General features: G+C 37.5%; 1 protein-coding gene across 1 annotated transcript; it reads left to right on the forward strand.

The window, feature by feature from the left end:
* The first annotated feature begins 12,495 nt into the window (after window positions 1–12,495).
* Window positions 12,496–18,082, forward strand: LOC104246767 (protein LIKE COV 2-like). The gene is made up of 7 exons (XM_009802648.2): window positions 12,496–12,781; window positions 14,554–14,606; window positions 14,690–14,799; window positions 15,909–16,076; window positions 16,639–16,736; window positions 17,236–17,362; window positions 17,659–18,082. Exons 1-7 carry the CDS (start codon window positions 12,674–12,676, stop codon window positions 17,757–17,759), a joined length of 765 nt encoding a protein of 254 aa, XP_009800950.1. The 5' UTR covers window positions 12,496–12,673; the 3' UTR covers window positions 17,760–18,082.
* The last annotated feature ends 54,007 nt before the right edge of the window (window positions 18,083–72,089 follow it).

The following is a 72,089-nucleotide window of genomic DNA, read 5'->3' on the forward strand; positions in this document are numbered from 1 at the left end:
CCTTTTAGTGAGAACCAATAGTGAAAAAAAAATTCTTCTTTGTAAAGGACGTAATGAGAACCAATAATGAAAATGGACGTAACAACACATGAGATGTTCAATGTAAAGGCTTTCAATATGAGTATAATATGACAGCTTTTTGTTTTTGTCCTTTGGTTTATTTGTAATCCTTTTTACGTGTAATCAAGACAAGCCATGTCTTAAGACTCATCAAACATTGATGCTACTTTGGCTTGGCTTAATGCCATGTGGCAGCTCATAAAGGATCCTTATCCACTTATTAGATAATTAAGTCCTATTACCTGGTAATTAATCAATTACCCGTATAATTTAAAAATTATCTCAATTTAATTAAATACTACTCTCTTTTAATATACCTTGTACATCTTACTATTATGGCCATGTAGTACTTTGTATGGCACTAGATCATAAATACCGGGTATTTTAGCTCGGGCCGTATTTTATCCTAAAATGCCAAACTTTGACAAAAATTCATTTTCTTAGACTTGCTCCCCCTTTCACCTTCATGAATTTACTAATCACTTGTGAAATAGCATAATCCTTATAATCCCCAAATAATCTTTTTCTTGGACTGATGTCAGTTACCTTACAACAAATTCAATGTAAAATACTGCAGGGTGCAACATCGTCGTAATTTAATACTACGAAGTCTTACATTACCGTAATGTAATACTGCAGGGTAGAACACTGTCGTAACTTAATACTGCTGGACGTAACATCATCGTAATATATTACTGTAGAGGGTGACATCATTGTAACATATTACTACAGAGCATAACATTGTCGTAATATAATACTGCGGGATGTAATATTGACGTAACATTGCGGGGCATAATATCATTCCCCCCTTTGGAACATTCGTCCTCGAATGTTGACTGATGCTCTTATCATTTTCGTAACTTATAGCTCTTGTGAATACCTTAATACTTTTCTTGCCATTTAAGGAGTTGCTCTGTTAATAAATCCAAAGTCTAGGATATTCCCCCCTTTAGTCTTTTTGCTTGTATCATGACCTGTGGTCGAAATCTTCCTAATCTTGCAACTGTTGTTACCTCCTGTCATGCAGCCTGTATAGGGGGCTTTGTAAGTGCACTTATGCGATTCATCTTTTCTTTTTCCCTTTATCTTTTAGTCAATCTCTAGGCCTTACTTTGTATATACAGGGCTTAATAGGATGCCTCTCTAGGTCTCTATAGGTATATTGAAGTCCTTTGCTCGATGCTTTGTAGAACTTGTGAATATGGCCATATCTTATTTCATAGATCTGGTTACCCATTCACATAAATTTACTGCATTTACATGGGTTATACTATACCATAATTTTCTTGCTTCAACCTACCTTTACTGAGGTATGCTTACCAAGTTCTCAGTTACTTTTGTTGCCTACACTTTAGGTATAAATCTCAGTCCTTTAATGCCCCTTCATTACCGTTTGTCTTAAGAATCATGGCCAAATCTCATGTCATACTTTGTAACTTATATCTGACCATTGTTGATTTGCCTCAATGTTGATCTATAATCATTTACTTGAAGACTCTAAACTTCTTACGTAATACATTACTGGTGGGGCTTACGTTCCATCGAGGAATATTTGAAGTGATTTTCCTGATCCACTTAGGGGTGATACTATACTTTAATGACCGTATTTTATAGCATCCCAATGTGATTCACTTATGTGGGTATTTTAATCTCGTACAATCCATGAAATTCTCTTCAAATCATTACTCACTCGAAGGCCTAAATGTCATCCTTTATCCCTCACAATTACACCGTCATTGTACTATCAAGGCAGCATTCCATCTTTTCTAAATGTTACTAGTCTTAGACTCCTTTTGAGTTCATTCAGGCTATACTGAACTTTCTATAACTTTAGAGAAAGCATCAGCTCTTCTTGTTTTCATGGGCTTAATCCCGAGGACTTATCCAATGTCGTCACCTTCTCACTCGCCTTTTCTTATCCTTACTCATATTTTCCTAAAACCTTGTCGCTCTACCATACTTTATCTTGCAACCTACACGTATTCATTTATACTACTTGCAACCTTTCTTCAACTTGCTTGCACCACAGACTTCCTTATGTCATTCTGGAATATCAAGTGAGACGTCATATCGTCTCTAACTCTTCTATACTCTTTTAACTACACCTCTCGATACGTAGAAACCATAGGCTGGAAGATATGTCACTAACGATGTCGCTACCATTCCTGGATATTGAATCCCCGTTCTTATAACCTTCTATCCGAAGTATGGATTATTCACGATCTTCTTCCTTTGAGTATCTCGTACGTTGTTCACCTTTACCTTACTTACCTTAAAATTTCGCATCGTATCTTCTATCTTTTTCGTGACCTTCCCTCCACACAGGTATAATTCACGTCCATAACTTGAAGCTCTATTATAATACTCACACCTCTGGTACATACACAATCCGGTGGGAGCTTCGTACTAACTTCTTATGAGGCTGGTACTTCTTCTAACTGGCTTCCTTGTAGAGCCATTATAGATTATGGTCGTTGTGTTATTTCTCTTGAACATCTAATATTAAGAGCGATTATGTCATGTTCTCAAGCACAACTTCTATAATTTTTCTAGGTCCAATAATCAGACTCCTGATTTTCTTAGGCGATGTAATCCTTTAGATCCCTCTTCCTTCTGATCAGCCTTTACGTATGCTTAAGCTATCTTCCGATCCGTGGCTCATGGTATCAGTTATTACCTTAGCCTTTCATGGGCATTATGGAATATCCACGATACAATCTTCTAACAATTCAATCCTTTGTCTATGCCCCGAGCTCAATTCTTTCTTTTAACTTATACCAGAGTCTTCTATAGCTGTATATGCTGCCTGGATAATGCTCCAAAATCTTGAGTGTATGATAATAGGCTAAATTGTTTAATATAGTCTATGTTTTAGCTCAACTTAAGGATGGTTTACTATTGTAAATGTTCAAATAATGCAAAAATTGGCTCTAATCATGACTTTAATGTCTCACAGGAGTTCAATAAACAAATGAGGATTTATGATGGTAATCAAGTGAAGAATGAAGTCAAATGACGAAAAGTTGAGCAGCAACATCTTAACAAGAGAAAACCCCACTAGCGCTGGTCATGCGCTGGTCATGCGCTCCCGCGCTAGTTCAGTGATTTGGACAGAAAGAAACCCCACTAGCGCGAGTCATGCGCTGGTCATGCGCTCCCGCGCTAGTCCAGTCCGAGAAATCAATTATTTGGGGGCAAAATGGAAAATCTGAGAGGATCCACTCAACTTACATAAAGTAAAGCTCCATTATTGAGAAAGATCAGATTTTAGGAGAGAAAAAGCCATAGAAGAAGGAGGAGCTTCATCTTGGAGCTAAGAAAGGAGAAGAAGAACATCATCTTGGAGCAAGGATTCAAAGAGTTCTTCTAAACTTTCTTCTATTTGTTTGTTAATATTATGTTTAAGACTTTAATTGTTGATTTTTGTATGATTATGAGTAGCTAAAAATTCTAGTATTCTTGGGTCATGGATGTTAGATAATTATGTTATTTGAAGCTTAGATTGAAGATCTTGAATTTATTGTTATGGGTTGTTTATTTGATTCTGTTTCTAATTATTTTACTGCGTAGCTAACAGTGAAATATTATTTACGAATCTTGAATTAAACTTGACAAAGGAAATTCTTGGTTGCATATAGAATCAAATAGAGCAAGATCCGAATCCTGGGCATCGGGTGAAAGATTCGCAATTAAGATAGACATATACTTAATTGCCTTGCTTGGTTGAAAAATAGGAGTTGTAAATGCATTTGAGTTAATATTAATACCATAGACATATATGTATTAATTTAACTTGAATATGTGCATAAGGACTCGACAGATTCTTATGAGTATTATTAACCCTATAATCAATAACCCGAATAATTCAATAAATCAATCTTAAGCTAAAATGGTAGCATGATCTCTAGCAAGTCCATGACCCTGGAATATCTTTACCCAAATTGTTATAAAAATATTGTGAAATTGGTGTAGTAATTTTGTGTTGAATTATTGTGCAATTATTAAGTAAGTTGTAAATTGGTTCTTTATATATTTTGAGATAATTTAGCTTGAATTGATAATTGTTTGAGTCTACATCAGTCGAGAAGTTGATCACAATTCCTCGTGGGAACGATACTTTACTTACTACTATATTACTTGTCGATCGCGTACACTTGCGTGAGTGTTTTGGTCGCAACAGTGTATCCATAACGTACTAACCCTGGATCATTGTTCAAATAATTCTTTCGTTCCATCTTAGCTTTCTTTTAACGTAAGCTATTACTTTTCCTGGTCTTTTTGCCCCTTGTTGCGTCCATACTTAGCTTAGCTTAGTGCCCACACTTGCCAGAGTTTTCATACAACTCATATGATCTTTGAATATTTCTTTTGATTTTTACTTCCCGTTCACTAGCCACGGTAGATTCCTCTTTCTTATGGAGGACGTACAGTGTTGTTGTGAAACTATTGTTACAAGACCATTTCCTCTTTAGGTCACTGTGCTTAAGTTGAAGCCTTCTTCCTCATTTCCTCAGCTAGTCCTTCACTGTAGTACTTAGGGAGAACCCTTGACTCTCGTAAAGCTGTGAGCTTATTACGGACCTTTTTTTTATATCCTTGCTTACCTATAATCATCTGTAGTTGTTTACTTCCATGTCCTTGTGCTTATATGGTTGCTTCTGAACTGATATTTTGACTGCTTTCCCAGTGGTTCTTTCTTTTATCCCCATAACACTCATACAGTACCTTTAGCTACCCCGACTCTTGTTTGAATATATCTCAAGTATTATAATGATATTCTTCAAAACTGAATTCTCCATGTTGGGCTCTACTATATTTATCTTACACGATCTGATGATATAACCTCTTGTTTAGCTACAACTGGGATCTTCCTGACCAATTACTAACTACTCGTTGGCCCATTCTCATATCAATATTCCTCGTAATCTTTCTTGAGTTATTTTCTTTGTCTTAACTTACGTCTCGCACTGGCTCCTTATTTATTAATAACAGCTTGGGCAGGAACTGGGTCGTTGTTTGTCGTTGTAGCTTGGGCAGGAACCTTTACTTCCTCTTCTTGACGTCGTGCTTACACAATATTCTTAAATCGTAGCGTATTTGTAAGATTTGGATAAGTTCCATCTCATTCCTCTATCATTTATCGCATTCTTCCTTTACCACTCCATAGTCACTAGAACCACTTAATTCTGACTTAATGCCACATCACTCTATATTCCCCCCTTTATGGGTGTACTAAGATTTATCACTACGATGGTCTACCTGTAGATGTTTTACCTCTTCAGCCTTGGCGTCTTCTCACATCATCGATGAACCTTACTCGCCTTGTGGTAATCCTTCTGTACCAAGAAAACAAAATTTCTTACTCGCGAGGGTGGCACTTAGTGTAACTAGCACCTACAGTCCCTTAAACTTTGCTTACTTTAGGGAAGCATCTTCCTGAACGACCATTCTCAGAATTCCTCATGAATATTCTTTTGTTGTTTATTCTATCATTGTCGGAACACAAATCTGAAATTCTCATGATGCTGACTATTATCAAATCACTTAGCCCCTAATTCATGTTTAGTTTGTCTTGTTCACCAGCCCATACTGATTTCTATAACTCTGGGGTTTAACTCTTCTTTTTGGTAGTCGCGTTGGAGTCATGAACTTGTTTCTCGAAATGAGGATATAACTTTATGGCCTATACTCCCTTGTTGCCTCAAGGCCTGTCACCTCTTGTATTTATCTCCACTTGAATCTAGACTCTATAATACTGTCATTCATTTTTTTCCCTACCATTATCATCCGTGTATCATATCTTACTTATAATGCTTCATTAACTCTCTTCTCTTCTCCCGCTAATTATCTATGTCTACTGCTTTACTCTGAAAACTCGAACAAAACATTCTTTTGCTTTTGGCTCCCCTTGCTCCATCCCTTGGCTCTTTCAATTGACTAACATTCTTTCTTTACTGGGGGCGGGAGCCGCACTAAGGTAATATTTATTCCTTCAAGGCTTATAGTGCATGTCTTTGTAGTACACATATCTGGCTGCACTATTTTAAAGTATACCATCTGGGTGTCTCACAAGGAGATTTACTAGCTCACTTGCAACATCCTTCGAAAATGTCAACTAACACAAACAATCCACTACCATTTTGGTTTACTCTAACCCCAGCCAGGTCCTGATGTTCTGTCATTTTCTTAAACTGCACCTTTTAGCTCCCATAGGGCATAACTGAGATGGGTACGACCAATTGTATATACCTTTGTTACTGTTGAGGGTAACTCCTAATGCTTATATTTTCTACCGGAATTGTAATGCTAATAATCTTCATCAATTGGGCGCCTCGTACTCTTCATCATCTGCTTCTTTTGCTTGTTGAAACTTGTATTTATCTTCTGTATCTCTCATTGTCTTTCACCATTAAGGTGGATAGGTATTCTTGCCTTAAGTCTTCTTATCAGGAAGTTTACACCTTTCAGTGCACCCATGATCTGCCAAAGACCACATATTTACTTATCGTATACATTATACAAAAATCCAAGCCCTCTGACTCAGCTCTTCCACAACCATATCTCTTTCCAACCTTCTTTAGATATTGTCTTATTACGAATAAAATAGAATTTTGGAATTTGAATTCTTATAAATGAGCTCTACCACATGATCTAGAATAAGAACAAAGAGTGGCAATCCTAAATGCCCTATAGCTTCCTCCTTATAAGTGTGGTGCATAAACAAGACTCTACTAGACACGGCTTGTAGACTCACTAGGACAGAACTGCTCTGATACCACTTTTGTCACGCCCCGAACCTGGGAGTGAGACCGGCACCTGGTACCTTACTCGACCGAGTACCAACGTAACATATCTTTCTTATTGCATCATTATATACAAGTGACATACGGGCCTAGTAGGCCAACATAATCATTTATTAACTCAAACATAGGCCGTCAAGGTCGTACAATCTTTTCATGTATACGACATATGTCTACAAGCCTCTAGGAGTACATAAATGTCATAAAGGTCGGGATAGAGTCCCGCCATACCAAACAATACACGTCTAAATCATACTAACCAAACAAGCAACTCCAAAGCAAATAGAGCGCACCAACATCTTCCGCTGAGCTGATAGCCTACTTGGACGGCTCTCGACCTGTCTATCGGGACCTGCGGGCATGAAACGCAGCGTCCCCAGGCAAAAGGGACGTCAGTACGAAAAATGTACCGAGTATGTAAGGCACATAAATAAGTACATAACAAACATGAAAGAAATACAAAGTACTTGACTCAACCTGTAAGTCTAAATAACTCTATAAATCATGAAATACTTTTAGCGTCATGCATATGCGTATGAATGTCATGTTGTGCATAGGTACATGTTTCATAACATCATCAGCCTCTGAGGGCATCCCATCATATCATATCGGCCACTGTGGGAAAAATCATCATCGTATACCAGCTGATCAGGTGGTGGTGCGTATATAACGCCATAACCTTTCCCATATCCCATATATATATATATATATATATATATATATATATATATATATATATATATATATATATCATTTGAATACATACATATATACACGTATATAACGTCGTTTGAATCATATTTTAGCCACTGTGGGCAATATCATCATCATATACCAGCTGATCAGGTGGTGGTGTGTATATAACGCCGTAACCTTTTCCCATATACCATATACATATATTTACATATATACGCGTATATAACGCCATCTGGTCATGGGTCAATGCACATGTATAAATGAGTGAAATGCATGAAAAATATGTAATAATTCCAATATTTCTTTGTGATAAACCTTTTCAACTGTGTATTATTCTGAGACCCATGAACAAAAGATAATATATTGTGACACATGAAAATTCAAGAACATAGATATCTCTAATACTTCTATGAATAGAGTCATTTATGGAATTTGTGCATTTGCATGTTTCTTTCGTATCGTATAGATCATGCCAAAAGAATAGAAGGGATAGCCTTAACATACCCGGACCGATTCTCTTGACAATCCCTCTAACTCTCTTTTATTTGGAATAAAAAGCATTTAGTTGGTTGTAGCGCAGAGAACTTCATCATAAAGCTCAGACAAGTGAATAGGTAGGTTCCGACCATAAAAATAAGTTGGAACTTAGATGGCTCATTTAGGAACAAGCAGGCGACCTCCAGGAAGATGAGAACCTCGCCAAAGGGTGATTGAAAAGCTTTACCTTTTAGTGAGAACCAATAATGAAAAAAAGTTTCTTCTTTGTAAAGGACGTAATGAGAACCAGTAATGAAAATGGACGTAACAACATATGAGATGTTCAATGTAAAGGCTTTCAATATGAGTATAATATGACAGCTTTTTTGTTTTTGTGCTTTGGTTTATTTGTAATCCTTTTTACGTGTAATCAAGACAAGCCATATCTTAAGACTCATCAAACATTGATGCCACTTTGGCTTGGTTTAATGCCATGTAGCAGCTCATAAATGATCCTTATCCACTTATTAGATAAATAAGTAATGTCCTATTACCCGGTAATTAATCAATTACCCGTATAATTTAAAAATTATCTCAATTTAATTAAATACTACTCTCTTTTAACATATCTTGTACACCTTACTATTATGGCCATATAGTACTTTGTATGACACTAGTCCATAAATACCGGGTATTTTAGCTCGGGCCGTATTTTATCCCAAAATGCCAAACTTTGACAAAAATTCATTTTCTTACACTTGCTCCCCCTCTCACCTTCATGAATTTACTAATCACTTGTGAAATAGCATAATCCTTATAATCCCCAAATAATCTTTTTCTTGGACTGATGTCAATTACCTTACGACAAATTAATGTAAAATACTGCAGGGTGCAACATCAGTGTAACTTAATACTGTGAAGTCTGACATTACCGCAATGTAATACTGCAGGGTAGAACACTATCCTAACTTAATACTGCTGGACGTAACATCATCGTAATATATTACTGCAGAGGGTGACATCATCGTAACATATTACTACAGAGCATATCATAACATATTACTACAGAGCATAACATTGTCGAAATATAATACTGCGGGACGTAATATTGACGTAACATTGCGGGGCGTAAAAATTATGGAGATTCGTATCAAATCACCACTATTATCCTTTGCCCCAAGGTGGGCGCCAAACTATTTACCCTAGAAAATGAGTAACAATTATATTTGTACGCGGTTTAAAGGATATGTGATTTAATTCAATATGAATGATCTAGGAATAACAAGTAATTCAGCTAAAGATAAAACAAAAGATCAAACTAATCGTAATATGATGATCAAGCCTGATCTTAGGTTGAACAGTGAAATTTGACATTGATCAGACCCTAGGTATGAGCTCAGTTGCGAATAAAGAAGAGAACGAATGAAGAATACTTTGAATAATAGCTAGAATACAAAAATAAACTTTTATTGCTTTGATTTGTGCGTCACAATGTGTTCAATTGAAAGAAACTTCCCCCTTTATATAGTATGAGAATTTCAGTCCTAGTACAAGTTTGAAAAAGATAAAAATCTTCTTTTTCCAGTAAATGTCGATCCACAGTTGATATCGGATGGGATTCACGCTGTAATATCCGGTTGAGGGCGAATATTATGACTCTCTACTCGTTATGCACAACCATTCTCTGCTTTTCTCGTGGTCTAGAAACTTTACTTGGTTTGGGTCCGTTATTCCACCGTGCCCGATCGTAGTTGCATCGTTCACTCCTCCCGGGTTTTGATACAAGTAGTCATTCGGCCTCGCTTATAGTCACGTTGAGCCGTGCTTCCCTTTCGTTTCCTCATCAAGGAATCGGGGAAAATCTACCCTGATTTTACCCGTACACAATCTCAAATAAGTTCTTCTTGTATTCGATAATTTACGTTCCATATACTAATTTGTTAGTATAGTTTAGTGATTAATTAAGATAGAAAATTAAATAATAAATGTATATAACAAAATCATATATCATTTATTTACATTTGTTTAATACTAGTATCTATGAACGTGCACGTGTAGCTTTACAGTTTCTGCTTTTGCCAATTTTGGATCTATTGATCGTACTTGACAGAAATCACATCCCAAACTATTACTTTTCTACCAAACGGTTCATCGATATCCAATATATCTCTAAAACTCTGGGCGATTGTTTCCATCGTCTGACGATTAGCCAAAAACACTTCATCCCATATTATCACTTTTGTTTTTCTTATAAATTTAGTACTATTGATCTGATTTTATATATTTGTGATGGTTATTTCAGTTATTTGAAGAGGTATATCAAATCTAAAGTGAGTTGTACGACCTCATAATAAAATTATTGTTGGTACACCACTTGTTCTTATTGCTAACAATATCATGCCTCTCAATCTGACATTTGCAAGTAATGCATGACATAGGAATATTATTTCGATTCCGCCGGAGGCATCTACAAAGAATAATCGCGCTATACCAGGATCAATTTATTATAATATAGTCTTGAAAGCTTATTCTTGTTCAGGATTTAGTTTTGATTGTGCTTCCTCAAATACTTGTATGGACCTTTTTAATATTATATTTTTTTTCAATTTCAAAATAAATAAATTTACTCATATGATGATTTTTAAAAAATAATTTAATTGGATTCTCTTGCTAAATAATTAATCGAAAGATTTAATTATTTGATTTTATTTTCTGTTGATTTAGATTCTTAATATTAGTTAATCTCTTATTTGAATATTTAACCGTGATTATAATTTTATCCACCATAAATTTTATTTTTAAAGAGTAAAAAGATCGATGACATTCCACTTTTAGATCTTTATGTTTGCAAAATCATTAGTGGTATTGGCTCTTACCAATATTTTTCTTTCTTTTCTCACACATTTATATTCTTAAAAAAATTTCTTAGTTGTTCTATAATAACTTGGTCTATTTTTCTATATTACAAAAAAAATTAATAACAAAAAAAAATTATTTGAGTAGGAAAGCAGTTCAAATATAATATAATAATATATTATCGTAGGTATTTTTTCCTCAATTTCAGCGCTTTGTGCAGTCCGTTTAGCATTACTTTTTTTTTCGATATTGAATATTATAAAGTGGTAATGTATTACCAATATCGAGGATTCTTATGAAATTGATTTTATTAAAACTTCCTACATATTTTTAATAAGAATTCAATAGACAAGCTTGTATTAATTTTAAAATCTTAAATATTAAAAAATTAACATATAAGTTATTGTAGTCCAAAAAATAAGTTATTACAGCTATGTCCTTTCCCTATGAGTTCTTCTGTTTAATATTTTTGGGGCATTTCGATCTATCAATATTATATTCGTGCTTTTATAATAATATGAGCTCTCCTGTTTCTAAATGAATTTGGACAATATAATACGTTTTCAAATTAAATTAATAATAATAATTTTTTAAGAAGTATATCCTAAAAGTAATAGGATTACAAGGCTACTATCTATGCCCGAAAATAATTATACTAATAGGATTCCTAAAGGTAATCATGTAGGATTCCTAACGTGTAGTATTCTGTCCTAAAATTAATAGGATTACAAGGCTAATGTCTAGAATTCCGATTATGTCCTTTTATTCTGAGTTATTATGCTTAATATTAAAAGGTTATTTTTGTAATCCAAAATTTTATTCATGTTTTTATAATAATATAGATAAATAACATATTTTAAAATAATTTTTTTCCCGTGCACCATGACCCTCACAAGCTACGTAAAAGAAAGGTTAAGTTAATCTATCACTTTGAATTCAAGTAAAAACTTGACACTCAAGCTCAAGTGCATCACTTGCCAATCCCCATTCCCTGGCCCCTATCCCAACTATGCTTTATTTTTCTCCGCTGAATTTTATGTACTTCTTTTTAAAAAATTTGTTCTGAAGAAATTGATACACTTTATAATTTTAAACTCTCTAAACATTATACTTATTCGTATAGAAATTGCATGTTGAAAACCACTAAGCTTCCATTTGGCCATGAAATTTGAGAGCTTTTTTTACAATTTTTGTTTGCAAATTTTTGTTTATTTATAGATTTTAATTATTTTTTGACAGAGTTTGAAAAATAGAATATTCAAATCACAAAACAGCTCTAGAGTAGTTTTTGAAGTTTTCTACTCACAAAACTTCAAATTTTTTTCAAATAAAATGGATGTCCAAATACAATTTAAACTTTCAAAAATTATTTTTTATCTCATATTCAAAAACTTATTTTTTCAAGTTTCAACCATATTTTTGTTCAAACACTAATTAAAACTCTTAAAATACCTTTGATATTACGAGCCAATTTGTGCATATCTTAACTAGCACCAGGTAATTTTATTTATGTATTAATAATTAGATATGCCTGAGATCCGAACATGATATTAGTTCTTCCCATTTCATTATTTGAATAGAGATTTCCTAGTTTTTTTTTCCCTTCAGTTCTAAGTTTACATAGTGAAAAAGGTCAGCTCATATATCACAGAATTCACAAGTCTCTTCTTCTCTCTTAAACCCCAAACTTTCCCAACTAATCTCACAACACAATCTCAGCTGGCACTGTGCTGTTGCAAGTCATCTCCATTTCTTCATCCTGAGATCTATCTAGAAAGAGAAAAATGGCGGAAGAGAAAGACCCAACATCAGTACCACTGAGTCAAGCCACTGAAGATCCTGAAGACCCCATCAAATCACCTCCCTCTTCCCCTAATTCTTCTACCCGCAAGGTCTGTTTTTGTTTTTAATTATCAAATGCTGCCCGTCTTTTTTTTTTTTTTGGGCTGCTCTTATTTTCTGAGGAAATTTACTCTTGCTTATAAATCCAACTTAGATAATAAAAAGGGGAAAATACAACAAATCCTAGGAGAGCAAAAAACACTGAGGTGATTTTTTCCCATTTGCTTACTGTAGGCAGAGTTACTTGGTGCCTGTGTGTTGGTGGGAGGTAGCAGGTACCTTGTGGAATAATGGAGGTGGGCACAAGCTGGGTAGGACATTACTGTCACAGAAAAAATGGTGAATACCCTCCCAAAAAAAAAAAAGAAGAAGAAAGGGGGATAGGTATTCTTCTTTGCTATAGGAAGTGCTATTCATGTTGCAATGTTTTGAGTTTGAACACATGGTGGCAAAAACAGGAAAAAAGAAGGTTGTTTAAATGGGAAATGGTCCTAGATCTTTGTTATTACACGTTGTGTCATTCTTACCAGTAGTATTAGTATTATTCCTGATTTCTTATTTCTAGATCTTTGTTATTACAGGTTCTGTCTTTGTTTTTTTTCTTCTTGTTGTTGTTATTGTTATTGTTGGTTGCTTCCATTTCACTGTTCCTTGAGCGGAGGGTTTATCGGAAATAACCTCTCTACCTTCACAAGGTTGGGGTAAGGTTTGCGTGCACATTACCATCCCCAGACTCCACTTGTGCGATTACACTAGGTTTGTTGTTGTTGCTGTATAAATGGGAAGTGGGTGCTTGTGCTTGATATTTTAATTTTGGGGTCAAATGGTAGTATATATCAACAATATTTGAACCACCAATTTGGAAAACCGGTACCTTTATAAGTGTATGGAGAATACTAATATATACTGAAGTCAAACAGGAGTTGATTCCTTAAATGGGATTTTGATACTTGTTCATCTTATCTGCTCAAGTAAAAAGGTTGTGAATTGGGGATTTTAATTTTTCTTGCGTTGTGGGGTTATCGATTAATTAGAATCAATTTATGCACAAAAAGTAAACTCTAATATTCTGGATGTGAAAATGTAGGAAATGAGCATTCTAATAACAACACGTTGATTTTGATATGATCAAAGTCATAAACTTTGTTTATCTTATCTGCTTTATGGGAAATGGAGTTGATTATTTGGGTTGGGGGTTTAGCGTCAATTTATGCACGCCAAACATAAGTTCTTGTCTTCAAGTTGGGAAAATTTATGTGGTAAAACTTAAAATCCTCTTTATCAAAATAAAAAGAGTTACTGTTAGAAATCCTTTAGCTACTTAGTCCTTTATCTGGTTATTATGAAAAATTCGAGTACCTTTTAACAGCTTGAATCAAGAAAAGAAGTCCAAACTGGAAAACAAGTGGGCCAAGTCAGACTAAATTCTTTAGAAAATCCAGTTTCTTTGAAAAGTTGAGCTGTATATCCGCTATTCATTTCCTACCCAGTACCACTATATATTCTGCATATGCTTATAATTAACTTGAATCCAGAAACCAAACTCGAAAATGATTGGTCAATGCGAGAAAAAATGATTTAAAAATCCAGGTTCTTTAGAGGGTAACAGTTTGATAGATAGTTGAGATGTTTTTTCTCTAATCCTTTTAATACCAACTGTACTCCAATATACTTTCAGTCTGGAACTTATTTGTGCTTTCTTGTGTATATTTAGTGAGAATTTTGAGAAGAAACGGACATATTTAAGCAATTCTCTCTATACATATGCCTGTAGGCAGTTTACTTGCAGATGTCTAAATAGTTTTTGATACACCCTTTTCAGGCTTGCTGTTATTTTCTTCAAAGCTGGGTGTCTAAGAAGTTTATGACTGGATGGTAATTTGCTTTTTGCATCTGTTTCTTTGCCTATTTTGATAGGTTCTGCCAAGCGCTAACCACTCTATACTTTGAAATCGCAGTGTAGTTCTCTTTCCGGTAGCAGTTACATTCTTTGTGACGTGGTGGTTTATTCAGTTTGTTGATGGCTTCTTCAGTCCACTATATGAACAACTTGGCATTGACATATTTGGTAATTTCATTTTCCACTTTCCAAAAATTTGATAGCTGCAGTTAGTTTTTTGCATTAAGATGGTTTATCCATCTTCTTGATACTTAATTGTTCAGTACTCCTACACATTCAAGATCCAACTCGTATTTCATTTTCAGATACTTTATCATTGGGCATACCTGTGATTCAACAAGATAATATTGCAACTTTATCTTTGTATTTGAACGTGTCAGCTGCATGGAACTCTTTATAAGCATTATGTACATAGTTATTATCTCCTTGCATCAAGAAGACAAGGAACAAAAGGAATATTATGAGCTCTCACTACTTGGACTTCGGTGAAGAGTCAGAGGGAAATATGAGCAAGGAGAAGCTTTAATGTTTATATATTTTTTTGGTCGTGTTGTCAGGATACTTGTCAACTTTGATTATTTGTTTTCATACTAGTAGAGCTTGGATTAAAGTTTAGTTTGTGGTAACTGAGCATACCAACTATATACAGCTATATAAGACTGAGGTGCTCGTGGTTGACTAGCATAACTACAAGAACAAGGATTGAACATCCTCAGATTGATTGTGCTTTACTTTCTTAGTTAAAAGAACTGATCCCACGACATAACCTGGTGTTAACAATATTTCATTTTAAAAGAAAAACACCTTGTGTTAGCAACTATGCAGTGGTTCCTGCTGATCATAGGAGAGAGCATGGTATCAATTGCAAAAGAATTCTGACCAATTTGTATGAATTGTTTTTGCTCTTAGAAACCGTGATGCTGAGATCAGCATATATATAAATACATGACTTTTGTTCCCTATTAAAAAAAGACTTCTCTTCCCATGAGTTGTAAATGCCTTTCGCTTGTGAGGAAGCAGTTCGTTCTATTCTTTGTCATCAATTATCTAGTATTTCATCAGTTGTAGTACGTCATGTTTGGAGGTGATGGAGGTCGCTGGTAAAAATCCCATTATGTTGTGTGTTATCTTTCCATGTGTCATGCATGATTGATAAATCTCATGTTTCCATGAATTTGGCTGATGTGTTCCCACCTCCCTACTTGTATCAAATGTTGTTTTGTCCATTGTATATTGGCCAGATCTCCTGATCTTTGAGACACTTGTTGGTGGTGCAGGACTTGGATTTGTCACATCTCTAGTTTTTGTGTTCTTCGTTGGAGTTTTTGTTTCGTCTTGGCTGGGTGCTAGTGTTTTCTGGATTGGGGAATGGATTATTAAGCGAATGCCATTTGTCAGACACTTATATTCAGCTTCAAAGCAGATTAGTTCTGCAGTATCTCCTGGTAAGCTACAGAATTTTATTCTTGTGGATAGAAGACAGAGAGGAAATGAAACTTGCCTTCTCTTTGATACTGGAAAAGGCAAGTAGTGGTGCACATATCGAATCACTTATGGACCCATCTCTTGCAACTTTCAGCCTGAGAGAGAATGGGGAAAAGAGGAGAATGGAGTTAATTCAGGATAGATTGTGCAAAAATGCTTTTTTATAATTTACAGAATATATTACTCTATTTCTTTCATCGCAATAGGGTAGATAACAAAAGAAAGAAAATGAAAGGATAATCTCTTTCGGAAGAGCGAATTCGGAGCTGTGAAGTAAAAAAACGTGAAATCTGAACTGAACTTTCATTTGGTGTACTAGACTTTCATTTCAATAAACCAAAGTGTCAAAAAGCATGGGAATCAGGACCACCGAGACAGATAATAAATCAAAATTGTGCTTTGAAGTCTATAAATACTTAATTTGGGGAGTTGAGGTTGCTTCATGGAGTATTTTGCTTTTGCTGCGTTTTCTTATTAGTTTGTGTTCTTGATATTGACTTTTCATTCTTATATAATCTGCAGATCAAAATACCACTGCTTTTAAGGAAGTGGCAATCATTCGTCATCCTCGTGTGGGTGAATATGCTTTTGGTTTTATAACATCATCAGTAACCCTTCAGGTACTTGTTCTGGATATCATTTTTTCCCTTAAGATAACATGCTGTAAGGGAAAACCATTTTCTTTATCATTTTTAAAATGCCTGTTCTCATTTGCTGCTATAGTAGACTAGATAAAGCTGCCATTTGAGTTTCTCTTTAGCTTAATTTCAGTATCAAGTTCATGTTTTCCTAGTGGTATCTAATTTTCGTGCAAGGTTTTACTGGGCTATATTCTTTTCCCTTCTAGCTTGTAGTGACTCATAAATGCTGAATGTCCTTTTATTTGATAAGTGCTGATTGTCCTTTTGATGTGCATAAGTTCTTACACTTGAGAAACCAGCATTTTCCAATGATAATCCCCTAATGTTCTTTCTCTCTCTCTCTCTCTCTCGCGCGCGCGCAGTGGGTAGAGATGAGAAGCAGAAAGAGCGACTACTAAACTAGAACAAGCAAAAAGAGCATTTTATTATTTTGTTGGCTGATATCAATATTCAACATTGACTATTTTCTGGATTGCAGACAGATGAAGGGGATGAAGAATTGTGTAGTGTTTTTGTTCCTACAAACCATTTGTATATTGGTGATATACTTCTAGTTAACGCCAAAGACGTTATAAGACCAAATTTGTCCATCCGTGAAGGCATTGGTACGTTTTCTAGCTTTTGACAACTCATCCTTAAAATGATCGCTCCTTGTTTAGTACTAATAGCTTGGTGACTGGTCGAAGCATGCATCTTATTTAATGATCTTTAGTTTAGTAAATCATATATCTTTGTAAAAGTTATGGTAAAGCTATGTGCAAATGCCTCTTTGGCCGCCCCCGTCATGCATTACACTTACATGGAAGATCAAAGTATCTGAACAAGACATTGATGTTAATGAATTTTGGGTTTGTTAATGAAACTGTTCTCAAGTGTTTCTAACATTGAAGCCAAAATGCAGAGATCATTGTTTCCGGAGGAATGACGATGCCACAAAGGATTTCTCATGTGGAAAGGGTTGCAGGACAAAGTGAAAGAATCCCACTGAATAGAATTAAGTAACAATGGTGATGAATATGGTCAATGTAGGATGTTTGTAATTAATTAGTATGGTGGGACTGTGTTGCTAAGGAGGAAGAGATCATATATACATTGCTGTTTTTTCTCATTTGCTCTGCCTTCAGTTTGTTATTATTATGTCCTTCTTAGTTTGAAGCAAAGTTGTTAAAGGTTTAATTCCCATCCACTTCCAGGGAATGAAACATCCAACCAAGATGTGTCAGTTATCATGTTACCCCAACTGGGATGAATGTTAAAATATTAGTAAGTGATAGTATGTAAGTTAATAATATACAATTATTAATGAATCGTTTAATTAAGTCTTACTTCTTTAGCTGAGGGTCTATCGAAGATAATTTTTCTGCCCGTTCAGGGTAGGAGTAAGGTCAGGTACATCCACCTTCCCTAGATCCCATTTGTGAGAATACACTAAGTCGTCGTTGTTGTTTAATTAAGTTTTACGTAAATGTTTCTGGTGAGTTAACTTATAAGCCTTTAAACAAAGTTTCTTGTAATTATTACTTATCGGAAAGCAGATTTTATGTGAATATAGGGGGTCATTTGCTTCATAGGATTTGAAGCTTATGAGTTTGGGATTTAAGTTCTTTTAAATTACTGGTTTTAAATTAGTAATTTGTATATATTCAATATATTTTTAAGACAAATACAAGGGTTTAACCCAAACCCATTCAACCCGCCCAAAGATTAATGGGTTAGGCTACAAACATTTTAGCTCATGGATCAATTTGGGCCGAGTCCAAGTTGATTATTTTTTATAACCCATTCTGATCCATTAAGCAATCCAAATACGACCCATGAAACTCACCAAAAACAAAGGGATCTCAACCCAACTTATCTAGAAATTTATTTAGTTGCCCCAATTTTACTTTTTATTTTTTTATTTTTTTATTTTTGTATTTTCAAAGGTCTCATGAACTACTACTAAAAACCTACTTTGTTTTTGTTTTGTTTGTGGACAAACGAGATCCGGTCAGGCCTATGACTGGATCCTTTTAGATCTACGGGCCGGCCGGCCCCGGCCGTTTACATGAGCATAGGGAATCTATACTTGAGCGTTCCACTGGCCCCTGACAGGATAGGTGAAGAATCACTCTGGATCTTCTTTTTTTGGGCTACAACTTCGCCGAGCCGACTAACATCCCTTTCCACTGTGCATTTTTCGAACAAAGAAGACGACTATAGGATCGAATTTTTTTGTGTATTTTTAATTTTCTGTTTTTTGTCTTTCTGCACCCCCCCGCCCCCGCGCAAAACCCCCTAAATTTTTTTTATTTTTTTATTTTTTTTGTATTTTCAATTTTTTTTTGTTTTCCTGCACCACCCACCCATCCTACCCCACCTCCCCACGGCGTAAACCCCCTCAAAAAAAAATTTTACTTTTTTTTTTTATTTTCATTTTTCTGTTTTTTTATTTTTCTGCACCACCCTACACCCTCTCCCCTTCCCCCAGCAACCCTCTCAAGATTTTTTTTTGTATTTTCAATTTTCTGTTTCTTATTTTTATTTTTCTGCACCACCCACCCACCCCAACCCCCCTCCCCCCCTTCCAAACCCCCACCCCTACCCCCATCCCCTCCCGCAAAATATTTTTCAACTTACACATTTTAAGGTAAAAAACTTTTTTATGCAAGATGAACATGGTTCTAAAACATAGGCCAAGCTGGGCGGGTTGGATTATTATAGCCCAAATACACTTTGGGCTGGATTGGACAATGACCCATTTATTGACCTAACCCATCTTGACCCACCCAAATTCAGCCCAACCCGCCCATTTTCCACCCCTACTACTGGGTTTAGTGAACCTGTACTCAGGGGCTAGCTCTGCCCTGGAAGATTCCTATGCTAAAATTGTGGTGGAACTTATATACGTAAATCTTTTTGGTTTAACTATCCAAATCTAAAGACTAAACCTGAATGAAAGGTAAAACGCTTCTTATCAAATGGTTGAAACTTATTTTCAATAGTGATTTTGAAGAATATCAACCATAAGAAGTAGATGAGTGGTTAAAAAGTATAATTGCGTGGACGTTATATTCCGAGTTTTGGGTTAGCAGAATCGTAATTGTATTCACTAATCAAACAAAGGAACGCACATTTGGTTGAAGGATAATAATAGGACAATGGCTTTATTACGTCCTTATGGTAATATTGTATTCACCTCTTTTTTTACTTTTCCCTTTGTACTAGAGCTGACATACAAACTAATGACTACTGTCTTATTCTGTGTCTTACTAATATTAGTTTCGTTTTATTACCCTATCTATGTAAGGCACCCCCAACGGAGCCATTGGACCAGTCACAAAATTTAATATGCAAATTGACACCCCAATTTGAAAGAGAATAATAGTGAAGAGGAAGAAAAAGGATTCAGATCCTTGACCAGATTTCTATCATTTGCATCTCTCTATTATTGTTATGGGTTGTTTATACACCTATATTATCAACTACCTTCAATAATTTATTATGTACTCCATCCGTTTCAAATTAGATGGGGTACTTCCTTTTTGACCTGTTCCAAAATAAATAACATATTTCTAAATTAGAAAATAATTCATCTTTAAACTTTTTATTTTACCTTTAATGAGAAACTTTTATAACCACACAAATATCATGGCCCCAAAAAGCTTTTATCCCTTAAGCTTTTAAGATCACAAGTTTCAAAAGTCTTTTTTTTTTAAAACTCCGTGCCGAGTCAAACTACCTCATCTAAATTGAAACAGAGGGAGTAACTAATAAGGCGGCTCACTCGAAAGCTAGTAAAGCCTTTGCTTTAGATCCAAAAAATTTTGGACTCCAATAGTTTTTAGTAGTAAATTTATGGTTTTATTTTGCTTATAAATATTGAAGTTTGTAGAAATGTACAAAATGGTTATTAAAAAATAAAGAAAGAAAGACTACCTAATTTCTAACAAAAGAATTATTTTAGAATTTTGAATTAGACCATTCAAACCTTTCATATTAGTAAATAGAATTTTTTTACAACAAGATCCTAGGTAATGTATTACAAATACATGACTAGTATCCTATTAAATTAAATTAATCTTTAACAATATAAATATATAAAAAATTTATTATGAACTTAAAGGCTTTAGGCCATTAATTTTATTGAGCAGTCCTTAGCAAGTAATCTTGATTACCATCTAATCTTTCCTTAAATCACTATGCATGCTCTTTTTTTCACCCTATATCTTCATCCTTTGCTTAAAAATGCTAACAAAATATATATAGACCATCAAGTTGATACTAGGAATTGGGATCCAATAACCATAGGAAAAAGATGCCCCAAATTCTCTCACTTATTCTTTGCTGACGACCTTACCTTAATGGCAAAGGTAAATGATAAATCATGCCATGCCATTAAAAATGGACTAGACCTATTTTGTGACCTATCAGGTAAATGAATTAACAGCTCTAAATCTAAGATCCTCTTTTCTAAGAACTACACCCCTTCTCTCATTAAGGATATTACAAATAGATTAGGTATAAAGAAATGTGATAACTTTGGTACCTACCTAGGATTCCCAATATTAAGTAATTGTCCAAAACCTAGAGACTTTCAATTTATTGTTGATAATATGAGAACCAAGCTAGCATCTTGGAAACTGAAATTCATTAACTTAGCAAGAAGGACTACCCTATCCCACTTGTACCTTAATTCACAATCACTATATGTGGTATACCTTGCTTCCTAAGAATATCCTCAACAAGATTGATAAAATTCAAAGGGATTTTATATAGGGTAGCACCATGGAAAAAGGAAAATTCATCTTGTTAATTGGTCTACACTATGCCAACCAAAAAGCAATGGAGGCTTAGGTATTCATAATGCTATTACTAAGAATTTATGCACACTAGCTAGTCTAGTATGGAGAATTTTTACAAATGCTATAACTCCCTGGGCTAGATTAATCATCACTTCTTATGTAACTAATGGTGCAAAAAAAAAAAAAAAAAGCTCTTTCGTCTGGAAAAGTATTCAAAGAGGATGAGATATATGCTCTAAAGGTATTACTTGGTCACCCCATTACCATTCCAACATGAACATATGAGAAACCAACTGGATATCTAATATAGAAAATCTTAGGAAGGAAGTAACAAGTTCTCTCTCTATTAGTGACCACTCAATAAAAATAAGGGAAATTTTTTAACTGAGAAACATGGAGCTTTAATAATTTATTGATCAACATCCCTAATGATATAAAAGAAAATATCACAAAGACAAGAATACGTCTCAAAGGCCCTATTAATGATTTTCACCTATATGATCGTTAAATTCAAAAGATTTTTTCACAACAAAGTTCTGTTATACTCTTATAGAACTCCTATAGACAATCAATTAGAATTCTCTTGGATTTGAAAACTGAATTGCCCTAATAAAATCAAATTCTTCTAGTGGCAGTATCTCCATAACAGAATACCATAGCCGAAAATATCTCTTACAAATTGGTCTGAACATTGATCTCTTCTGCCCTATATGCAAATGCCAAAAAGAGGGATCTATAATGCATATCTTTCGAAAGTGTAAAGCTGTTAAGCATTTATGGGAAAGCATTGAGTGGGAAAAGTTTTATAAAAATAATAACAAGCATTGGCTCCTCCAATTAAAAAACTTTGATTACCCCCTTCAAAATAATTTCATTAATTGGAATTCATTCTTTCCTTTTGCGATTTGGCTCATCTGGCTTAATAGAAATAACAACAACCAGAATAATATTGACTATCCTATTAATGATATTCATATTATCCAAAAAGCTACTGAATTTAAGCTGCTAACTGAAAAGAGTCTCAACAATTCTATTAAAATACCCATAAATTTCAAATGGAATAAACCACCAAAAGGGTGGTTTAAGCTTAACATTGATGCTAGCTTCAATAACCATAACCAAAAAAGTGGCCTAGAGGGTGTATTCAAAAATACTTATGGACATTGGGTGGTTGGATTTGTAAAATCTACCCAAGCTAATGGCTCACTACAAGCAGAAATGAAGGCACTGATAGAGGGGTTCAAAACAACACAAGAATGGGGAATGTTCCCTCTTGAAATAGAGACAGACTCCATGGAGGTATCCATTCTATACAACAAGATAATAAATTATATGACAACATTATTAATGAATGCAGATTGTTCATGCACCAACAAAAGGTAATCCTCCAGCACACATTCAGGCAAGGGAATAGGATAGCTCATCATCTGGTAAAGAAGGCAAAGGCAAAAGAAAAACAATATTTTGTACTACCACCCTCTTATGTAAACTCTATTGTGGAAAGTGAACAAAAAGAACGCTATGTTTTTGTTAAGTCTTTATCTTATGATGCTTGCAATATCCTAGCAAGCTTAGGGAATCAAAGTATCTTTAGTGACATAAATTATGAAGGTTATGTATGAAACATTAAATAGTTTTAAATATATATATTTTTTGTTTGCTCAAAAAAATAATTTGTCCACACTCACTTGTCATAGGCTTTAGCTTTAATAGAAATAATATGGGATTGAGAATTTTCCAACCCCCTGACCTCGAAGGCGGGTTTATGGTCTTAAACAGATAGATGTTAACTATGTTAATCATCTGTCATATGTTGAAAGGTTTTACTAGTAGAGATGTGAATGAGACATATTGTAAAAGAGAGAAAGATTAAAAAAGAAAAGTTTATTATGGGATTGAAATTAGGGGTGGGCATAAAATCTGAAAAATCAAGAAATCGGACCGAATTAATTCGGTATTTCGGTACGGTTATCGGTATTGAATATTCAATACTTCGGTATACCGAAATACCAAATTTTCTTCTTCTTCTTCTTCTTCTTCTTCTTCTTCTTCTTCTTCTTCTTCTTCTTTCTTCCGCTGTTGTTGGTGCTGCTATAAAACTTCAATTCATGGGATGATTGCCATATCTATGTTTATCAGATTATTTAAAAATAAATTATAAATAATTACGTAAGTTAGTAGACAATAATTTGTGAATATTTTCACGTACGTAAGTTAATAGACAATGATAATTCTGTTCTTTTCACGTTTATTGTTTCCAAAGTTTATGATTTAGATACTATTGACAATCTGATTATTTATCTAGTATGTTAGAAAGCTTTTTTAAAAATTTCAGCAGAAGATGCTGAAGTTATTTAGTTCATTTGTAAAAACTTCAGCACTATATAAGCTGAAGTTTTTGAAAAAGCTTATCCAGGACAAAATTTTTAGCTTATTTAGTGCTGAAGGCTGAAGTTTTTATAAATGAACTAAATAACTTCAGCATCTTCTGCTGAAGTTTTTGAAAAAGCTTAATGACAAAACTAATGAATACAGGACAAAAAAACTTCAGCTTATCTGCAATTACAAACAAAAACTTCAGCAAATAGAGAACAAAACTTCAGCTACTATGCTTAAGTTCAACAATTACAAACAAAAACTTCAGCAAATAGAGAACAAAACTTCAGCTACTATACTTAAGTTCAACAATTACAAATAAAAACTTCAGCACACTTGCTACTTCAGGCCCGTCTACTAGAATACTGAAGTTTTGCGTGATTGCCTTCTGCTACTTCAGCCCGTATGTTGAAGTTACGCAAAAAAGTGGGTATGCTTGCAATTTTTTTTGCAAAGCGAGCACAAGTTAAAACATGACCCAAAAAGCGGGTATAGATGCAAATGCCCCCTAGTTATCCCCTCGACAGTAGCCCAATAAGATTAAGCCCAACCTAACGATAGTCACTAGGCTTTGGAATTTCCGTTAGTCCCTTCCCCATACTACATTTTCCTTAATTCTTAAATGTTTTTTCTGGTAAAAATTGCACGGGGCGCACTATTTGGTCGCCCCCATTTAACCTATACCCATTTTTTAATTTTTTTTTTAATTTGTACCCAGTTTTTAAACAACTTCAGCCCCTTTCTACTCCTCCTTCTCCTCCTTCGTTTTTTTTTTCTTCTTCTTCTATTAACAACTGAAAAACACTAACAATCTGAGATTTTGTGTTGTGGATTGTAAGATTGTGGTGAACGAAATATTGGTTGGGGTGACAAAAGCTGTGGAAAAGGGACATAATAATCAGAATTCTGGCAAACACATTGGTATAACTTTTCGTTGGTTGTATCCGAAAGAACATTTGTGGAAAATAGCAATAAGACTACTAATAACGAAAGAAATAAAGTTTATATTTCACTCTTCCTGCAAAATGTTACTTCAGCTTATATAATGCCGAAGTTTTAAGAAATGAACTAAATAACTTCAGCATCTTCTGTTGAAGTTTTTGAAAACGCTTATCCAGGACAAAAAAAAACTTCAGCTTATTTAGTGCTGAAGTTTTTACAAATGAACTAAATAACTTCAGCATAAGATGCTGACGTTTTTGAAAAAGCTTTATGACAAAACTAATGAATCTAGGACAAAAAACTTCAGCTATTTTAGTGCTTAAGTTTTTACAAATGAACTAAATAACTTCAGCATCTTATCCAGGATAAAAAAACTTCAGCACTGCCTTTGCTACTTCAGGCCTGTCTACTAGAATGCTGAAGTTTTGCGTGATTGCCTTTGCTACTTCAGCCCTGTATGCTGAGTTACGCGAAAAAGTGGGTACGCTTGCAATTTTTTTTACAAAACGGGCGCAAGTTAAAACGTGACCTAAAAAACGGGTATAGATACAAATCCCCTTTTTTCTGTTTGTTTCCATAAGCCCATAACTAGGCAGATAGTATAGATTATAAAATAAAATGTCTTGTTGCTTTTTGGTATCACCTCTTTAATTTGTTTCTATTTGTTGCCAGAACTAGGTAACTCTACAATTGACAGTGTAGCATTAGAATGAATTTGAATAATTAATCTCATATTCTTATGTGGTTTCTAATGAATTGAACTTCATAACTTTCTCGTTCAAGACTTGGTACAAAATCGAAACCGTATTGGAACCCTACTGAATCAAACAAGAAAATATTGAACCGTACCGAATTACTTTGGTACGGTATTTGGTATGCACAATTAATAAATTAAATACTAAAATATTATATTGAAACTCTTAACTACTGTACCGAAGTACCAAATGCCCACAAATAATTGAAACAGTAAACTTAAATGGTGAAAGATGTTATAACAATTAGACTACAACTTAATTCTCCTTCGGATTCTTGGGAAGGATTTCCATGTTGTTCAATGAAGCAAGGCGATTCTCTCCGTCTTGTTCCTCATTTGGATTCTCATGTTTGTTTGACCAAAAATTATAAATCTTGGTTCAACTAATTAAATTTATACAAATGAGGGTTAATCTTAGTTAATAGTAATATCCCAAAGACGAAATTCCCGATAATGTGATAAATAATACGTGAATCTCTTCCAAAAGCAATGAAGGTACACAAAGGAAAATATTTAAGAACCCAAATAGAAATAATGTAGCATTAAATGGTGAGGAATAGCAATAAATGACATTTATATAAATAGAATGAATGAGTCACCCGAAAAAGGATGAAATCAACGGATGTTCTTTCTGACAATGATGAATGATGGACAAGCCTTTGAATATCTGAGTTATCCTCGGATCTGGTGGAAAAATATGGACATGAATCTTAGTAAAAAGGTTATTTTTTGTAGGCTTGTAATAAGACCAGATTCTCTCTTTAAAGTCAAAGTATATTTTACAAATGAATATCACATGTCCCGTTGTTGATACCCAATTTTTTCATATAATATTTTAAAGTGCATATATACTTTCAAAACTATGCATTAACATCAATTGGTATTTTTCCATAATTTTTACATTTTAAATTAACTTATCTCAGTATTTTATTCATATAAATAATTACAAAATTGCATCACAAATGGCTCTATAACACTTTATTGATTTAATTTTGCTATTTATAGCCCTATTAAGTTCAAATCATTTCACAAATGGCCAGATTCACACCTTTGGTTACAATTGCAATAATTTTGCAACCATAGTGCATGCCTTATTGCATTATTTTACCAGAAATTGGTCCATTATATTTTTAAAATATTGAATAATTATTTTGAAGCACTTCTATGCATGAAAATTATTTTTTCTCATTGTTAATTATTTTATAAAATAATTTCTATTCAATTATTTGGGTATTTAACAAATAACCTTTTAATTTCTCCAATTTTCGGACCTAAATACCAGCTCAAATCCCTAACCCAATTCACCCCAGGCCCAAATTAAACTAAACCCAACCCAGGCCCCCTTAATCCTGGCCGTTGATCTCTGAGATCAATTACCTGTATTTGTTCTTACTATAATTAACCTAACGACCCCCCCTAACCCAATTCATTTCCACCATGCCCTGCCGTCACCCTTTCCTTTCTCTCTCAAATGCTCTCTATCCAAACCCTAATCCTCAGGCGCCGCCACCGGCTTAGCCCTCGGTTCTATGATGTTTCTTCGTCGTCTCAGGCCTATACTGGCCTCCTACTTGCTATGGTTCATCAGTTTCTTAGATCCTTAAGAAGATCTCAAGGGACCTAGGCGGTCTGGTTTGCACCTTTGATTTATTTGCCTATTTTAGGCCGTTTACTCGACCATGAGTAAGAAACCTTTCTTATTTTGCTATGAATCTACGATTTTTAGGCCTATGTTCTCGTCTCTGTCATGCTTTCTAAAAAATCCTAATTTTTATCTCCAACCTTCTCAGATATATAACAAATCGAACATATCTCACATGTTTTCCTTGAAAGTTTTCTGGTTTTCAAATGATTTCTCGTTTTTCCTAAACTAGGGTAAACCCTAAGTCATCTTCTCAAAGGAGTTTTCTGATTTTTGAATACTTAATGTTTGTTCTTAAGTGCTCTTGACTGATTTATGCTAAAGTTGCATAAGCCCTAGTTGATTTATGCTAAAAACTCTAACTGTCTGATGTTTGCTTCGATTCTGAGCTTTTCAAAGTTACTAGTCGTATTGGTTCATTCTATATTCTGATTTACATGCTTTTCCTTAGTCGAATTCCTTGCTTTGTGATTATTATCCTAATTAATCTCTATTAGGGTTTTTCTTGAATTATTTCCCGTCTAATTTCTCAGTGTTCCTAAAGTTCTACTCAACCTGTGTTGTTTATGGAAATTGATATATTCTTTCCAGAATTGTTGAGTGATATGCTCTGTTAAAATTCATGTGCATGATTCTTGATTATTTCCTTGTTTACGACTTTAATTAGTCTTCTTGCCTTATTTAATTGCCTGTAATATCTACTGATTCCTTGCATGATTATTTCCTTAATTAGATTCTTAATTATTCACTCTTCGCCTAAGTGTCACGACCCTAAATCCGGACCCGGTCGTGATGGCGCCTCTCGTGAAGACAAGGCCAGCGACACACTCCCAATTCATTTCTAAGTAATTAAATAATAAAACTAAGTCTTTAGCATAATAACAATGATCCCAAAATAAGGTAGATAATACAGTTTGCGGAATAGATATAGCCCGACATCGGGGTGTCACCAGTCATGAGCATCTATCATAAAAACTACAAGTCTGAAAGAGTCTATACAACTATTAAATAACTAAAACAGGAGAAAATAAGATAGAGGGAGAAACACTGGGATGCGAATGCCGAGCAGCTACCTAGTGAATCTCCGAAGGCTACTGGAAGCTCTCAACCCTCGCAAGCAAGACCTGAAGCGCCTGAATCTGCACACGGGGTGCAGGGAGTAAAGTGAGTGCTCCAACTCAGTGAGTAATAATAATAAATGAAGACTGAACAATAAGAAATCACGTAAAAGCATATCAACATGCTATAAAGAAGCAGTATAAAACCAGTAAAAGCAATGAAACCATGAAAACATGTAAAAACACTTAGTTGAAAAGAAGCTTCTTTAAAACACCCTTTTACAGTTAAACAATTAAATGAGAGGAGCTAGAATAGATAAACATATAAAAATCCGCCCATCGGGCACAATGTCAATAGAATCCGCCCCTCGGGCAATATCATGGAGCAACACCAGCCCCTTGGGCTATTTCTCATATCACAATGGGTACCCGCGCTCACTGGGGGTGTACAGACTCCGAGAGGGGACCCTTACGGACCAAGTACAATATCAAGCCATCTTGTGGCATAATCAATAGGTTCTCGATCTCATATAAACAAGCCACCTAGTGGCGTACAATCTCAGGCCCTCGGCCTCATAATCATAAATCAGTGTATCCTCACAACACATGCCCTCGGCCTTACTCAGTCAGAATCTCATAAGTCACTCAGGCAACAGTAAATCATGATGCTCATCTCAAATTATCATTTAGAATATCATTTAATGTATTAAAACAGAGTAAACATGGTTGAGTTATGAAAATAGTAGAATATAGCATGACTGAGTACAAGTATAAAGTCAAATCAGTGAGAAAATATCAGTAAAAATCTCCTAAGGGTCCAAATAGTTGGCATGAGACCCAAATACGACATTCAACCCAAAACATGATGATAACAAATAGTTTTCAAGCAAATACGCAATAAAACAGTCATACGGGATGGACTAAATCATAATCCCCAACGGTGCACGACCCCACGCTCGTCATCTAGCATGTGCGTCACCTTAATATAGCACAACGATGTGCAATCCGGGGTTTCATACCCTCAGGACAACATTTACAATCATTACTCACCTCTATCCGGTCTAAATCTCTAGCCCGCGATGCCTTTGCCTCTCGAATTGTCCTCCAGATGCTCCAAATCTAACCAAAATCAGTGCAAAACCATCAAAATATGCTAAGGGAACAAAGCCCACTCGAAAGAAATCAAATTACAATACAAATCTCGAAATTGGCCAAACTCGACCCCCGGGCCCACGTCTAGGATTCCGATAAAAATTACATCAATAGATTCCTTATCACTCCCCGAGTTTATTCATGTCAAAAACATCAAAATCCAACCACAAACGACCCCTCAAATCCCAAATTCTAGGTCTCCAATTAAAGCCCTAGTTCTTCAATATTAGGCTTAAATTCCATGATTAATTAAGTAGAATTCACGATAGAATCGAGTATTAAGTCCATAAGTTTTACCTCCAAGTATTTCCCCTTGAATCCCTCTTCAATCCTCTTCAAAAATCTCTAAAATCGCTCAAAAATGGTGGAAGTTAGCCCCAAAATTGCGGACAAATGGCTATTTCAACATTTTGCCCAGGCACCAAATCCTTCTTCGAGAACGCGGTCAAAGCCTCGTGTTCGCGAAACACAAACTCAAGTTGACCAAATTTTCCTCCTTCGCGAACGCGATGACTCCTCAGGTCAACCTTCGCGAACGCGTTCGATACCCCGAATGCGATGCACAAAACCCCAGCCCTTCGCGAACGCAGAACCTTCCTCGCGAACGCGAAGGCTAAATCCTCAGCCTCACCTGCTAACCCTTCGTGAACGCGAAGGTCAATTTTCTGCAACACTTCAGCAGATTTTCTGCAATTCTCAACATCTTGAAATGATCCGATTGACCAACCGAAACTCGCCCGAGGCCCCCGGGACCTCAACCAAACATGCCAACATAACCCATAACATCATTCAAACTTGTTCCAATCTTCAGAACGCTCAAAACAACATCAAAACACCAAATTCGCATTGGATTCAAGCCTAAGAATTCCAAAATCTTCTAAATTACGCCTTTGATAAAAAAGTCTACCAAACCATGTCCGAATGACCTAAAATTTTGCACACACATCTCAAATGACACAACAGAACTACTGCAACTCCCGGAATTCCATTCAGACCCCTATATCAAAATCTCACCTATTGATCGGAAAACGCCAAAATTCCAATTTCGCCAATTCAAGCCTAAATCTACTCCGGACCTCCAAACACATTCCGATCACGCTCCTAAGTCCCAAATCACCTCCCGAAACTATCTGAACCATCGGAACTCAAAGCCGATCCCTCTAACACATAAGTCAACATCCGGTTGACTTTTCCGACTTAAGCTTCCTCAAGAGAGACTAAGTGTCTCAAACCTTACCAAATCCTTTCGAAACCCGAACCAACCAACCCGATCACACATAGAATGGATAAACAAAGCAATAAGAAGCAGAAATGGGGGAAATAGAGCGGTAACTCATGAAACGACCGACCGGGTTGTTACATCCTCCCCCTCTTAAACAAACGTTTGTCCTCGAACGAGTGAAGAAACATACCTGAAGCCTCAAACAGGTGAGGATATCTGCTCCGCCTCTCCCGCTCGGTCTCCCAGGCAGCCTCCTCCATGGGCCGACCTCTCCACTGCACTTTCACTGAAGCTATATCCTTTGATCTCAACTTTCGACCTAACGCCCCAAAATAGCTACTGGCTTCACATCATAAGTCAAATCATCATCTAACTGAACTGTGCTGAAATCCAGAACATGAGACGGAACCCCAATATACTTCCAGAGCATAGAAACATGAAGTACTGGATGCACACTCGATAAGCTGGGTAGCAAAACAAGCTCATAAGCAACCTTCCAAATCCTCCGAAGCACCTCAAAAGGCCCAATGAACCGAAGACTCAATTTACCCTTCTTCCCAAATCTCATCACACCCTTCATGGGCGAAACCTTCAACAAAACCTTCTCACCAACCATGTAGGACACATCGCGAACCTTCCTATCAGGATAACTCTTTTGTCTCGACTGCGCTGTACGAAGCCTCTCCCGAGTTACCTTTACCTTTTCTAAAGCATCCTGCACCAAGTATGTCCTCAATAGCCTAGCCTCACCCGGCTCAAACCAACCAACTGGAGATCTACACCGCCTCCCATACAAAGCCTCATATGGGGCCATTAGAATACTCGACTGGTAGATGTTATTATAAGCAAACTCTACAAGTGGTAGAAACTGATCCCATGACCCTTCGAAATCAATGACACAAGCATGCAACATGTCCTCCAATATCTGAATAGTGCGCTTGGACTGTTCGTCCGTCTGAGGGTGAAAAGTTGTGCTCAACTCAACTTGAGTACCTAACTCTCGCTGCACAGACCTCTAAAACTGCGAAGTAAACTGAGTGCCCCTATCTGAAATGATGGAAACTGGGACACCATGCAAACGAACAATCTCTCGAATATAGATCTCTGCCAACCACTCTGAAGAATAGGTAGTACACACAGGAATGAAGTGCGCGGACTTGGTCAGCTAATCCACAATTACCCAAATATCATCAAACTTCTTTAAAGTCCGTGGGAGCCCAACTACAAAGTCCATGGTGATCCGCTCCCACTTCCACTCTGGAATATCTATCTGCTGAAGCAAGCCACCCGGTCTCTGATGCTCGTATTTTACCTGCTGACAATTGAGACACCGAGCTACAAATCCCACAATGTCCTTCTTCATTCTCCTCCACCAATAATACTGTCTCAGATCCTGATACATCTTCCCGGCACCCGGATGAATGGAATACCGCGAGCTATCAGCCTCCTCTAGAATCAACTCCCGAAGCCCATCTACATTGGGAACACATATCCGGCCCTGCATCCTCAACACCCCATCATCACCAATAGTCACATCTCTGGCATCATCGTATTGAACTGTCCTTAAGGACAAGCAAATAAGGATCATCATACTGGCGCTCTCTGATGCGATCATATAAGGAAGATCGAGAAATCACACAAGCCAATACCCGACTGGGCTTCAAAATATCTAACCTCACGAACCGATTGGCCAAGGCCTGAACATCAACTGTAAGAGGTCTCTCCCCAACTGGAATATATGCCAAACTCCCCATACTCACCGCCATCCGGCTCAAAGCATCAACCACCACATTGGCCTTCCTCGGATGGTACAATATAGTAATATCATAATCCTTTAGCAACTCCAACCATCTCCGCTGCCTCAAATTGAGATCCTTCTGCTTGAACAAGTGCTAGAGGCTACGGTGATTAGTGTTTAAAGACACACCATACAGATAATGTCTCCAAATCTTCAACGCGTGAACTATGGCAGCCAACTCCAAATCATGAACAGGGTAGTTCTTCTCATGGGGCTTCAACTGGCGAGAAGCATAAGCAATAACTCTACCCTCTTGCATCAATACACACCCAATACCAACTCTCGAAGCATCATAATACACGGTATATGAACCTGAAGCTGATGGCAAAACTAACACTGGAGCTGTGGTCAAGGCTGTCTTGAGCTTCTGAAAGCTCCCCTCACACTCGTCCGACCACACAAATGTAGCACCCTTCTGAGTCAACTTGGTAAAGGGTGATGCGATATATGAAAATCCCTGAAGAAACCGGCAGTAATAACCCGCCAAACCAAGAAAGCTGCGAATCTCTGTGGCTAAGGATGGTCTAGGCCAACTCAAAACCCCGTCTATCTTCTTCAGATCAACCTGAATACCCTCACTGGACACCACGTGCCCCAAGAAAGCCACTAAGCTGAGCCAAAACTCACACTTGGAGAATTTTGCATAAAGCATCTCCTCCTTCAATCTCTGCAACACAACTCTCAAATGCTCCGCGTGCTCCTCCTGACTACGGGAGTATACCAGAATATCATCAATGAAGACTATGACGAACGAGTCGAGATAAGGCTAGAACACGCTGTTCATCAAATGCATGAACGTTGCTGGGGCATTGGTCAGCCCAAAAGACATTACCAAGAACTCATAATGACAATATCGAGTCCTGAAAGCTGTTTTAAGAATATTCGAGTCCCTGATCTTCAACTGGTGATAACATGAACGAAGATCAATCTTGGAGAACACTCTCACTCCCTGAAGCTGGTCAAATAAATCATCAAGCAAGACAAATGATACTTGTTCTTAATTGTTACCTTGTTCAACTGCCTATAATCAATGCACATCCTCATAGTGCCATCCTTCTTCTTCACAAATAGAACCGGCGCACCCCAAGGTTACACACTAGGCCGAATGAACCCCTTATCAAGGAGTTCCTGAAGCTGCTCCTTTAACTCCTTCAACTCCGCTGGTGCCATATGATATGGCAGAATAGAAATGGGCTGAGTGCCCGGCACCAGGTCAATACCAAAATCAATATCCCTGTCCGGTGGCATGCCCGATAGGTCTGCAGGAAACACATCGGGAAACTCCCTCACAAATGGAATAGAATCAATACTGGGAGTTTCTGCATCGACATCCCTTCTCAACCATACACTGGGGCTTCAAGAATGAGATTACCCTACCGGGAACATAATCAGTCAAACCTCGCCACTCAATCCGTGGCACACCCGGTATAGCCAATGTGACTGTCTTAGCATGACAGTCCAGAATAGCACGACACGGAGATAGCCAATCCATGCCCAAAATAACATCGAAATCCACCATACATAATAATAAAAGATCCACTAGGGTCTCCAGACCCCCAATAGTTACCACACACAACCGGTACACACGGTCTACAACAATAGTATCGTCCACCGGAGTAGATACATGAATAGGTGAAACAAGAGACTCACGGGGCGTATCCAAATAACGAGCAAAGTATGATGACACATAAGAAAAGGTGGAACCGTGATCAAATAATACAGAAGCATCTCTGTGCCAGACTGAGACAATACTTGTAATAACAACATTGGAAACAATAGTATTGGGTCTAGCTGGAAGTGCATAGAAATGGGCCTGACTGCCACCTGATTGACCTCCCCCTCTAGGGCAACCCCTAGCTAACTGACCTCCACCCCTAGCCGGCTGGGCGGGTGGTGGTGAAGTAATTGGTGCTGAAGCCGATGGTTGAACCCTCTGCTGAGATGAACCCACAAGACGACGAGGACACTGTCTCCACATATGACCCATCTCTCCACACTCATAGCAACTCTCGGGTGTTGGAGACGGGGACTGAAGGGAACCCTTAGCACCGGAATGACTAGCAGATGCACCTGGCATAGAAGAGCCCTAAACTGATGGAGCACGGGACGAACTCTGAGCTGGAAGGGCACTAAGTGATGACTGACCCTGATGAGAACTGTGAGAACCATGACCTGATGACACCCCACGATAACCTAGGCGAGCTGGCTGAGCATGCCTGAATGGACGGCCTCTACCGTGCTGAAACTGACCTCTCGAAGGAGCACCACCATAACTACTAGATCCTCGAGGCCTCTTGGCCTCCCTCTCATCTCGCTCCTGGTGACGAACTGACTCAATCTCACAGCAATGTCCACAACCTCCTCAAAAGTAGCACCAAACACCCTCTCCCTAGTCGTGAGAATACAAAGCTAATAAGTGAGGCCATCCACAAACCTCCTAATCCTCTCTCTATCTGTCAGAACCAACCAAATAGCATGACGAGCTAACTCGAAGAACCTCATCTCTGCATCACAGTCATCTTTCCCTGACGCAACCACTCAAACTACCTACACAGCTCCTCTCCACGAGACTGCGGCACATACTTCTCTAGAAAGAGAGCGGAGAACTGTTGCCAGGTAAGGGGTGCTGCACCAACAGGCTTACGCCTCTCATACACCTCCCACCAAGTGAAGGCAGCTCTAGAAAACTGAAAAGTAGTGAAAGCGACCCCGCTGGTCTCCAGAATACTTGCTGTGTGAAGAATTCTCTGACACTTATCCAAGAAACCCTAGGCATCCTCGCCCTCTGCACCACTGAAAGTCGAAGACTAAAGTCTACCAAACCTCTCCAACCTACGCTGCTCGTCCTCTGGCATGACAGGAGCTACATAGTCCTGAGCAGTTGCAACCGGCTGGGTTGGATGTGCCCCCGATGTTTGAAGTCCCTGCATGCCACTGCTCAGGTGTGCGAGCGGAGGGAGTCTGAGTGCCTCCCCCGGCTAGAGAAGGAGTTGCGGCTGTAGTAACTGAGATTTCTTGAGCTAGGCCAGTGCATACTGACAGAATCTGAGCCAAGGCCTCTTGAAGACCCGGAATGACAATGGGCACAGCTGGTGCCTGAGCTGGTACTGCTGGAGTGTCCACAGCTGGGACGTGATCCTGAACTGGGTGGCTGGTAGACCCGAAGGTGCTGCCCTAGCTGTTGTGTGTGGGCCACACCCTTACCCCTACAGCGACCACGACCGCGTCCTCCAGTGGCCACAGTTGGTGGTACTGGTGGTCGTCCATCCTGACCAGTAGCACATGTCCTTACCATCTGTGAGAGAATAGAATAACAGAAGTTTAGTATTCGGATCAACAAATTCGCAGACAAGAATTCCAAGAATATGAAGTTTTTCCTAAAGGTTCTGCAGCCTCTCGAGGATAAATACAGACGTCTCCGTACCGATCCGCGAGACTCTACTAAACCTGCTCATGACTCGTGAGACCTATGTAACCTAAGATCTAATACCAACTTGTCACGACCCTAAAACCGGACCCGATCGTGATGGCACCTCTCGTGAAGATAAGGCCAGCCGACACACTCCCAATTCATTTCTAAGTAATTAAATAATAAAACTAAGTCTTTAGCATAACAACAATGATTCCAAAATAAGGTGGATAATACAGTTTGCGAAATAGACATAGCCCGACATCGGGGTGTCACCAGTCATGAGCATCTATCATAAAAACTAGAAGTCTGAAAGAGTCTATACAACTATTACATAACTAAAACATGAGAAAATAAGATAGAGGGAGAAGCACTAGGATGCGAACGCCGAGCAGCTACCTAGTGAATCTCCGAAGGCTTTTTGTCTTTCTGCACCTCCCCCCTCCGCGCAAAACCCCTTAATTTTTTTATTTTTTTTAGTTTTTTTTGTATTTTCAATTTTTTTTGTTTTCCTGCACCACCCACCCATCCTACCCCACCTCCCCACGGCGCAAACCCCCTAAAAAAAAATTTTACTTTTATTTTTTATTTTCATTTTTCTGCACCACCCTACATCCTCTCCCCTTCCCCCAGCAACCCCCTCAAGAATTTTTTTTTGTATTTTCAATTTTCTGTTTCTTATTTTTATTTTTCTGAACCACCCACCCACCCCAACCCCCTCCCCCCCCCCAAACCCCCACCCCTACCCCCATCCCCTCCCGCAAAATATTTTTCAACTTACACATTTTAAGGTAAAAAGCTTTTTTATGCAAGTTGAACATGGTTCTAAAATAGGCCAAGCTGGGCGGGTTGGATTATTATAGCCCAAGTACACTTTGGGCTGGATTGGGCAATGACCCATTTATTGACCTAACCCATCTTGACCCGCCCAAATTCAGCCCAACCCGCCCATTTTCCACCCCTACTACTGGGTTTAGTGAACCCGTACTCAAGGGCTAGCTCTGCCCTGGAAGATTCCTATGCTAAAATTGTGGTGGAACTTATATACGTAAATCTTTTTGGTTTAACTATCCAAATCTAAAGACTAAACCTGAATGAAAGGTAAAACGCTTCTTATCAAATGGTTGAAACTTATTTTCAATAGTGATTTTGAAGAATATCAACCATAAGAAGTAGATGAGTGGTTAAAAAGTATAATTGCGTGGACGTTATATTCCGAGTTTTGGGTTAGCAGAATCGTAACTGTATTCACTAATCAAACAAAGGAACGCACATTTGGTTGAAGGATAATAATAGGACAATGGCTTTATTACGTCCTTATGGTAATATTGTATTCACCTCTTTTTTTACTTTACCCTTTGTACTAGAACTGACATACAAACTAATGACTACTGTCTTATTCAGTGTCTTACTACTATTAGTTTCGTTCTATTACCCTATCTATGTAAGGTACCCCCAACGGAGCCATTGGACCAGTCACAAAATTTAATATGCAAATTGACACCCCAATTTGAAAGAGAATAATAGTGAAGAGGAAGAAATAGGATTCAGATCCTTGACCAGATTTCTATCATTTGCATTTCTCTATTATTGTTATGGGTTGCTTATACACCCATATTATCAACTACCTTCAATAATTTATTATGTACTCCATCCGTTTCAAATTAGATGGGGTACTTCCTTTTTGGTATGTTCCAAAATAAATGACATATTTCTAAATTAGAAAATAATTCATCTTTAAACTTTTTATTTTACCTTTAATGAGAAGCTTTTATAACCACACAAATATCATGGCCCCAAAAAGCTTTTATCCCTTAAGCTTTTAAGATCACAAGTTTCAAAAGTCTTTTTTTTAAAACTCCGTGCCGAGTCAAACTATCTCATCTAAATTGAAACAGAATGAGTAACTAATAAGGCGGCTCACTCGAAAGCTAGTAAAGCCTTTGCTTTAGATCAAAAAAATTTTGGACTCCAATAGTTTTTAGTAGTAAATTTATGGTTTTATTTTGCTTATAAATATTGAAGTTGGTAGAAATGTACAAAATGGTTATTAAAAAATAAAGAAAGAAAGACTACCTAATTTTTAACAAAAGAATTATTTTAGAATTTTGAATTAGACCATTCAAACCTTTCATATTAGTATATAGAATTTTTTTACAACAAGATCCTAGGTAATGTATTACAAATACATGGCTAGTATCCTATTAAATTAAATTAATTTTTAACAATATAAATATATAAAAAATTTATTATGAACTTAAAGGCTTTAGGCCATTAATTTTATTGAGCAGTCCTTAGCAAGTAATCTTGATTACCATCTAATCTTTCTTAAATCACTATGCATGCTCTTTTTTTCACCCTATATCTTCATCCTTTGCTTAAAAATGCTAACAAAATATATATAGACCATCAAGTTGATACTTGGAACTGAGATTCAATAACCATAGGAAAAAGATGCCCCAAATTCTCTCACTTATTCTTTGTTGACGACCTTACCTTAATGGCAAAGGTAAATGATAAATCATGCCATGCCATTAAAAATGGACTAGACCTATTTTGTGACCTATCAGGTCAATGTATTAACAGCTCTAAATCTAAGATCCTCTTTTCTAAGAACTACACCCCTTCTCTCATTAAGGATATTACAAATAGATTAGGTATAAAGAAATGTGATAACTTTGGTACCTACCTAGGATTCCCAATATTAAATAATTGTCCAAAACCTAAAGACTTTCAATTTATTGTTGATAATATGAGAACCAAGCTAGCATCCTGGAAACTGAAATTCATTAACTTAGCAAGAAGGACTACCCTATCCCACTTGTACCTTAATTCACAATCACTATATGTGGTATACCTTGCTTCCTAAGAATATCCTCAACAAGATTGATAAAATTCAAAGGGATTTTATATAGGGTAGCACCATGGAAAAAGAAAAATTCATCTTGTTAATTGGTCTACACTATGCCAACCAAAAAGCAATGGAGGCCTAGGTATTCATAATGCTATTACTAAGAATTTATGCACACTAGCTAGTCTAGTATGGAGAATTTTTACAAATGCTATAACTCCCTGGGCTAGATTAATCATCACTTCTTATGGAACTAATGGTGCAAAAAAAAAAAAAAAAGCTCTTTTGTCTGGAAAAGTATTCAAAGAGGATGAGATATATGCTCTAAAGGTATTACTTGGTCACCCCATTACCATTCCAACATGAACATATGAGAAACCAACTGGATATCTAATATAGAAAATCTTAGGAAGGAAGTAACAAGTTCTCTCTCTATTAGTGACCACTCAATAAAAAGATTTTCACCAATATGATCGTTAAATTCAAAAGATTTTTTCACAACAAAGTTCTGTTATACTCTTATAGAACTCCTATAGACAATCAATTAGAATTCTCTTGGATTTGAAAACTGAATTGCCCTAATAAAATTAAATTCTTCTTGTGGCAGTGTCTCCATAACAGAATACCATAGCCGAAAATATCTCTTACAAATTGGTCTGAACATTGATCTCTTCTGCCCTATATGCAAATGCCAAGAAGAGGGATCTATAATGCATATCTTTCGAAAGTGTAAAGCTGTTAAGCATTTATGGGAAAGCGTTGAGTGGGAAAAGTTTTATAAAAATAATAACAAGCATTGGCTCCTCCAATTAAAAAACTTTGATTACCTCCTTCAAAATAATTTCATTAATTGGAATTCATTCTTTCCTTTTGCGATTTGACACATCTGGCTTAATAGAAATAACAACAACCAGAATAATATTTACTATCCTATTAATGATATTCATATTATCCAAAAAGCTACTGAATTTAAGCTGCTAACTGAAAAGAGTCTCAACAATTCTATTAAAATACCCATAAAGTTCAAATGGAATAAACCACCAAAAGGGTGGTTTAAGCTTAACATTGATGCTAGCTTCAATAACCATAACCAAAAAAGTGGCCTAGAGGGTGTATTCAAAAATACTTATGGACATTGGGTGGTTGGATTTGTAAAATCTACCCAAGCTAATGGCTCACTACAAGCAGAAATGAAGGCACTGATAGAGGGGTTCAAAACAACACAAGAATGGGGAATGTTCCCTCTTGAAATAGAGACAGACTCCATGGAAGTATCCATTCTATACAACAAGATAATAAATTATATGACAACATTATTAATGAATGCAGATTGTTCATGCACCAACAAAAGGTAATCCTCCAGCACACATTCAGGCAAGGGAATAGGATAGCTCATCATCTGGTAAAGAAGGCAAAGGCAAAAGGAAAACAACATTTTGTACTACCACCCTCTTATGTAAACTCTATTGTGGAAAGTGAACAAAAAGAACGCTATGTTTTTGTTAAGTCTTTATCTTATGATGCTTGCAATATCCTAGCAAGCTTAGGGAATCAAAGTATCTTTAGTGACATAAATTATGAAGGTTATGTATGAAACATTAAATAGTTTTTAATATATATATTTTTTGTTTGCTCAAAAAAATAATTTGTCCACACTCACTTGTCATAGGCTTTAGCTTTAATAGGAATAATATGGGATTGAGAATTTTCCAACCCCCTGATCTCGAAGGCGGGTTTATGGTCTTAAACAGATAGATGTTAACTCTGTTAATCATCTGTCATATGTTGAAAGGTTTTACTAGTAGAGATGTGAATGAGACATATTGTAAAAGAGAGAAAGATTAAAAAAGAAAAGTTTATTATGGGATTGAAATTAGGGGTGGGCATAAAATCCGAAAAATTGAGAAATCGGACCGAATTAATTCGGTATTTCGGTACGGTTATCGGTATTGAATATTCAATACTTCGGTATATCGAAATACCAAATTTTCTTCTTCTTCTTCTTCTTCTTCTTCTTCTTCTTCTTCTTCTTCTTCTTCTTTCTTCTGCTGCTGTTGGTGCTGCTATGAAACTTCAATTCATGGGATGATTGCCATATCTATGTTTATCAGATTATTTAAAAATAAATTATAAATAATTACGTAAGTTAGTAGACAATAATTTGTGAATATTTTTACGTACGTAATTTAATAGACAATGATAATTCTGTTCTTTTCACGTTTATTGTTTTCAAAGTTTATGATTTAGATACTGTTGGCAATCTGATTATTTATCTAGTATGTTAGAAAGCTTTTTTAAAAATTTCATCAGAAGATGCTGAAGTTATTTAGTTCATTTGTAAAAACTTCAGCACTATATAAGTTGAAGTTTTTGAAAAAGCTTATCCAGGACAAAAAAACTTTAGCTTATTTAGTGCTGAAGGCTGAAGTTTTTATAAATGAACTAAATAACTTCAGCATCTTCTGCTGAAGTTTTTGAAAAAGCTTAATGACAAAACTAATGAATACAAGACAAAAAAACTTCAGCTTATTTAGTGCAATTACAAACAAAAACTTCAGCAAATAGAGAACAAAACTTCAGCTACTATGCTTAAGTTCAACAATTACAAACAAAAACTTCAGCAAATAGAGAACAAAACTTCAGCTACTATGCTTAAGTTCAGCAATTACAAATAAATACTTCAGCACACTTGCTACTTCAGGCCCGTCTACTAGAATGCTGAAGTTTTGCGTGATTGCCTTTTGCTACTTCAGCCCTTATGCTGAAGTTACGCGAAAAAGTGGGTATGCTTGCAATTTTTTTTGCAAAGCGAGCACAAGTTAAAACGTGACCCAAAAAGCGGGTATAGATGCAATTGCCCCCTAGTTGTCCCCTCGACAGTAGCCCAATAAGACTAAGCCCAACCTAACGATAGTCACTAGGCTTTGGAATTTCCGTTAGTCCCTTCCCCATACTACCTTTTCCTTAATTCTTAAATGTTTTTTCTGGTAAAAATTGCACGGGGTGCACTATTTGGTCGCCCCCATTTAACCTATACCCATTTTTTAATTTTTTTTAATTTGTACCCAGTTTTTAAACAACTTCAGCCCCATTCTCCTCCTCCTTTTCCTCCTTCGTTTTTTTTTCTTCTTCTATTAACAACTGAAAAACACTAACAATCTGAGATTTTGTGCTGTGGATTGTAAGATTGTGGTGAACGAAACATTGGTTGGGGTGACGAAAGTTGTTGAAAAAGGGACACAATAATCAGAATTCTGGCAAACACATTGGTAGAACTTTTCGTTGGTTGTATCCGCAAGAACATTTGTGGAAAATAGCAATAAGACTACTAATAACGAAAGAAATAACGTTTATATTTCACTCTTCCTGCAAAATGTTACTTTAGCTTATATAGTGCTGAAGTTTTAACAAATGAACTAAATAACTTCAGCATCTTCTGTTGAAGTTTTTGAAAACGTTTATCGAGGACAAAAAAAACTTCAACTTATTTAGTGCTGAAGTTTTTACAAATGAACTAAATAACTTCAGCATAAGATACTGAAGTTTTTGAAAAAGCTTTATGACAAAACTAATGAATCTAGGACAAAAAACTTCAGCTATTTTACTGCTTAAGTTTTTACAAATGAACTAAATAACTTCAGTATCTTATCCAGGATAAAAAAACTTCAGCACTACCTTTGCTACTTCAGGCCTGTCTACTAGAATGCTGAAGTTTTGCGTGATTGTCTTTACTACTTCAGCCCTGTATGCTGAGTTACGCGAAAAAGTGGGTACGCTTGCAATTTTTTTTGCAAAATAGGCACAAGTTAATACGTGACCTAAAAAACGGGTATAGATACAAATCCCCTTTTTTCTGTTTGTTTCCATAAGCCCATAACTAGGCAGATAGTATAGATTATAAAATAAAATGTCTTGTTGCTTTTTGGTATCACCTCTTTAATTTGTTTTTATTTGTTGCCAGAACTAGGTAACTCTACAACTGACAGTGTAGCATTAGAATGAATTAGAATAATTAATCTCATATTCTTATGTGGTTTCTAATGAATTGAACTTCATAACTTTCTCGTTCAAGACTTGGTACAAAATCGAAACCGTACTGAACCCTACTGAATCAAACAAGAAAATATCAAACCGTACCGAATTACTTTGGTAGGGTATTTGGTATGCACAATTAATAAATCAAATACTGAAATATTATATTAAAACTCTTAACTACTGTACCGAAGTACCAAATGCCCACCCCTAATTGAAACAGTAAACTTAAATGGTGAAAGATGTTATAACAATTAGACTACAACTTAGTTCTCCTTCGGATTCTTGGGAAGGATTTCCATGTTGTTCAATGCTAGCAAGGCGATTCTCTCCGTCTTGTTCCTCATTTGGATTCTCATGTTTGTTTGACCAAAAATTATAAATCTTGGTTCAACTAATTAAATTTATACAAATGAGGGTTAATCTTAGTTAATAGTAATATCCCAAAGACGAAATTCCCGATAATGTGATAAATAATACGTGAATCTCTTCCAAAGCAATGAAGGTACACAAAGGAAAATATTTAAGAACCCAAATAGAAATAATGTAGCATTAAATGGTGAGGAATAGCAATAAATGACATTTATATAAATAGAATGAATGAGTCACCCGAAAAAGGATGAAATCAACGGATGTTCTTTCTGACAATGATGAATGATGGACAAGCCTTTGAATATCTGAGTTATCCTCGGATCTGGTGAAAAAATGTGGACATGAATCTTAGTAAAAAGGTTATTTTTTGTAGGCTTGTAATAAGACCAGATTCTCTCTTTAAAGTCAAAGTATATTTTACAAATGAATATCACATGTCCCGTTGTTGATACCCAATTTTTCCATATAATATTTTAAAGTGCATATATACTTTCAAAACTATGCATTAACATCAATTGGTATTTTTCCATAATTTTTACATTTTAAATTAACTTATCTCAATATTTTATTCATATAAATAATTACAAAATTGCATCACAAATGGCTCTTTAACACTTCATTGATTTAATTTTGCTATTTATAGCCCTATTAAGTTCAAATCATTTCACAAATGGCCAGATTCACACCTTTGGTTACAATTGCAATAATTTTGCAACCATAGCGCATGCCTCATTGCATTATTTTACCAGAAATTGGTCCATTATATTTTTAAAATGTTGAATAATTATTTTGAAGCACTTCTATGCATGAAGATTATTTTTTCTCATTGTTAATTACTTTATAAAATAATTTCTATTCAATTATTTGGGTATTTAACAAATAACCTTTTAATTTCTCCAATTTTCGGACCTAAATACCAGCCCAAATCCCTAACCCAATTCACCCCAGGCCCAAATTAAACTAAACCCAACCCAGGCCCCCTTAATCCTGACCGTTGATCTCTGAGATCAACGACCTGTATTTGTTCTTACTATAATTAACCTAACGACCCCCCCTAACCCAATTCATTTCCACCATGCCCCGCCGTCACCCTTTCCTTTCTCTCTCAAATGCTCTCTATCCAAACCCTAATCCTCAGGCGCCGCCACCGGCTTAGCCCGCCGTTCTATGATGTTTCTTCGTCGTTTCAAGCCTATACTGGCCTCCTACTTGCTATGGTTCATCAGTTTCTTAGATCCTTAAGAAGATCTCAAGGGACCTAGGCGGTCTGGTTTGCACCTTTGATTTATTTGCCTATTTCAGGCCGTTTGCTCGACCATGAGTAAGAAACCTCTCTTATTTTACTATGAATCCACGATTTTTTAGGCCTATGTTCTCGTCTCTGTCATGCTTTCTAAAAAATCCTAATTTTTATCTCCAACCTTCTCAGATCTATATAGATCTGAGACAAATCGAACATATCTCACATGTTTTCCTTGAAAGTTTTCTGGTTTTCAAATGATTTCTCGTTTTTCCTAAACTAGGGTTTACCCTAAGTCATCTTCTCAAAGGAGTTTTCTGATTTTTGAATACTTATTCGTTTGTTCTTAAGTGCTCTTGACTGATTTATGCTAAAGTTGCATAAGCCCTAGTTGATTTATGCTAAAAACTCTAACTGCCTGATGTTTGCTTCGATTCTGAGCTTTTCAAAGTTACTAGCCGTATTGGTTCATTCTATATTCTGATTTACACGCTTTTCCTTAGTCGAATTCCTTGCTTTGTGTTTATTATCCTGATTCATCTCTATTAGGGTTTTTCTTGAATTATTTCCCGTCTAATTTCTCTGTGTTCCTAAAGTTCTACTCAACCTGTGTTGTTTATGGAAATTGATATATTCTTTCCAGAATTGTTGAGTGATATGCTCTATTAAAATTCATGTGCATGATTCCTGATTATTTCCTTGTTTACGACTTTAATTAGTCTTCTTGCCTTATTTAATTGCCTGTAATATCTACTGATTCCTTGCACGATTATTTCCTTAATTAGATTCTTAATTATTCACTCTTTGCCTAAGTGTCACGACCCTAAACCCGGACCCGGTCGTGATGGTGCCTCTCGTGAAGACAAGGCCAGCCGACACACTCCCAATTCATTTCTAAGTAATTAAATAATAAAACTAAGTCTTTAGCATAATAACAATTATCCCAAAATAAGGTAGATAATACAGTTTGCGGAATAGATATAGCCCGACATCGGGGTGTCACCAGTCAGGAGCATCTATCATAAAAACTACAAGTCTAAAAGAGTTTATACAACTATTAAATAACTAAAACAGGAGAAAAAAAGATAGAGGAAGAAGCACTGGGATGCGAATGCCGAGCAGCTACCTAGTGAATCTCCGAAGGCTACTGGAAGCTGTCAACCCTCGCAAGCAGGACCTGAAGCGCCTGAATCTGCACACGGGGTGCAGGGAGTAAAGTGAGTGCTCCAACTCAGTGAGTAATAATAATAAATGAAGACTGAACAATAAGAAATCACGTAAAAGCACATCAACATGCTATAAAGAAGCAGTATAAAACCAGTAAAAGCAATGAAACCATGAAAACATGTAAAAACACTTAGTTGAAAAGAAGCTTATTTAAAACACCCTTTTACAGTTAAACAATTAAATGAGAGGAGCTAGAATAGATAAACATATAAAAATCCGCCCCTCGGGCACAATGTCAACAGAATCCGCCCCTCGGGCAATATCATGGAACAACACCAGCTCCTTGCGCTCACTGGGGGTGTACAGACTCCGAGAGGGGCCCCTTACGGCCCAAGTGCAATATCAAGCCATCTTGTGGCATAATCAATAGGTTCTCGGTCTCATATCAACAAGCCACCTAGTAGCGTACAATCTCAGGCCCTCGGCCTCATAATCATAAATCAGTGTATCCTCACAACACATGCCCTCGGCCTTACTCAGTCAGAATCTCATAAGCCACTCAGGCAACAATAAATCATGATGCTCAGCTCAAATTATCATTTAGAATATCATTTAATGTATTAAAATAGAGTAAACATGGCTGAGTTATGAAAACAGTAGAATATAGCATGACTGAGTACAAGTATAAAGTCAAATCAGTGAGAAAATATCAGTAAAAATCCCCTAAGGGTCCAAATAGTTGGCATGAGGTCCAAATACGACATTCAACCCAAAACATGATGATAGCAAATAGTTTTCAAGCAAATACGCGGTAAAACAGTCATACGGGATGGACTAAGTCACAATCCCCAACGGTGCACGGCCCCACGCTCGTCATCTAGCGTGTGCGTCACCTTAATATAGCACAACGATGTGCAATCCGGGGTTTCATACCCTCAGGACAACATTTACAATCATTACTCACCTCTATCCGGTCTAAATCTCTAGCCCGCGATGCCTTTGCCTCTCGAATTGTCCTCCGGATGCTCCAAATCTAACCAAAATCAGTGCAAAACCATCAAAATATGCTAAGGGAACAAAGCCCACTCGAAAGAAATCAAATTACAACACAAATCCCGAAATTGGCCAAACCCAACCCCCGGTCCCACGTCTAGGATTCCGATAAAAATTACATCAATAGATTCCTTATCACTCCCCGAGTTTATTCATGTCAAAAGCATTAAAATCCAACCACAAACGACCCCTCAAATCCCAAATTCTAGGTCTCCAATTAAAGCCCTAGTTCTTCAATATTAGGCTTAAATTCCATGATTAATTAAGTAGAATTCACGATAGAATCGAGTATTAAGTCCATAAGTTTTACCTCCAAGTATTTCCCCTTGAATCCCTCTTCAATCCTCTTCAAAAATCTCTAAAATCGCTCAAAAATGGTGGAAGTTAGCCCCAAAATTGCGGACAAATGGTTATTTCAACATTTTGCCCAGGCACCAAATCCTTCTTCGCGAACGCGGTCAAAGCCTCGCGTTCGCGAAACACAAACTCAAGTTGACCAAATTTTCCTCCTTCGCGAACGCGATGACTCCTCAGGTCAACCTTCGCAAACGCGTTCGATACCCCGAACGCGATGCACAAAACCCCAGCCCTTCGCGAACGCGGAACCTTCCTTGCGAACGCGAAGGCTAAATCCTCAGCCTCACCTGCTAACACTTCGCGAACGCGAAGGTCAATTTTCTGCAACACTTCACCAGATTTTCTGCAATTCTCAACATCTTGAAATGATCCGATTGACCAGCCGAAACTTGCCCGAGGCCCCCGGGACCTCAACCAAACATGGCAACATAACCCATAACATTATTCAAACTTGTTCCAATCTTCAGAACGCTCAAAACAACATCAAAACACCAAATTCGCATTGGATTCAAGCCTAAGAATTCCAAAATCTTCTAAATTACGCTTTTGATAAAAAAGTCTACCAAACCATGTCCGAATGACCTAAAATTTTGCACACACATCTCAAATGACACAACAGAACTACTGCAACTCCCGGAATTCCATTCAGACCCATATATCAAAATCTCACCTATCGATCGGAAAACGCCAAAATTCCAATTTCGCCAATTCAAGCCTAAATCTACTCCGGACCTCCAAAACACATTCCGATCACGCTCCTAAGTCCCAAATCACCTCCCGAAGCTATCCAAACCATCAGAACTCAAAGCCGATCCCTCTAACACATAAGTCAACATCCGGTTGACGTTTTCAACTTAAGCTTCCTCAAGAGAGACTAAGTGTCTCAAACCTTTCCAAATCCTTTCCAAACCCGAACCAACCAACTCGATAACACATAGAATGGATAAACAAAGCAATAAGAAGCAGAAATGGGGGAAATAGAGCGGTAACTCATGAAACGACCGACCGGGTCGTTACCCTAAGTCTGATTTGAATTTCTTTCCTTAAATATTTCCTATCCTTACCGTTGGTTAATTGCCCTTAATTAAGGGAAGACTATGCTGATTTATTGTGTAATTGATTCCATGATCTTCCCTTGATTAACTGAAATTAGTATTGTTACCTTATTTGTTCTACTCCTGAATTACTATGTAAACTCTCTTATATTACTTCTTAAGACACAAACACAAGTTCCAGGAACACATACTCACACTCAAACTCTCTTTCTCTGCTACTTGCGATAACTCTTGATCTAGCCGGCTGAAAGCCAAGGCCGGATATTAGAACCACACCTGCTTTATATTCTGCACTTTTTTCTTCAACTGGTATGTCTCTAGTTAAATTTTTGAAAGCCAAACTCTATGTGTTTCATTCCTGCATTAGTTCATTGGCTATGAATGTAACCTGTCTTCTTGTTTACTTCTTTGCTTAGTATGTCTAAATTCTACCCTGCCTAATGTATAGTTGTATGTCTACACTTCACCTATTTATCTGATACTTGACCAGCCTGTTTGTTGATTTCTGCTTAATCCTTTAATCATGTGATCATATTGCTTACTGAATGCATGTGATTGACTCTAGTTGTGTGTCTGATTCTGTCTAATGCTTTCAATATGACTATACGTCTTAAGTACCTACCATCATGACTAACCTGTTAATTCTATAAACTCCTAAGTGTTCTATGAATTTGTTTTCTATATGCCTCCCTAAGCCCTGCCATGTGTTCTCTTAATGTCAATTTTATGTGTCTCCAATCCCTTTATCCCTATGTGAAATCTGTTTGTTGAGTGTTTTTATGAATCTGGGTGTTTTATGAACAAATTGATTGTTTGCTGATTTCAAAAGTGTTTTGGTACACTTCTCAAACTTTTCTCACTACCAAACTAGTTTCTCTTTTAGAAAACTTTTTTCACTCCTAGAGTTGTCTCTATAATGTTTTCACTGAATCTTTCAAACTATGTCAAGCACTCTCACTTTAACTCTTAGATTATTAAGTTCTGCCCCTCTGTTATGTATACTGCTTAGGGATCCTTGAGATCTCTCTAAAATCTGGCATACCAGGGCTGGCTCTTCCACACTACACATAATCAGTCCTTGTTTTGAGAAAAGTCTTGGTGTGAGCATTGCCCGGGATCCTTGAGGTCCTTAGGGAACTCTGACACACTTGGACACAAATTGGCTGTGAGATTTCTTGGCACTTGTGACTACACTGAAGGCCTAGTGCTCCCAGGTTTACTTTGGGCGTGCTTCAGGCTCCCTATAGTATAAGTTTACATTTCATTTATGCAATTTATGCAATCCTGGTCTGTAATAATTCTTTGTAAATAGATATTGGGGCAAATAATAAAAAGGGAGGGTAGCTATATGATTCTGTAGGGTAATCTTGGTAGAAACCATGTTTTTTTAGGTTTTATATTATGTTGAGTTGCTGTAGAAATCATGTTCTAGGTTCGTGTGATGCATCAGATACCATGCTTTAGGATTGCTATGCTTATTCACATTAAACCATGCTAGTTTGTGCATTAGATACCCTGTCTTAGGACAATCATGTTTACTGCTTCTGTATATTACATGTTGTAGTTCATCACTTCACTTCCGATTTTGCATAAGTCGCTATCACCTAGAAAACCTGCTCTAAGTTAATAGTACTGCTTAATAAACGACCCTTTCTATGTGCATTAGAAATCCTGCCTCAGGACTTTGTTTGCATCTGCTTTAAATCATGTCCATACCGCTTAAATGAACAACTGTCTATAAAAGGGTTTAAAACAATCCAACACATAGATATCATGTCCTAATGTAAACATGCCTAAAAAATCAGTTTCCTAATGGTCATCACTTAGATTAGCCTGCCTGATGAAATAATTTCAAGCTGTTTAAGTAGTTCCCTGATTATGACTGCATATAGACACGCGACTAAGGCCATTAAATAACTGTGAAATCAGGTTTTGTTCATGTGTGAAATTGTCCAGGCTTAACAGACTATAAAACCAGTAGGCAAGCTGGTTAGGATTTTGCCACTTCCCCTTAAAACAAATGTTGCATATTCTGTATCTGTAATGCTCATCTAGATATCATGTTCCTAGGCTTTCTGAATTTCTTTAAAATCAGTTGTTTGAGACGTGCTGCTTATTTGCCTATGTATATGTGGAGGTAAACATGAGCCTTCTATCTGCTTCTTATTTGACAGTCCTATATGTTATTTGTTGTCGCCTAGATTTTTGCCTTTTAAACGCCTTAGGATTGTCTAGAACTGCCCAAGTGTAGAGGTCCTAAACTCCTACAGGACCATAAGGAAGGGACGGGTAACAACACGCTTAGAGGTCGTTAATTAAACTCGCTTATATAACCACTAAGGGGAGGGTAATGGGTAGTAAAAGGATATGATGACCTGTGAGCTAATGTCATGTGTAACCCCTCTAGTTGGAGAGAATTCTGGGCATTATACAGATTGATCCTATAGGCTAATCTGCTTAGGACTTCCCTTTCCCTATGTATTTAAACTGCCTAAACTCCTTTACTTACATATGTGTTTAAACCATCTAACTTCCTTAATTTATATGTGCTTAAACCATCTAGACTTTCTTGATTGTATATGTGTTAGATTACCTTTGTTTGCAAATATGTGCTGAGACCACTTACTTGTTAAATGACTAATTCACATCACTAAGTTTGGTTGGGACCCACCGTTGTGGACCGCGAGGGGTGCCTAACACCTTCCCCTCAAGGTTATTTTGAGCCCTTACCCTAATATCTGGTAATGCAAACTGGTTACACGAGATAATTACTCTAGGTGCCCTAACGCACCTTAATCCGTTAGGTGGCGACTCTTCAAATACCCAATTCCCAAAAGGAAATGAGTTGTCCCCCCATGAATGTCGAAACCCGGACTCCTACAAAGGAAAAAGGGGGTGCGATAGCATGGCGACTTTGCTGGGGATATTTTTAGGCTCTTACCATAACGAACTTGTTTTGTGAATTAGTCTTAAGCATGCTTTATTTTGTTAATACATGTGCACCCTTTTCCCTTTCCCCTTTACTTGGATTTAATTGCTTATTTTCCAAGCATTTACGATTTCCTTTATTTCCTGAAACTGACCTGTCTCTCTATTTTCTTTTTCCGTAATTATCTTTCAATTATTTAAATACTGCATTTATCGTTTTTAACATGCAAATACCTGACAACATGTTATTTATTGTTGCATAAATCATGCTCAACATCATATTCCATTCGTGCGTAATCAATACTATAGCAACGCTTGATGAGTGTTTGCGCTCTTCTTATATATCACTATTTTAAATTCAGAAAGGCGTATCTTTTCCCCCTCAAGTTGTCCGCTTGAGGGTCCCAGTCTAGACCTCTATAGCAACCTTACTCTGATTAATTGTACATGCATCATGGTCAAACTTAGCCGGGTTAATATGTTGTCCACATAATGACCCTCTAAGACAAACCTCACCCAAGAGTCCATCGGGTTTTCCATAATCCCAACGGATGTATTGTGTGCATTAATTTGGAGAAATAAGTGCCAATATGCTAATCATTGCTGTATATAGACGAACTTGGAGGGGGAAAGTGATAATAACACGATAGGGGAATTAAGAATTACTAAAGAAAATCAAGAAACATGCGGAAGCTAAAAGAAAATAAAGAAATAAAAAAGGACGGAAAATTAAAGATAGATTGAATTCAAGAAAGGGTTTTCTTGAATTCAAGAAGTCTATTTTTGAATTAGTTAACAAAGAACTAATCGCCTTTGGTAGAGAATTAAAAACAAGAGATAGATTGTGAAACCCGATCCTTTAGAATAACAAGAACAATAATAAACCTAAACTTATCACCTTTCTTGAATACCTAGAAGTGATCTAAGCTTTCAAAAAGGGTTTAATCTTACCACCTTAAGTTGAGTCTTGTAGATTGAAGAATAAATCCAAGAGTAGCCACACACAAGAGTGCAAGAAAAATCTCACAATTTTTATTGATAATAATTTAAGTCTAAAATAAAAGAAGATACCCCTTATATAGGTAGGAGGGAGTCACAAAATTAAGGCTAAAAAAATAAGGAAATAAAGTCCTAAACTACTTTGGACAACAAGTCCAACTACCTTAGGAAAAGAAAAATACTAGGAAGCAAAAACCAAGTCATTCTTGGAAAGTGATTCCAAAAATCTTAGGAAAAGGAAACATAACCTTAACTAACTAGGAAAGCAATAAATATAGTCCTAAGATATATGGGAATAAGTCTCAAACTAATCTTGGATAGAATCATGGAAATCTTGAAGGAAATTTGCAAGCAACTTGGCACCAACTTGCACTCAACATCTAGCACGCCTATTTTACCATTCTTGGACATTAAGTAAGTCCTTTTTATGCTATTAAAAATGTGGTTTTATGTAGGACTTCATGGGCTGCAAGTTTGGACACATTTTAGATGCCAAAATTGTCCAACAGTGGCCTGATTTGGACTTTCTTCAGAGGATGTTTCTTCGGATCTAATCCACCTCTTCTTGGACATGAATTTGGGTAATAAAATAATTATAACACCTAGATAACTCATATACTTATCCTTAAGCTCTTCCTCTCAACTAACAACTTCTTTGATCGCTCCTGAAGTCCAATGACCTTGTTTTGCATTTTTTTAGCTTGAGATCTTGTTAAAGGCCCTCTTTCCAAAGCTTCATCCTTGTCCTTGAATAGATTTTAGCTTTCTAGGATGCTATCATTCCCCTCTTCTTGAAGAAAATTCGTCCTCGAATTTCGACCTTGCAAGAAAACGAAGACAAGCACTGGTAAATGGCTTCCACTAATATGGAAAAATGGTAAAAATAAAACAAGATAGTGACCATGTGTCCACTTAACCCAATTAAGCCTAATAGGTGTAAATACTCCTTTACACAGCATATGGACATCATCATCCCAATAAAATTTATGCCTACTTAGATTTGTCCCATAAAAACCTCTCTTAAGGTAGCCAAAAAATATGCATGACAATGAAATTACAAAAGATTGATCACGGGTCCATTTAAAACAAGTATCTCTACCACATGTATCAAATAAGACACTTTTATGATATAGCCAAGTATCAATTACAAATTTCATGGATACTTCTACATATAAGCTATTCAAAGAAGTACATAAATCCTCAACAATGTTAGAAGAACCCATAATTCCCAAAATAAAAGTTTCAATACATTCAAGCTTATGATTATAACTTTACCAAATAATATTGTCAACATCAAAGGATTCTAAACAATTGCTCAAACTGTCACAGAAAGAGTCATAGATAAGCTCATGAAAGAGTATTTGATCACTAACGTCACAATAATCATGCATAGCCTCTTTACTAGTTTCATATACTTTTACATGCTCACAATCAACATGACTAGAAGAATGACTTCCTATCACACAACAAAACTCATATTCTAGCAATTTATCACATGAAAACTCATTTCCAAGCCTCTTCTCATAAATTTCATGCCTCTTTCCACCAAGTTCGAACATATAATTATCTATGCCATACTCAATTTCAAAAGAAAACAAATTACTCTTGCACTTGAACTTAGATATTACAGTTAGTGACTTGATATGCATCAAAATATCATCATCCACACAAAATATAAAGTCACCAACATAAGAAATAAGAGTATAGTTCATTACCTCCAAAAATACCTTAGGTGTTCTAGCCAATAATGTAAATAAAACAATTAGACATACAATACTTAGACTTATTTACTAATGGAATAACATCACCTTTTATTCTTTTATGCAATGGCTCTAACTTGGTAATGCCTTTAGGGAACTCTATGTTATAAACCTGTAAATAATAATCAAAAGGTTCAACAATAAAGAAATTAACGAAGTTTTTATCATCCACCATCCAACAAAAATTAATTTTGCTATATTCATGTTGGAATCTAATTGGATCCTTTGCTACCATCTCTTGCGCCTCACCTATCCTTTTAGAAGGTCTTTCAACACGTGGCTGCACAAAAATATAAGAACTAAAACAAGAAAGATTTAGCGGGTTAGAAAGTAAAGAACAAGTTTTCTTACTTTCACTCTCTTTGGCTTTTATCTGAAGACCAACTTTTTCCTCACCCTTAGCCTCTTTTCTCTCACTAAAGTTTTCTTCTTTTTCTTCACTCAAAGCCTCATGTTTTTCTCTCTCTACCTCACATACTTTTGTTATCTCATTGCCTTTCCTCTTTTCTTTTCCTTCAAGTTCGCTCTTTTTCTCACTTGACATCCCATTCTCTTCACTCAACACAACCTCTCCTTTTTCCTCTCTTGGGATGTCGACATGCACTCCCTTACTCCTCTCATTCTTTTCTCTCTCATATTTTTCCATATTCTCTTTAACGGTCTTTTCATCTTCATAAATTTGTGAGGGAGTCAAAGGTCCAAGAATGAGTTTCTTTCCGTTAACCTCAAAAGAGTATCTATTTGTTTTCATGTTATATGAAGCTCTTCTATAGACATACCATGGTTTTTCCAACAAGATATGATAATTATTCATGGGAATCACATCACACCAGATCGCATCCTCATACCTTCCAATTGAGAATAGTAATAAGACTCTCTTATCTACCTTTACTCCTCTCAACATGTAGGGTTCAATATGCTCAACACAAGGCAAGTTCAGTTTCTCAATCATATAAGTGCTAATTGAGTTATAGCCAAATTCTTTGTCAATTCTAAGGTCACAAATCGCAGGCATCACTTTAGCTCTAGTTTGAAAAATAACTTTACCATCGTGTTTCTTCCATTCACCATACTGAAAGTTCGACCTTTCAAGTTGTTAAGTCATAGCTCGCCTCCTTTTTTCATAACTACCTGTTTGAGACATCTCGAACAAAGATTAGAAGAAATATGTATCTTTCAAATTTGGCCTTTTCCCTCTAATGTTCTCACCTCTCTTTCTTTTTTCACTCAAAGCAGTTCTCTTGGTCGTTAATCTTTAGATTTATTAATAAACCTTACTAGTCACAACCCTTAGTGATAAGAATTTAGAGTTAGAAAAAGAAAAGGAAAGTGGAAGACCAAACCTAGAAAAAATAGGAATTGGTTAGTAGAAAAAAAAAGGAAAGAATTTAAGAAACCCAAAACCCAGAAGAATAAGGAAAGAAGTTACCTTAATCTTTACGAACGAGGATCCCCTCTTCTTGTTTTCTTTTTTGACTTGGAAACCAAATAATACTTGAACTTTGAAATAATAATGACCTATTCACTTTCCTTTTTTTGGGCTGATTTTTTTTCTTTTTCTTTTTCATTTTCTTTCTTTCTTTTTTATTGATTTTTTTTGGTTACTCAAGAACCTCCCAAGATTATCAAGATTGAAATCTTGATTAGCCTATGCTCTGATATCACTTGATAACAACACGATAGGGGATTTAAGAATTACTAAAGAAAATCAAGAAACGTGAGGAAGCTAAACGAAAATAAAGAAACAAAAAAGGATGGAAAATTAAAGATAGACTGAATTCAAGAAAGGGTTTTCTTGAATTCAAGAAGTCTATTCTTGAAATTGAATCCTAACAACAATAATTAGTTAACAAAGGACTAATCGCCTTTGGTAGAGAATTAAAAACAAGAGACAGATTGTGAAACCCGACCCTTTAAAATAACAAGAACAATAAGCCTAAACTTATCACCTTTCTTGAATACCTGGAAGTGATCTAATATTTCAAAAAGGGTTTAATCTTACCACCTTAAGTTGAGTCTTGAAGGTTGAAGAATAAATCCAAGAGTAGCCACACACAAGAGTGCAAGAAAAATCTCACAATTTTTATTGATAATAATCTAAATAATCTAAGTCTAAAAATAAAGAAGATACCCCTTATCGTAGGAGGGGGTCACAAAATTAAGGCTAAAAAATAAGGAAATAAAGTCCTAAACTACTTTGGACAACAAGTCCAACTACCTTAGGAAAAGAAAAATACTAGGAAGCAAAAACCAAGTCATTCTTGAAAAGTGATTCCAAAAATCTTAGAAAAAGGAAACATAACCTTAACTAACTAGGAAATCAATAAATATAGTCTTAAGATATATGGGAATAAGTCTCAAACCAATCTTGGATAGAATCTTGGAAATCTTGAAGGAAATTTGCAAGCAACTTGGCACCAGCTTGTACTCAACATCTAGCAGGCTTACTTTACTATTATTGGACATCAAGTAAGTCCTTTTTATGCTATTAAAAATGTGGTTTTATGTAGGACTTCATGGGCTGCAAGTGTGGACACATTTTAGATGCCAAAATTGTCCAACAGTGGCCTGATTTAGACTTTCTTCAGAGGATGTTTCTTGGCATCTAATCCACTTCTTCTTGGACATGAATTTGGGCCATAAAATAATTATAACACCTAGATAATTCATATACTTATCCTTAAGCTCTTCCTCTCAACTAACAACTTCTTTGATTGCTCCTGAAGTCCAATGACCTTGTTTTGCACCTTTTTAGCTTGAGATCTTGTTAAAGGCCCTCTTTCCAAAGCTTCATCCTTGTCCTTGAATAGATTTTAGCTTCCTAGGATGCTATCAGAAAGGGCATAACTATCTTTTGTTGTTTTGCAGAAAAATGAGGCACGAAGTCCCCAAATTTGGTATGGTCAGTAGCATACCCTCATTTTTGCTAAATTGGTGGACGGATCTTCCTTCATGTGACCAAAATCAAGTGAAACGAGTATTAGGAAACTTGCCTTCTCTGTTGGATCTTCAGCCCAACAAAATGTTAATAGAGGCTGCCACTATGTTTTGGGACAAGGAGAGGGCCGTGTTCCGCTTTGGGAACATAGAAATGACTACCCTTCTAGAAGAAATAGGGGGATTTGCTGGGTTACCTGAAAATCGCACTGCTAGGGGATTTCGGAAAATGATGGGGCTAAAGAAGAATGACAACTTTAAATGCCTGAAAGACTCCTAAATACCTTTTGACTTCCTTTATGAACGATACGGTCACAGTCGCTGTTACTGTATTTTTGATGATGAGTTCTCAATTATCTCCTTGGGTTGGATTCATCATAGGGTCTTCGCTTTTATTGTGTGTTTCTTGGTCAAGTTAGTATTCCCGATCCAAGGGGATAGAATCCACACCAGGCTGGCCATGGTGGCCAAAACTAAAATGGACGGGATCGAGAGATGTCCATTGCGTCTCTCGATTGCGGACATGTACCGGGCTTTAGAACGATGTCAAAAGGGGTTCAGATTCTTCTAGGGTTGCAAGATGCTGTTACAAGTTTGGTTATTGGAACATCTCCAAAAGGGACAATACCGTCAAGAATTTCCGCGAAGGCCGTGGAACGATCACATAGCTTTCCATCATCCCAAAAGATGAACTATATTCCAGACATGTTTGCTCAACCGGAGGACGCTGTGGGATGGGTACAACTTTTCAACAATTTGACCGAGGATCAAGTCCAGTGGATGATCGAGTGGTTCCCTACCGACGAGTTCATCATCATATCCAGGGATTTTTCACACTTGGTGTTGATTGGGTTAAGGGGCATATTCCCTTACACTCCTCTCAGGGTTATGAGACAAGCATGCAAGAGACAGGTCATACCGCGAGTCACCAAGATGAGTCACTTCATAGCTGATTTTCAGGGTGATGCCATCCCATATAAGAATGAAGCACAACATATGTGGACTTTGAAGATTATTGTGGAAAAGGATGCCATCGAGCTGGACCGATATCGTGCGGGCCACTCATACTTTTACCCGTCGTGGTTGGATGATAACATAGCAGGAATCTTCAAGCCAAGGGTGGGTCCAGGAAACAGTGTCATAGACGAGGTTGCTAAAGCGGAGGTGAAGTATAACAAGCTGCGCAAAAGAGTTCGTGAGTGCATATGGAGCAGCATAAGGCCGACATGGAGATGATAAATGAGTGGAAAGAGAGAGCCACTAAATCCAGCGAAAGGTTAGAATATCTGGAGTATAGCCTGATGGAATTGGAAGGGAAGATGAGAAAAAGGGTCACCAATTTCCAAAACGCTGAGGGAAATGAAGAAGGACATTTGGCAAGGGCTTTCTTACTGCTGAACTTGTGCGAGCTGGGGGAGCTGATCGACAAGAGCATCCAGTCTGGAGAGGGTCTTTCTGGGACCAAGTAGATTAGATTTACTTGCTTTCTTCTTAAAATGTAATAAGGCCAAGTGCCATTAGTAACATTGTCTTATTTAGTGTCGTTTTGGGGCATTTATTTTTACATTAATGGAATGAGGCAATTATTGGCACTGAATTTCTCCAAATCTATTTGTTACTAGGCCTACCTCGGGCACAATGAGGCTCCTAAATTAGGATGCGAATTTACATTCCCGTAATATGTGTTTAAATACTGCCAATATTTCAGGATCCTTACTGATTGGTTTACCTTTTTGTTTTTCTTTATTCTCAATTATTCCCATCCCCTAAGGTTGGTTCGCATATACTAGCATCATCAGCATATCACACCAGATCTAGAGGCCCTCCACCACCTCCTCCTCCTCCAAGTAATACGAGAAGCAAATGGAAGGCAAAAATGGGCGACTTAAGTGGTATTCGAAAGGAAAATGCTGAGAATGCTGAAACTTCAGATGGTCGGAGTACTCCGGCACCAAATGATTTGGTTTTACGGTTGGAACAAAAGATATTGGAGCTACAAGGAGAACTTGAGCAGGTCTGCAACTTAGCAAACCTATCCCTTACCCTGAATGTCCCCGATATCAACCAACAAAACACCAAAAACCCAGTGTCTCCACAAAACACACCGAACCAGTATCCACAAAACCCTCCCGCACCACATCAATATGCAACTCCACCTCAAAATCTCAATCCCTTACCGATACCAACTCCACTGCAACACCATCATCAACCTATCCTGTACCCACAAACCACTACCTATCATACTCCCCAGAACACACCACAACCCATTCCCGATCCTCAAAATTCAAGCAATGATCGGTCTACACCCAAGTCCTTGGCACTCACCAAAGCAACCCTATATATGTGGAAACCGTACCTCGCTCTACCCAGCCAGTCTCCTATACACCAGAATCGCTGAGAAGGACCTGCGCATCAAGAATATGGCTGTGGAACTCAAGAAATTGACAAGTCGAGTTCAGGGTGTCGAAGGAGGCAAAGGGATAAAAGGGTTGAATTATGAAGACCTATGCATACAGCCGGATGTGGAACTGCCAGAGGGTTACAAACCTCCCAAGTTTGAGATGTTTGACGGTACAGGTGATCCCAGGGTTCATCTAAGGACATATTATGACAAACTTGTCGGGGTCGGAAAGGATGAGAAGATCCGGATGAAGCTTTTTATGAGGAGTCTTACAGGAGATGCTTTGTCCTGGTACATCAGCCAGAATCCTAAAAAATGGTCCAACTGGGTGAGTATGGCGTCTGACTTCATGGACCGATTCAGGTTCAACACAGAGAATGCACCAAATGTCTTCTACATTCAGAATCTCAAGAAGAAGCCTACCGAGACTTTTCGCGAGTATGCTACTCGTTGGAGGTCGGAAGCGGCCAAGATCAGGCCAGCATTGGACGAGGAACCGATGAACAAGTTCTTTGTCAGAGCACAGGATCACAATACTATGAAAGGTTGATGGTTATTGAAAATCACAAATTCTCCGATATCATCAAACTTGGTGAAAGGATCAAAGAAGGCATCAAAAGCGGGATGGTAACAAACTTTGAGGCACTACAGGCCACAAACAAAGCACTACAATCAGGCGGCATATCAAAGATGAAAGACGTGGGGGCAGTAATGGTGGCTCAAGGCCCAAAATCTCCACGCACATATCTAACACCTCCACCCACATACCAAGCACCTCCACCCACATACCAAACACCTCCACCTATAATCAACCCTCACCTCCCAGATATTCCCAACCAGCCATTGTCTATCATACCTATAATTCCCAACCATCTCATTTCCAATCACGTCCAACTCGCCAAAATTATCCAAGACCACGACCCAATTTTGACCACAAACCAACCAGACAATACACCGCTATTGCTGAACCCATCGACCAGCTGTATGAAAGGTGAAAACCACTGGTTACATCACTCCTATTCCCGATGTGGTAGTAGATAATCCCTCTCAATGGGTCAACCCAAACAAAACCTGTGCATATCACTCTGGTATGAAGGGTTACACCATCGACAAGTGCCGAATTGAAAGACAAAATCCAAACATTGATTGAAAACAAGGTCATACAAGCGAAAGAAGCTGCACCCAATGTCCGCAACAATCCTCTACCGGATCATAGGGGCGGTGGAATACATGTGATAGAGATGGATGAAAAATGGGATCCTGAGAGGTCAATCGGGCTTATTCGAGTAGGCGATGACTTTAAGCCTGCAGTCACACTTACTCCTATTGTAGTATAGACTCAGCCGCCAGTTGAGGTTTTGAAGTAGCTGCATCGGTCCCATTTGAAGTAGAAGTAGCTCCACCTGCAGCCACCCCTATTCCATTTGAAGTGGAAATGGCCACACCTTTCACAGTAACGGTATCAACCACACCTCCTTTCGATTCAAAAGCAATACCCTAGGATTACGTTGCCGAAGCTAGGAGAAAAGGAAAGGCAAAGATTGAGGAATTCGATGCTGCACAAGGAATGACTAGGGCCGGAAGAATCTATACACCTGAACATCTGGGAGGACCAAGCAAGGATGCCACTACCAAGCAACCTATTATTTAAACATGACCAGATGACCTTTGGAGGAAAGTACAGGCGAGAGAATACTCCGTCGTTGACCATTTGAATAGAATCCCAGCCAGATATCCATCCTATCACTACTGCAAAATTCAGAGGCGCACAAGAATTCTTTGATGAATGTGTTAAGTGAAGCTTAGTACCCAACAATATCACATGTGGAGAGATGGTCAACATGGTAGGGCAGGTGCTGGAAAGTCATAAGATGATCATCCATGAGGATGAGCTACCGCCTGAAGGGTTGAATCATAAATGAGCATTGCATATCACGGTACAATTTGAAGACAAATTCATTTCTAGAGTTCTTATCGATGGAGGTTCAAGCCTCAACATTTGTCCGTTGGATACTCTGAAAAGGTTGGGCAAAGGTTTCCATGAAATACGGGCAAGAAGCATGAACGTGAAAGCCTTTTATGGGTCTTAAAGGGCCACAATTGGGGAGATTAATCTTTGTATGCAGATAGGGCCAACTTGGTTCGACGTTGAATTCCAGGTGCTTGACATATCAGCTTCATAGAATCTTCTGTTAGGCCGACCATGGATACATGCCGCTGGGGCTGTGGCTTCCATGCTACATCAGGCCGTGAAGTTTGAATGGAACCATCAGGAGGTGATCATTCGCGGGGACGGGAGTATTCCCATTTATACCAGTCAAACTATCCCGATCATCGGGAATAGAAGAAGACTGGGAGGGGAAACCTATCATCACATCGAACGTGTTAATGCCATTGAGAAAGACAAATGGTGGAGTAACAAAATAGAAAGCATACTAGCATGGTCTGGGTATGAACCCGACAAAGGGCTTGGGAAGAACCTCTAGGGCATCACCAAACCAATATAATTGAAACGTCATGGTACTACCCGTCGGGCTTGGATACCAGTATACATGGCAAAAGTATGATGATTGGTCGCCCCCATGGCGTTGACCTTATTACCCTCTCAAGCAACCAGTGGCACATCTGGGTTAGTCTTTTCACCAAGCTGATACAATATGGGGAACTGCAGAAGAAGAAGCATTAGCTGGGGTAAGGAATCTATTCCTGGAGGACAAAGACATGGATTGCAGTGCAATAATCGAGGAGGAGGAAGAGGAAGGCCTCACTATTCAGACTATGGAGAAGGGAGATGTGCTTAGGAACTGAACTGCCACACCATCCCGGGCCCGCCGAGTCCCTAGGTAGCTTGGCAATCAATCTGATTTTATTTCTATAGCCATGCTAGGCATCTAAGATTTCAGTAGTTTGTTTTTAAAGACTCACTTGTTTCAAAATAATTGCTCGATTCATCGAGCCGTACTTGTTTTGGATGTTTTCAGTTTTAATCAATGCCAAATATATGTATTATTCATTATTATCTTCCACACTTTTCTTTTTACAACGTTATTATTACTTTTTCCGATGAACCGGTGACTGTGACATGTAATGAGGCAACGCAATATAAGGATAGTGACTCGGATGAAGAAGATGAAATACTTGAAGAAGTTGTCAGGGAGGTTGAGAATTTTGAGAATAAGCCTAAGTCCAACCTGGACGAAACCGAAGCAGTAAATTTGGGAGACCCGAAACCGTCAAGGAGACTCACATCAGCATTCACCTATCACCGGCAAAGAAGGAGGAGTACATTCGCTTCTAGAAGGAGTATGAGGAGCATGGTCATATGATGACATGACCGGTTTGAGTACATCCATAGTGGTTCACAAGTTGCCTACCAATCCCATGTGTCCGCCAGTGAAGCAGAAACTCAGAAAGTTCAAACCAGATATGAGCCTGAAAATCAAGGAGGAAGTTACTAAGCAGATCAAAGCCAAAGTCCTTAGAGTGGTTGAGTACCCAACTTGGTTAGCCAACATTGTACCAGTTCCAAAGAAAGATGGGAAAGCCAAAGTATGTGTTGACTATCGAGACTTAAACAAAGCAAGGAAGACTTTCCACTACCAAATATACACATCCTCATCGACAATTGCACCAAGCATGAACTCCAGTCCATTATAGATTGCTTCACAGGTTATCACCAGATCTGGATGGATGAAGAAGACGCAGAGAAAACAGCTTTTGTTACGCCGTGGGGGGGTATACTGCTACAATGTGATGCCATTTGCTCTAAAGAATGCTGGGGCTACTTACATGAGAGCCATGACAACCATCTTCCATGATATGATACACAAATAAATAGAGGTGTATGTTGACGACGTCATTATCAAATCCAATAAGGTTGCATATCACAGAGCGAACTTGAGAAAGTTCTTTGACAGGTTAAGGAGGTACAACTTAAAACTGAACCCCGCAAAGTGTGCATTTGGGGTTCCCGCAGGAAAGTTAGTGGGATTCATTGTCAGTCGTCGAGGGATTGAGATGGATCCGTCTAAAGTTAAGGCTATTCAGGAGTTGCCACCGCCTAGGAGCAAAAACGACATGATGAGCTTCCTAGGACGGCTCAACTATATCAGTCGCTTCATAACACAATCCACAATTATATCTGAACCCATCTTCAAGATGTTGAGGAAAGATGCCGAAACAAGTTGGACCGAAGATTGTCAGAAGGCCTTCGACAAAATCAAGGAGTACCTGTCCACACCACCGGTCTACTCTATCTATCTATGTTAGATGGAGCTTTCAGATGTGTTTTGGGACAACACGATGAGACGGGGAGAAATGAACAAGCCATATACTACCTGAGTAAGAAATTCACACCTTATGAAGCACGATAGTCTTTGCTGGAACGCACTTGCTATGCCTTGACCTGGACAGCTCAGAAATTGAGGTATTACTTCTGTGCCTACACCACGTACCTCATATCCAGGATGGACCCTCTAAAGTACATCTTTCAGAAGCCCATGCCGACAAGAAAGTTAGCCAAGTGGCAGATACTGTTAAGTGAGTTTGACATCATCTATGTGACTCAAAAGGCGGTCAAAGGACAAGCATTGGCAGACCATCTTGCTGAAAATCATGTGGGAGGAGAATACGAACCCTTGAAAATGTATTTTCCGAATAAAGAAGTGTCATTCGTAGGAGAGGACATTACTGAAGCATACGAAAGTTGGAGGATGTTCTTTGATGGAGCTGCAAATTTCAAAAGAGTGGGCATTGGAGCGGTTTTAGAATCGGAAACTAGCCAGCATTATCCGGTGTCTGCTAAACTCAGATTTCCCTACACCAACAACATGGCAGAGTATGAAACCTGCATACTAGGGCTCAACATGGCAATCGACATGAATATTCAGGAGTTGCTGGTAATTGGTGATTTAGATTTGCTCGTGCATCAGGTACAAGGAGAGTGGGCCACCAAGAACTCCAAGATATTGCCATATCTGCACAACGTGCAGGAATTGAGGAAAAGATTCACTAAGATAGAGTTTCGGCATGTGCCCAGAATTCAGAATGAGTTTGCCGATGCATTGGCCACCTTGTCATCCATGATACAACATCTAAATAAGAATTTCATTGATCCCATCCCAGTGAGAATTCATAATCAGCCGGCGTATTGTGCCCATGTTGAAGAAGAGATGGACGGAAAACCTTGGTTCCATGACATAAGGAGTATTTGGCAAAAGGAGAATACCCGGAGCATGCGAACCATACTAAAAATTGCAAACTCCAGAGATTGTCCAATCACTTTTTCCATAGCAGAGGGAATTTGTACAGAAGAACCCCTGATTTGGGATAGCTAAGAAGTGTCGATGCAAAAGAGGCTTCTAAGCTACTTGAGGAGATACATGCTGGGACTTGCGGCCCGCATATGAATGGTTTTGTCTTGGCCAAGAAAATACTCAGGGCCAGTTATTTTTGGATGACCATGGAGACAGATTGCGTCCAGTATGTCCGAAAATGCTACTAATGTCAAGTACATGCCGATATGATAAAAGTGCCACCAAATGAGCTCAATGCCACAAGCTCACCTTGGCCATTCGCCGCTTGGGGAATGGATGTAATCGGTCCAATCGAGCCCACTGCTTCAAACGGGCACAAGTTTATCTTAGTAGCCATCGACTACTTCACAAAATGGGTAGAGGCTGCGGCCTACAAGGTAGTAACTAAGAAAGTCGTGGCAGATTTTGTTTGTGACCATATTATTTGCCGGTTTGGAGTTCCAGAATCAATCATCACTGATAATGCCGCCAATCTCAACAGTGATCTGATGAAAGCCATGTGTGAAACTTTCAAAATCAAGCACAAGAACTCCATAGCGTACAAACCCCAGATGAATGGAGTCGTAGAAGCCGCCAACAAAAACATCAAGAAAATACTAAAGAAGATGGTAGAAAACCACAAACAATGGCACGAGAAACTACCCTTTACTTTGTTGGGATACCGCACTACTATTCGCACATCAACCGGGGCAACTACTTACATGCTGGTTTATGGTACCGAAGCTGTCATCCCACCCGAGGTAGGGATTCCTTCTTTAAGGATCATACAGAAAGTCGAACTCAGCGATGTAGAATGGATAAGTAGCTGCTATAAGCAATTGGCCCTTATAGATGGAAAAAGAATGACTGCAGTATGTCATAGTCAACTTTATTATAACAGAATCTCCAGAGCTTTTCAACAAAAGGGTCAAACCAAGACAGTTTGCACCAGGACAGCTGGTGCTGAAAAAGATCTTCCCACATCAAGATGAAGCCAAAGGGAAATTCTCTCCCAACTGGCAAGGTGGACATGGTTCATAGGGTACTAACAGAAGGAGCGCTCATACTTGCAGAAATGGACGGAGAAATCTAGCTGAAACCAATCAATTCAGTCGCAGTCAAGAGATACTATGTTTAGACTATTTACATTTCCTCATCAGATGTAATTGAACTATGCTCGACCGAATTCCCATTTAAGAGGGGATACGTAGGCAACCCTGTGGGTTCAATCATATCATAATAAAATTTCCATTTCCCACAGAATCAGAAACTAGGGCGGAAATTTGAGGAGGACCCTCAAAATTCCGGAGCAAGCCCAGCTAATGCCATTGCATGCCAAAAAGTCAGAAATTGGTTAAGAAACTGGGGCAGAATTTTGAGAAGGGTTCTCAAAATTCCGAAGAAGGTTCAATAAGTTCGTTACTTGCAAACGGCCGAAGGATCATCTATCAAACTGTGGTAGAATTTTGAGGAGGACCCTCAAAATTCTTACACAAGAAAGCTGCAATGTCTCTGAAATATGTTACAGTCACTAGTTCATCTAAAATTACTCGACAGTTCACTATGTTTTCTAAAATAACTCTATTTTTATCAATATTTGCATTTTTTGAAAACTCTATTTCCGTAACAGTCAGGTGTTACCCAGGGAAACTCAAACAAGACATCTAGAATGGAGGAGCAAGGCCAGCAGGCAAAGGCACGAACCAAACTCCCCTTACGAAACTTACAATTTTTCTTTGAGCACAGGCACATCAGACGTAACAATAGCATTCATAAACATATATACATGAAGCAGAATCGCTATCAAACGGGCCACCAGACACTAAACGTTTCTCCAACTAAGAAACATTCTACTCTTATTTGCTATTCATTCTTTGCATGAGACTAAGCCCTATCTCGCACCCTGCATGAGGCTAAGCCCTGCCTCAATATCTTGCATAAGGCTAAGCCCTGCCTCCACATTTGCATAAGGCTAATCTCTACCTTCATCTACATAGGATCAAGCCTTGTCCCGCATCTTGCATGAGGTTAAGCCCTACCTCCACATCTGCATGAGGCTAAGCCTTGCCTCCACATCTTGCAAAGGCTAAGCTCTACCTTCATCTTTCATGGAACTAAGCCCTGACCCGCATCTTGCATGAGGTTAAGCTCTACCTCCACATCTGCATGAGGCTGAGCCGTGCCTCCACATCTTTCCTAAGGCTAAGCTTTGCCTTCATCTTACATGGGACTAAGCCCCATCCCACATCTTGCATGCGGTTAAGCTCTACCTTCACATTTGCATAAGGCTAATCTCTGCCTTCATCTTGCATGGGACTAAGCCCTGTCCCGCATCTTGCATGAGGTTAAGCTCTACCTCCACATTTGCATAAGGCTAATTTCTGCCTTCACATTTCATGGGACTAAGCCTTGTCCCGCATCCTGCGTGAGGCTATCTCTTCCTCCAATTTACATTCTTTCGCCGAGATTAAGCGTTGTCTCTCCAGTACTACCTATTTGCTTTTCTTTCGGGCTAAGGTCTGCCCTCCATCTCACAAGACTAAGCCTTGTCTTGTTAACATCACATTATTGTAGTTCATGGGCTGAAATATCGCCAAACTGTCTAATGACGCCATAGTCTAAACGCATCATCCTCATAGCCGGAAGACATTGTGTCATGGCCTGAGGATCTCTCAAATTTGCATATAATTATTCAAAGGCGTCATGGTTTGAAGGCACCATCTTCATGGCCCGAGAACATCATTTCATGGCATGTGAATCCTTCACTGAACAATTCATGGCCCAGGACATCATGGTCTAAGGACGTCATCCTTAACCGTCCGAAGACAACTTTCATGGTCCGAAAATTTCCGCACAAATACATGTTCGTAGCATCTTTTTATCTGCAGGTGACTAGTAAGCAACCGCTATCCCAGCAGAAGCGACCTCGCTCCAGTTCCTTCAACTGTCTCAAACCTGACCGCTCACCATAACCATTCTTTTCACCCGTCCCGAAATCTCGTGTCCATTCTTGTAATGACGTCATCGGTATATTCCGCCAATAAATCCGACACATGGCCTGATTCCTGTAAACCAGGGATATGTAGGTAGCTCAAAGACCATAGTCTGGCCTCTATCTTTCAAAACATCCCATTCGGTCAAAATTGGCCATCATTTCTTTACCCGAAAACTCTTTCATCCTTCCCGGGTAAAGAGGGGAAGCTGTTGATAACAATTTTCCCTATAATATTTTAAAGTGCATATATACTTTTAAAACTATGTATTATCATCAATTGGTATTTTCCCATAATTTCTATATTTTAAATTAACTTATCTCAGTATTTTATTCATATAAATAATTACAAAATTACATCACAAATGGCTCTATAACACTTCATTGATTTAATTTTGCTATTTATAGCCCTATTAAGTTCAAATCATTTCACAAATGGCCAGATTCACATCTTTTGGTTACAATTGCAATAATTTTGCAATCATAGCTCATGCATGCCTCATTACATTATTTTACCAGAAATTGGTATTATATTTTTAAAATGTTGAATAATTATTTTGAAGCACTTCTATGCATGAAAATTATTTTTTCTCATTGTTAAATATTTTATAAAATAATTTCTATTCAATTATTTGGGTATTTAACAAATAACCTTTTAATTTCTCCAATTTTCGGACCTAAATACCAGCCCAAATCCCTAACCCAATTCACCCCAGGCCCAAATTAAACTAAACCCGACCCACGCCGCCTTAATCCTGGCCGTTGATCTCTGAGATCAACGACCCTTATTTGTTCTTACCATAATTAACCTAATGACACCCCCTCTAACCCAATTCATTTCCACCATGCCCTGCCATCATCCTTTCCTTTCTCTCTCAAATGCTCTCTATCTAAACCCTAATCCTCAGGCACCGTCACCGGCTTAGCCCTCTATTCTATGATGTTTATTCGTCGTCTCAAGCCTATACTGGCCTCCTACTTGCTATGGTTCATCAGTTTCTTAGATCCTTGAGAAGATCACAAGGGACCTAGGCGGTCTGGTTTGCACCTTTGATTTCTTTGCCTGTTTCAGGCCGTTTGCTCGACTATGAGTAAGAAACCTCTCTTATTTTGTTATGAATCCACAATTTTAGGCCTATGTTCTCGTCTCTGTCATGCTTTCTAAAAAACCCTAATTTTTATCTCCGGCCTTCTCAGATCTATATAGATCTGAGACGAATCGAACATATCTCACATGCTTTCCTTGAAAGTTTTCTTGTTTTCAAATGATTTCCCGTTTTTCCTAAACTAGGGTTTACCCTAAGTTATCTTCTCAAAGGGGCCTTTTGATTTTTGAATACTTATTCGTTTGTTCTTAAGTGCTCTTGACTGATTTATGCTAAAGTTGCATAAGCCCTAGTTGATTTATGCTAAAAACTCTAACTGTCTGATGTTTGCTTTGATTCTGAGCTTTTCAAAGTTACTAGTCGTATTGGTTCATTCTGTATTCCGATTTACACGCTTTTCCTTAGTCGAATTCCTTGCTTTGTGATTGTTATCTTGATTAATTCTATTAGGGATTTTCTTGAATTATTTCCCGTCTAATTTCTCTGTGTTCCTAAAGTTCTACTCAGCCTGTGTTGTTTATAGAAATTGATATATTCTTTCCAAAATTGTTGAGTGATATGCTTTGTTAAAATTCATGTGCATGATTCTTGATTATTTCCTTGTTTACGACTTTAATTAGTCTTCTTGCGTTATTTAATTGCCTGTAATATCTACTGATTCCTTGCACGATTATTTCCTTAATTAGATTCTTAATTATTCACTCTTCGCCTAAGTCTGATTTGGATTTCTTTCCTTAAATATTTCATGTCGTTACCGTTGGTTAATTGCCCTTAATTAAGGGAAGACTATGCTAATTTTTCGTGTAATTGATTCCGTGATCTTCCCTTGATTAACAGAAATTGGTACTCTTACCTTATTTGCTCTACTCCTAAACTACTATATAAACTCTCTTATTTTACTTCTTAAGACACAAACACAAGTTCAAGGAACACACACTCACACTCAAACTCTCTTTCTTTCTCTACTACTTGTGATAACTCTTGATCTAGCCGGCTGAAAGCCAAGGCTAGATATTAGAACCACACCTGCTTTATATTCTGCACTCTTTTCTTCAACTGGTATGTCTCTAGTTAAATTTTTGAAAGCCAAACTCTATGTGTTCCATTCCTGCATTAGTTCATTGACTATGTATGCAACCTGTCTTCTTGTTTACTTCTTTGCTTAGCATGTCTAAATTCTGCCCTGCTTAATGTATAACTAGTATGTCTACACTTCAACTGTTTATCTGATACTTGACCATCCTGTTTGTTGATTTCTGCTTAATCCTTTAATTATGTGATCATGTTGGTTATTGAATGCATGTGATTGACTCTAGTTGTGTGTCTGATTCTGTATTGGCTTTCAACATGGCTCTATGTCTCAAATACCTACCATCATGACTGGTTGTTAATTCTATAAACTCCTAAGTGTTCTAGGAATTTGTTGTCTATATGCCTCTCTAAGCCCTGCCATGTGATCTCTTAATGTGAATTCTACGTGTCTTCAATCCCTTTATCCGTGTGCGAAGTCTGTTTGTTGAGTGTTTTTCTGAATCTGGGTGTTTTATGACCAATTGATTGTTTGCTGATTTCAAAAGTGTTTTGGTACTCTTCTCAAACTTTTCTCACTACCAAACTAGTTTCTCTTTCAGAAAACCTTTTTCACTCCTAGAGTTGTCTCTATAATATTTTCACTGAATCTTTCAAACTATGTCAAGCACTCTCACTTTAATTCTTAGATTATTAAGTTCTGCCCCTTTGGTGTGTATACTGCTTAGGGATCCTTGAGATCTCTCTGAACTTTGGCATACCAGGGTTGACTCTTCCACATTGCACATAATTAGTCCCTGTTTTGAGAAAAGTCTTGGTGTGAGCACTGCCCGGGATCCTTGAGGTCCTTAGGGAACTCTGACATACCTGGACACAAATTGGTTGTGAGATTTCTTGGCACATGTGACTACACTGAAGGCCTGGTGCTCCCAGGTTTACTTTGGGCCTGCTTCAGGTTCCCTATAGTATAAGTTTACATTTCATTTATGCAATCCTGGTCTGTAATAATTCTTTGTAAACAGATATTGGGGCAAATAGTAAAAAAGAAGGGTAGCTATATGACTATGTGGGGTAAGCTGGGTAGAAACCATGTTTTTTGTAGATTTTATATTATGTTGAGTTACTGTAGAAATCATGTTCTCGGTTTGTGTGATTCATCAGATACCATGCTTTAGGATTTCTATGCTTATTTGCATTAAACCATGCTAGTCTGTACATTAGATACCCTGTCTTAGGACAATCATATTTATTGCTTCTGCATATTACATGTTATAGTTCATCACTTCACTTCTGATTTTGCATAAGTCACTATCACCTAGAAATCCTGCTCTTAAGTTAATAGAACTGCTTGATAAAACAACCCTCTCTATGTGCATTAGAATCCTGCCTCAGGACTCTGTTTGCATCTGCTTTAAATCATGTCCATACCGCCTAAATGAACAACTATCTATAAAAGGGTTTAAAACAATCCAACACATAGATATCATGTCCTAATGTAAACATGCCTAAAATATCAGTTTCATAATGGTCATCACTTAGATCAGCCTGCCTATAAGATGAAATAATTTCAAGTTGTTTAAGTAGTTCCCTGATTATGAATGCATATAGACACGCGCCTAGGCAAGCCTTAGGACATTAAATAACTGTGAAATCAAGTTCTGTTTATGTGTGAAATTGTCTAAGCTTAACATGCTATAAAACCAGTAGGCAAGCTGGTTAGGATTCTGCTACTTCCCCTTAAAACAAATGCTGCATATTCTGTATCTGTAATGCTCATCTAGATATCATGTTCTTAGGCTTTCTGAATTTCTTTAAAATCAGCTGTTTGAGACGTGCTGCTTATTTGCCTATGTATAGTGGAGGTAAACATGAGCCTTCTATCTGCTTCTTATTTGAAAGTCCTATGTGTTATTTGTTGTCGCCTAGATTTTTGCCTTTTAAACACCTTAGGATTGTCTAGAACTACCCAAGTCTAGAGGTCTTAAACTCCTCTGGGACCACAAGGAAGGGACAGGTAACAACACGCTTAGAGGTCGTTGTTGATACCCAATTTTTCCCTATATATTTTCAATATACAAAATACCTTCAAAATAGCATATATATGCATGTATAAGCATGTCCAAGGTTTTATTATTTTTCCCATAATTTTAAGGTTTTTAATTGATTTATTTTCTCCCTTTTTACTCATAAAATCTCCAATAATTATTTCTAAAATTATTGTTTTGATAATTCAACTATTGGATTTCTATATTTATGCCAAAATATGGCTAAGGCAATTTTTACATAGTTTTATAATTACATTTATTATTTTTAAAGCTAAATTGCACATAATTGCAATATTAGCCCCTTTTATGATTTAATTATGTTTTATATGCATAAAATTGGATCTTGTATTTTTAAATTGCTAATTATGTATTATAAACTTTTTAGCTTTTTAAATTATTTTTCAAAAATTATCTACTATTTTTTATAAATCAAATAGGGAAAACATTAGCTATTTAAATGATAGCCAAATTGGCTTTCAATTATAGCCAAATCGGACCCCAATTCCCAGCCCAATTTACAACTAAAAACCCGACCCACACCCTATTAACCCATACCCATACCCGGAACCCACCGGTA

Source organism: Nicotiana sylvestris, chromosome 5 (genome assembly GCF_000393655.2).
Source record: "Nicotiana sylvestris chromosome 5, ASM39365v2, whole genome shotgun sequence".
NCBI lineage: Eukaryota > Viridiplantae > Streptophyta > Magnoliopsida > Solanales > Solanaceae > Nicotiana > Nicotiana sylvestris.

Coding starts and splice junctions, on each gene's coding strand:
- LOC104246767 (XM_009802648.2), top strand. CDS start 12,674: ATGGCGGAAGAGAAAGACCCAACATCAGTACCACTGAGTCAAGCCACT. Junction 14,607..14,689: donor AAGAAGTTTATGACTGGATG/GTAATTTGCTTT, acceptor TTGAAATCGCAG/TGTAGTTCTCTTTCCGGTAG. Junction 14,800..15,908: donor ACTTGGCATTGACATATTTG/GTAATTTCATTT, acceptor TTGGTGGTGCAG/GACTTGGATTTGTCACATCT.